This window comes from Bos grunniens, chromosome 2 (genome assembly GCF_055505025.1).
Source record: "Bos grunniens cultivar Pamir isolate PY7600 chromosome 2, Bosgru_T2T1.0, whole genome shotgun sequence".
In the NCBI taxonomy this organism is placed as follows: Eukaryota; Metazoa; Chordata; class Mammalia; order Artiodactyla; family Bovidae; genus Bos; species Bos grunniens.
In genome coordinates this window covers 132,354,835-132,425,831 of record NC_141166.1, presented here as the reverse complement: position 1 = coordinate 132,425,831, position 70,997 = coordinate 132,354,835, and the positions used below count along the sequence as shown (strand labels likewise).

Below are 70,997 nucleotides of genomic sequence, written 5' to 3'. Positions count from 1 at the left end.
ATTTTAATGGCTCAGCGATGCAGGTATGCAGAGGTGCCGACTTTCCACACCCAACACTTGTTGTCCTGGGGCTTGGCTTCACACTGTCACCTAGAGACACAGACTAACCGAGGGTCACTGTCCTGTAGCCTCAGCACTGGGGACACCTGACCCTAACTGTCAACACTCCAGGGAGTACGCTGCCAAGTGAGGCTCACACAGGCTCTGAAACTTAATGAAATTCACCAGAAGTGACCCCTATCACTTTGACTCCCAGGAGGGCATAATTTCAGATGTTCCTGGCAGAGAGGGAAGGACTGGATTCAGGCAAGCTCTAGAAGGGTCATCTGCGGCCTTGAAGATATCCCTGAGATGCAAAGAGTCAGGGGTGGCAGAGACTCCTGCATCTCTAGTGTTGTTGTTTTTAATTATGAAAGTAAGATAACACATTTACAGAAGACTTGGAAAATATAGAACAAGGTTACTTATAGTTCCACTGTAAAAGACTTTTAGTTGGCATTTCAATATTAAACCCTCAAAAATTAATAGAATGAATATACAGAGAAGTAGAATATAACAGACCTGAAAAGCACTGTGAACCAATTCAGCATAATTAAGATTTATACAGTTTTTATACAACCGTAGGACACAAATTCCATTCACGTTCCCATAGACTGTAAACTAGGAGACACTAAGGGCTTTCCTGGTGGTTCAGTGGTTATGAATCTGCCTGCCAGTGCAGGGCATGTGGGTTTGATCCCTGGTCTGGGAAAATTCCACACGCCAACAGGGCAACTAAGACCCCCACACTGCAACAACTGAGCCTGTGCTCTGGAGCCTGGGAACCACAAGAAGAAGCTACTGAAGTGAGAAGTCTGAGCACTGAAACTGGAGAGTAGCTCCCACTGGCCACAACTAGAGAAAACCTGCGCAGCAATGAAGACCCAGCATAGCCAAAAATAAATAAATAAATAATTTAAAAAAAAAAACTAGGAGATACTAGAACATATCCAAGGACATTAAACAAGGTGCAAAAATTTCATGGTCTAAAAGTGCTGAAATCACAGAGTCTGTTCTCTTATCATTGTGGAATTATGTTAGAAATCAGTATCAAAAGATATTTGAAAATAACTCACGTATTTTCAAGGGCAGTGAGCCATTTACCAAGAGAGATCTTCAACTTAGTCACCGAAAGCCTTAATAAAGTTAGACTAAAAAAAAAAACACACACACAGAGAGAGATTTCAGAGAAAAAAAGCATTTAAATGAAAAGTTAGTATCAAAATGAGAGATTAACATGAAAAAATACTTTAAACAAAATCCCATGTATTTGGAAATTAAATATCCACTTTTAAATGATTGATGTATCTAACATGACATAACATGGGAAATTAGAAAATATCTGTAATAGAATAAAACTGAAAAGAGAATTTGCCAGAATTGTTGCATGCAGCTAAAGTTGCTCAATGCAATTAACTACAATGTGGAGTCTTGAATAAGGGATGAAAACAAATTAGGGACATTAGCATAAAATTTTGTGAAATTTGAACAAAATCTATATTTTATTAACTACTGTATCACTTGTTAACTTCCTGTTTTTGTTTTTTACAACATTGTATTTCTTTATATTCTCAGAATTGGACTAGAAGTTTCAAGCGCCGTTCAAATTGTCTTGCACCTCTGGTGTTTCTGGAAGTCTTCCCTTTCCTGGGGTGCCAGCTCCTGAAGCCCTGACCCTGGGTGAGCCTTGGGGTCTCGGACCAGTTAGTGGCAGCCTTGCCATCCTCTCAGACCCTGTAAGAAGCTATATGACTGTGGTGTTCCCTGCACAGCCTGGAAACCCAGCTGCTCCTTTCCAAAGAAATCCATGTCTTTCGACAAAATTTTCACTTTCTCAAAGCAGCCCGGGTGGATTTTTGTTGCTTGAAATAGAGAGCACTTATTGACAGGGTACTGTTATGGAGATGGCAGTTAGATGTCTGGGAAAACGGCCCATTCTCATCAACTTGTTCTGTGTCGAATGGGTAAGTCCCATGATAGAAAAGCCTGATTTCTGGGCTGGGCATGAAAGATTTCACCCCCAGCCCCCAAATGGATCCCCTGCCAGAATTACCCCTGATAGTCTGGCTTTTCTGAGACCTCTATTTCCTTTAAAAGAAATAATGCATCCTAAGAGTCGGACACGACTGAGCGACTTCACTTTCACTTTATTGCATTGGAGGAGGAAATGGAAACCCACTCCAGTGTTCTTGCCTGGAGAATCCCAGGGATGGGAGCCTGGTGGGCTGCCGTTTATGGGGTTGCACAGAGTCGGACACGAAAGAAGCGACTTAGCAGCAGCAGCAGCAGCAGCAAATATGTAAGGACACATCCACACAAGCCCCATTTCTTTCTCAAAACTGAGGACTTGGGCTGTTTCTTCTATCCGTAATTGAGCACCACCTGTAGCTCTGCCAGCACTTCAGGCTGAAAGATAGGAATAGCTTCTCGAGTACTAAACTACAGATAACTGCCAAACAATTTTGTGAAAGAAAGTGAGGTGCCAAGCAGTTTCTCGCTATAAAAAGGGTGTCTACAGCCCACAGACTGGGAGAGAATATTTGCAAATCACATATCTGACTTGTATCCAGGGTATATAAAGAATACTTACAACTCACAATAAGAAAGACAACTCAATTAAAATACAGGCAAAAGATCTGTATAGATATTTCTCCGAAAAAGATCTGCAAATCAAAAATATACACATTAAAAATATTACAGGAATGCAAATCAAAACCACAGTAAGATACCACTTCACACCCAAGTAGGATGCCTATCATTTAAAAAGAGAGACAATAACAAGTATCGTTGAGGATGTGGATTAATTGCAGGGCTCATACATTGTTGGCGAGAGTATAAAATGGTGCAGCCATTCTGGAAAACAGTCTGGCAGCTCCTCAAAATGCTAAACCTAAGAGTTACCATATGAAACAGCAATTCCTCTCCAGGTATATAGCCAGGAGAAATGAAAACACATGTCCACAAAAATACTGGCACGCAACTGTTCACAGCATCCTTACTCATAATAGCCAGGAGGGGGAAATTATTCAGATGTCCATCAACTGGTGAGTGGATAAACAGAATGCGGTATATCCATACAATGGATTATTATTCGACTGAAGAAAAGAACAGAGTACTGATACAGGGAGGGACCCTGAGAACATCAGGCAAAGTGAAAGAAGTTGATCACAAAGACTACAGATTGTATAATTCTGTTCATATAAATTGTCCCATCCAGAAGAGGCAACTCTATAGTGACAGAAAGTCGCTCAGTGGTTACCAGGACCTTGGGGTGGGGAGTTTGGGTGGGTGGGGAAAGAATGGGAAGTGGCAGTAAAGGATGTGGAGTTTCCTTGGGTGGTGAAAAGGTCCTAAAGTGAATTTTTATGTGTGTACAATGCTGAATATACTAGTAACCATGAGATTGTACACTGTAAAAAAGTCAGTTTTGTGGCCTATGAATTATATCTCTTTAAAACTGTTATTTTTTTAAAGTACACATAAAACAAACAACTATTTCGCTCAAATTTTTTTAAAGATTTGAACAAGTTTATTAATCTCATTTTCAGTTATTGAAAGTGATTGTGTGGGAAGAAAAGAGATCACCCTCTTGCCAGTAACAGGTAGTTAAGTTTTGCCTTGGGGAATAACAGATTGGAGCCTAAGTGAAAAGTGAAGTCGCTCAGTCGTGTCCGACAGTTGGCGACCCCATGGACTGTAGCCTACCAGGCTCCTCCGCCCATGGGATTTTCCAGGCAAGAGTACTGGAGTGGGGTGCCTTTTCCTTCTCCAGGGGATCTTCCCAACCCAGGGATCGAACCCAGGTCTCCTGCCTTGCAGACAGACATTTTACCATCTGAGCCCCCTGGGAATCCCTATTGGAGCCTAAATCCTATTAAACTGATTCAGTGCTTCACTGCCCTGCCCAGGTCTCTGTCTCTCTCTCGAAGAAGCATTTTCCAAAGACCGAAGTGAGAGCCTAAGCACGCTGACCTACAAATGTGTCCAGGGACCTCAAACCCCCGTGCGACCACTGCCCCCGTGTGACCTGCAGTTTCAGGATGTGATGGGAGGGGCACATGCCCTCAGGGCTCCCTCCTCCCCACCAACTCTGAAGGCTCTGCTGCTGCTGCTAAGTCACTTCAGTCGTGTCCCAACTCTGTGCGACCCCGTAGACGGCAGCCCACTAGGCTCCTCTGTCCCTGGGATTCTCCACTCAAGAACACTAGAGTGGGTTGCCATTTCCTTCTCCAATGCATGAAAGTGAAAAGTGAAAGTGAAGTCGCTCAGTCGTGCCTGACTCTTAGCAACCCCATGGATTGGAGCCTACCAGGCTCCTCCATCCATGGGATTTTCTGAAGGCTCTGCTGAAGGGTCTAATCTCAACTCGCAGCAAGGTCTCTGCAATGTATCATATCACAGCCATTCCACGTGGTTGGGCGGACTGCTTATGGCTAAAAGATGCTGCTTTTTAGCAAAGACAGCTTCTCATACCTTGGAACAGCACTGGCCTGGTGGTGTGGAGATTTTAATGGTACTCCTAATGGGGCTGGCAGCTCTGTTGTGGCAGGACAGGTTGCTCTGCCTTTGGGGCCTCAGCTTCCTTGTCTGTAAAGTGAAATGTTTGGACTGTATAATTTCTAACTCTTGGGTTACATTTCTTTTCTGGAATAGACACCAGTAGCTAATAAGACCAATATTCAAACATTGCATTTCCTTCTCTCCTTTATAAATATTTCTATTTCCTTATTTTAATAAACATTAATATCAATTCCAATTGATATCAATTAACTTACATTAACTTTTTCATATTAACTTATATTAGTAATACTTTTTTTTGGCTATATGATTTGTGGGATCTTAACTCCCCAATGAGAGGTTTAACCTGGGCCCCTGGCAGTAGAAGCACAGAGTCCTAACCACTGGACTGCCTAGGAATTCCCAGGAATTAAGAATAAGTTGGTGCAGAATAATTGCGGTTTCAAACTGTGAATTTTAAATCATTATAACTAGACTTAAACACATCTTAATTAAAATAGGAGCCATTACAATCAACACATTTTTGCCAACGAGAAATAAGTTTGTTTATTCCTGCAGCATAAGAATCTGTGCTTCAGGATTTGACGAACTCTTGGAAAGCATTTTGTGACAAAACATAGTTAGCCAGAGGAAACTGCTAACAGTTGCTATATATCCTTTTAGTCTTTTTTTCCAGACAGTGGCATGCAAATAAACAAGCATACAGAGAAATACATGCATATATAGAAATATATCACAGAGTCTGTATGTTAATGAAAACAGGACTAAGGTTGGATTTTGGTGTGTGCTGCTGAGATAGGAGAGAGACAGATGAACAGCTGCAACCAACCTCCTGTTGACGCTTCAAGATAAGATACTAGCAGGAGCGCTGGGCCCTGAGTGAGCGGAAGATAAAGCGACCACATTTTCCTCATTCTTGCGGTCAAGTGGATTTCCCAGCCTGATGTGTACAGAGATGGTCTTCACTCTAGGGGAGAGAACAAGGAAGACAGGAACCACCAGCCCATAATATGTCCTGCCAACCCCAGAAACTTTCATGCTGGAATCCATCTTGACTGAGAGATGCACATGTACCACCAGGAAGGACACCGACTCAAAGCAAATACGGACACAAGCAGGATGATTGGCCAGAGACCACCCAGAAGACTATCCGTGTATAAGCAGTCTAAGCACCCCTGTTACATACAACTCACCCTGAGCTTGCTGTGTGCTCTTCCACACATACTCAGACTGTAATCTAGTTCATAATCTGTGTCTGCTGAATTCTTTCTTCAAAGAAGACAAGGACCAGGATTTCCCTGGCTGTCCAATGGTTAAGACTTGCTTTCCACTGCAGGGGGTGCAGGTTCGATACCTGGTTGAGCAGCTAAGATCCTATGTGCCTCACAGCCAAAAAACAAAAACCGAAACATAAAACAGAAGCAATACTGTACCAAATTCAATAAAGACTTTTAAAATGATCTACATTTAACAAATATTAAAAAAGAAAGAAGATAAGGACCAAGGTCTTGCTTTCAGCCACATCACCCCCATGCCCCGAGACCACTGCCAAATCACTTTCCCAAAAGGCTACAACACAACTCCCCGCTTATCCACACTCCCCAACACTGACAAGTGGCAATAGTACTATATTGTACCAGTCTATAATCAGTCAGTGAGTTCAGTCAGTTCAGTCGCTCAGTCGTGTCCGAGTTTTTATGACCCCATGAATTGCAGCACGCCAGGCCTCCCTGTCCATCACCAACTCCCGGAGTTCCCTCAGACTCACATCCATTGAGTCGGTTATGCCATCCAGCCATCTCATCCTCTGTTGTCCCCTTCTCCTCCTGCCCCCAATCCCTCCCAGCATCAGTCTTTTCCAATGAGTTAACTCTTCACATGAGGTGGCCAAAGTGCTGGAGTTTCAGCTTTAGCATCATTCCTTCCAAATAACACCCAGGACCGATCTCCTTTATGATGGACTGGTTGGATCTCCTTGCAGTCTAAGAGACTCTCAAGAGTCAGCTCCAACACCACAGTTCAAAAGCATCAATTCTTCGGTGCTCAGCTTTCTTCACAGTCCTACTCTCACATCTGTACATGACCACTGGAGAAAACATAGCCTTGACTAGACGGACCTTTGTTGGCAAAGTAATGTCTCTGCTTTTCAATATGCTATCTAGGTTGGTCATAACTTTCCTTCTAAGGAGTAAGCATCTTTGAATTTCATGGCTACAGTCACCATCTGCAGTGATTTTGGAGCCCCCCAAAATAAAGTCTGACACTGTTTCCCATGAAGTGATGGGACCAGATGCCATGATCTTCATTTTCTGAATGTTGAGCTTTAAGCCAACTTTTTCACTCTCCTCTTTCACCTTCATCAAGAGGCTCTTTAGTTCCTCTCACTTTCTGCCATAAGGGTGGTGTCATCTGCATATCTGAGGTTATTGATATTCCTCCCAGCAATCTTGATTCCAGCTTGTGCTTCTTCCAGCCCAGAGTTTCTCATGATGTACTCTGCATAGAAGTTAAATAAGCAGGGTGACAATATACAGCCTTGACATTCTCCTTTTCCTATTTGGAGCCAGTCTGTTGTTCCATATCCAGTTCTAACTGTTGTTTCCTGACCTGCATATAGGTTTCTCAAGAGGCAGGTCAGGTGTTCTGGTATTCCCATCTCTTTCAGAATTTTCCATAGTTTATTGTGATCCACACAGTCAAAGGCTTTGGCATAGTCAATAAAACAGAAATAGATATTTTTCTGAGACTCTCTTCCTTTTTCTATGATCCAGCAGATGTTGGCAATTTGATCTCTGGTTCCTCTGCCTTTTCTAAAACCAGCTTGAACATCTGGAAGTTCACGGTTCACATATTGCTGCAGCCTGGCTTGGAGAATTTTGAGCATTACTTTACTAGCGTGTGAGATGAGTGCAATTGTGCGGTAGTTTGAGCCTTCTCTGGCATTGCCTTTCTTTGGGATTGGAATGAAAACTGACCTTTTCCAGTCCTGTGGCCACTGCTGACTTTTCCAAATGTGCTGGCATATTGAGTGCAGCACTTTCACAGCATCATCTTTCAGGATTTGAAATAGCTCAACTGGAATTCCATCACCTCCACTAGCTTTGTTCGTAGTGATGCTTTCTAAGGCCCACTTGACTTCACATTCCAGGATGTCTGGCTCTGGGTCAGTGATCACACCATAGTGATTATCTGGGTCATGAAGATCTTTTTTGTACAGTTCTTCTGTGTATTCTTGCCACCTCTTCTTAATATCTTCTGCTTCTGTTAGGTCCATACCATTTCTGTCCTTTATCAAGCCCATCTTTGCATGAAATGTTCCCTTGGTTTCTCTAATTTTCTTGAAGAGATCTCTAGTCTTTCCCATTCTGTTGTTTTCCTCTGTTTCTTTGCATTGATTGCTGAAGAAGGCTTTCTTATCTCTTCTTGCTATTCTTTGGAACTCTGCATTCAGATGCTTATATCTTTCCTTTTCTCCTTTGCTTTTTGCTTCTCTTCTTTTTACAGCTATTTGTAAGGCCTCCCCAGACAGCCATTTTGCTTTTTTGTATTTCTTTTCCATGGGGATGGTCTTGATCCCTGTCTCCTGTACAGTGTCATGAACCTCCTTCCATAGTTCATCAGGCACTCTATCTATCAGATCTAGTCCCTTAAATCTATTTCTCACTTCCACTGTATAATCATAAGGGATTTGATTTAGGTCATACCTGAGTGGTCTAGTGGTTTTCCCTACTTTCTTCAATTTTCCCACCACCTTCCCATCATCCTCCCAGCACCCTCCCATCAGCCTCCCACCACCCTCCCACCCTCTAATCCACCCTCCCATTCATTTTCCCACCCCTGTGGAGGAGGATGGAGTAGGATGAACCTGTTTTCTTATACATAAAATGGGAGGATCTAGCTCATCTGTGGTTTATAAACTTGACCTTTTGGAGCTCTAGGGTATCTAGGATTTATTGGCTTTCTGTGTTGTGATTCTGGGTGAGATTTCATCCAAAGAAAGATAGAGGGACACCATATGGCTTCCCTATCTGCACCCCTCTGGAAAAAGGGTCACTGTGCCGTGTTCATTATTGCATCACCAGGGTCTACTGCATCCCACAGTAGACCCTCAATAAATACTACATGGAAGGAAAGACAAGAAGGGAGGGAAGCAAAGTAGATGAGAGGGATGATGAGAGTGTGGGTGGATAGGAGAGATGGGAGGATGGGTGAGAGGATGGTGGGAGGGTGGATGGGAGGTGGATGGGAGGGTGGATGGGAGGATGGTGGGAGGATGGTGGGATGGTGGTGGAGGATGGTGGGAGGATGGATGGGAAGGTGGTTGGGAGGGTGGTGGGAAGATAAATGGGAGGGTGGTGGGAGGGTGGATTGGAGGACGGTGGGAGGGGTGGTGGTTGCTGCAGGGCTCCTCTTGAGTTGCAACGGGGATCTCAGGGACCGGCTTGTGTAGCCTCAGAGAAGTCAGGTCTCTTTTCGAGTTGTGAGGGGCCCGTCGGGATTCCTCTCAAGTCGCTGCCGACTTAAATTCAATTTAAGTCTGAATTTGGCAATAAGGAGTTCATGATCTGAGCCACAGTCAGCTCCCGGTCTTGTTTTTGCTGACTGTATAGAGCTTTTCCAATTTTGGCTGCAAAGAATATAATCAATCTGATTTCGGTGTTGACCATCTGGTGATGTCCATGTGTAGAGTCTTCTCTTGTGTTGTTGGAAGAGGGTGTTTGCTATGACCAGTGCGTTCTCTTAGCAAAACTCTATTAGCCTTTGCCCTGCTTCATTCTGTATTCCAAGGCCAAATTTGCCTGTTACCCCAGGTATTTCTTGACTTCCTACTTTTGCATTCCAGTCCCCTATAATGAAAAGGACATCTTTTTTGGGTGTTAGTTCTAAAAGGTCTTATAGGTCTTCATAGAACCGTTCAACTTCAGCTTCTTCAGCATTACTGGTTGAGGCATAGACTTGGATTACTGTGATATTGAATGGTTTGCCTTGGAAACAAACAGAGAGCATTCTGTTGTTTTTGAGATTGCATCCAAGTACTGCATTTCAGACTCTTTTGTTGACCATGATGGTTACTCCATTTCTTTGAAGGGATTCTTGCCCACAGTAGTAGATATAATGGTCATCTGAGTTAAATTCACCCATTCCAGTCCATTTTAGTTCGCTGATTCCTAGAATGTCAACGTTCACTCTTGCCATCTTCTGTTTGACCACGTCCAATTTGCCTTGATTCATGGACCTAACATTCCAGGTTCCTATGCAGTATTGCTCTTTACGGCATCAGACCTTGCTTCTATCACCAGTCACATCCACAGCTGGGTGTTGTTTTTGCTTTGGGTCCATCCCTTCATTCTTTCTGGAGTTATTTCTCCACTGATCTCCAGTAGCATATTGGGCACCTACTGACCTGGGGAGTTCCTCTTTCAGTATCATTATCATTTTGCCTTTTCATACCATTCATGGGGTTCTCAAGGCAAGAATACTGAAGTGGTTTGCCATTCCCTTCTCCAGTGGACCACATTCTGTCAGATCTCTCCACCGTGACCCGCCCGTCTTGGGTGGCCCCACATGGCATGGCTTAGTTTCATTGAGTTAGACAAGGCTGTGGTCTGTGTGACTAGATTGACTAGTTTTCTGTGAGTATGGTTTCAGTGTGTCTGCCCTCTGATGCCCTCTTGCAACACCTACTGTCTTACTTGGGTTTCTCTTACCTTGGGCATGGGATATCTCTTCACGGCTGCTCCAGCAAAGTGCAGCCACTGCTCCTTACCTTGGACGAGGGGTATCTCCTCCCTGCCGCCCCTTCTGACCTTGAACGTGGAGTAGCTCCTCTCGGCCCTCCTGAGGTCTCTAAGGCTGTCTTCATTTCTTTTCATTCTTTTCTCTATATTCTATTCTGTGGCAGTGATTTCCACCATTCTGTCCTCCAGGTCATTTATCCTTCCTTCTGCCTCAGTTATTTTGCTATTGATACCTTCTAGTGTACCATCTGTTTGTTTGTTTGTTTTTTAGTTCTTCTAGATCTTTGGTAAACATTTCTTGCATCTTTTCAATCTTTGCCTCCATTCTTTTCCCAAGATCCTGGATCATCTTCACTATCATTATTCTGAATTCTCTTTCTGGAAGGTCACCTGTCTCAACATTATTTAGTTGGTTTTCTGGGATTTTATCTTGTCCCTTCATCTGGGACATAACTTTCTGCTTTTTCATGCTGATTAACTTTCTGTAATATGGTTTTTGTTTTAGCTGCTGTAAGACTTTACTTCTTCTTGCTTCTTGTTTCTGCCTTCTGATGGATGAGGCTAAGAAGCTTGTGTAAGCTTTCTGATGGGAGGGACTGGTAGTGAGAAAAACTGAGTCTTGCTCTGGTAGGCAGGGTCTTGCTCAATAAAGCTTTAATCCAATTATCTGCTATTGGGTAGGGTTGTACTCACTCCCTGGTAGTTTTTCAGCCTGAGGCAAACCAGCCTGCCAGTCTACAGGCTCTATGATAGGGTTAATGGTAACTTCCAAGAGGGTTTACTCCAAGGGGGACCTTCCCAGACTGCTGCTGCCATTGCCCCCATCTCTGGGAAATCCCATGGATAGAGGACAGCAGAGCCTGGTGGATTATAGTCCATGGGGTCGCAAGAGTCGGACATGACTTACTGCTAAGCCACCATAGCCTGCTGACTCACACCTCCACAGGAGGCCCTCCAACACCAGCAGATGGTTTTGGTTCAGTCTCTTGTGAGGTCACTGCTCCTTCCTCTGGGTCTTGGAGTGTGCAAGGTTTTGTTTGTGTCCTCCAAGACTGTTTCTGTTTAGAGTCTCTCTTTCCCCCAGTCCTGTAGAAGTCTTGTAATCAAATCCTACTGGCCTTTGAGATCAGGTTCCCTGGGGATTCCCAGTCCCTTTGTCAGATCCCTAAGCTAGGAAGCCTGAAGTGGGGTTCAGAACCTTCACAATAGTGGGAGAACTTCTTTGGTATTATTGTTTTCCAGTTTGTGGGTCACCCACCCAGTGGGTATTGGATTTGATTCTATCATGATTGTGTCCCTCCTACCACCTCGATTCAGCTTCTTTGTTTTTGAATGTGGGGTATCTTTTTTTGGTAGGTTCCAGCATCCTCCTGTCAACTGTCGTGATTTTGGTGCTCTCACAGGAGAAGATACCATTGCATGTCCTTCTATTCCCAGGTATTAACTTTTTGACATGAAGAATGTTGAAAGTGTGTTTCCTAGTATAAAACTTTCTCTTTAGCTTTATTTTTCTAACAACTTTACTCATTTCCTTTCATTCACCATCGTGTTAGTAAGCATTTACTAATGCCTTGATGTTACCATCTCTGTATAAGATAAAACAAAACAAACAAAAACTAAGCTTCTCATTTGCCCTCTTTTCTACACTAAGTTCTCTTATGCCTGGTTGTGAAACATTCATGCAAGTTAACATTGGCTTGGCTAGGAAGTTAACCAGACAATCTTTTCTCCTTGATCATTCAGGAACATTTATTCTGAACTTCCCAGTCTGCAGATCCTCTACCTTTCAAAGAACAGCTCTGGGGACTTCCCTGGTGGTCCAGTGATTAAGAATCCACCTCCCAGTGCAGAGGATGTGGTTTTGATCCCTTACTTAGGGAACTAAGATCCTACATGCTATGAGGCAACTAAACCTGTGCACCTCAACTAGAGAACCCACATCTGCAACTAGAGAAGCCCTCGCACTGCAACTACTGAGTCCATGTGCCCAAGCACCACAACAAAGACCAGGCACAGCCAAAAAACAAATAAATAAAAAACCAAAGAGCAGGTCTGCAAAGACAGAATGCAGGCATCCATAGGCAGCACTCAGATTGCACTCTCCACAAAGCATTTGTCTAGCTCTTAGCCTTAGACACATCTACTTATTCTTGATATCTTTGATGTATAGATGCTATGAGTGTGCTATGTCAACCTCTTATACCTAGGACACAATGATGTGTGGTATTTTAGTCCTTGCAGGGCCAAAGTGACATGGGAGAGAATTGGGGCTATAGTGGTTTAGTTGCTAAGTTGTGTCCAACTCTTGTGACCCCATGGACTATATAGCCCACCAGGCTCCTCAGTCCACAGGATTTCTCAGGCAGGAATACTGGAGTGGGTTGCCATTTCTTTCTCCAGGGGGATCTTCCCGACCTAGGGATCGAACCTGGGTTTCTTGCATTGCAGGCAGATTCTTTACCAACTGAGCCACCAAGGAAAGCCCCAAGGGGGGCTATAGGAGATGAGATTTCGTCTCACCAGTGTGCTGTGCTGTGTGCTTAGTTGCTCAGTTGTGTCTGACTCTGTGTAACCCCATGGACTGCAGCTCACCAGGCACTTCTATCCTTGGGGATTCTTCAGGCAAGAATGCTGGAGTGGGTTGCCATACCCTCTTCCAGGGGATATTCCCATCCCAGGGATTGAACCCAGGTTTCCCACATTGCAAGCAGATTCTTTACCAGCTGAGCTACCAGGGAAGCCCATTTCACCTTCAGTTCAGTTCAGTTCAGTTGATAGGTCATGTCTGACTCTTTGCGACCCTATGAATCACAGAACGCCAGGCCTCCCTGTCCATCACCAACTCCCGGAGTTCACTCAGACTCACGTCCATCGAGTCAGTGATGCCATCCAGCCATCTCATCCTCTGTCGCCCCCTTTTCCTCCTGCCCCCAATCCCTCCCAGCATCAGAGTCTTTTCCAATGAGTCAATTCTTCACATGAGGTGGCCAAAGTACTGGAGTTTCAGCTTTAGCATCATTCCTTCCAAAGAAATCCCAGGGCTGATCTCCTTCAGAATGGACTGGTTGGATCTCCTCGCAGTCCAAGGGACTCTCAAGAGTCTTCTCCAACACCACAGTTCAAAAGCATCAATTCTTCGGCGCTCAGCTTTCTTCACAGTCCAACTCTCACATCCATACATGACCACTGGAAAAACCATAGCCTTGACTAGACGGACCTTTGTTGGCAAAGTAATGTCTCTGCTTTTCAATATGCTATCTAGGTTGGTCATAACTTTCCTTCCAAGGAGTAAGCGTCTTTTAATTTCATGGCTTGCAGTCACCATCTGCAGTGATTTTGGAGCCCCAAAAATAAAGTCTGACACTGTTTCCACTGTTTCCCCATCTATTTCCCATGAAGTGATGGGACCAGATGCCATGATCTTCGTTTTCTGAATGTTGAGCTTTAAGCGAACTTCTTCACTCTCCTCTTCACTTTCATCAAGAGGCTTTTTAGTTCCTCTTCACTTTCTGCCATAAGGGTGGTGGCATCTGCATATCTGAGGTTATTGATATTTCTCCCAGCAGTGTTAAATAAATCCTGGAAATTGCCGTTATGGGCATAACATGTGGATATGCCTACCATCATGTGTCTTATAGCAGGGCCTGAGCAAGTGGTGGCAATTAATACTGTGCATGTCAGTATACAGTTAACATCATGTTTCCATAGAAACTTAGTTATATGACTTTACCTCCTGAAATTCACAATATAGCCAAGCACAATTTTAATATGCACTGATACAATTTCTTACCGAGTTTCCTAAGATGTCCAGGCTGAGATGTAGGAAAGGCCAGGGTTGTCTCTTGTTGGCAATGAATAGACAGAAAGAGCTTCCGTAAAACAATAAATTGCCATTAGCTTAATTTTTTAAGGACACTCAGGAAGACTGTATTTGGCACAACAGTCTTGGCACAGTTATTGTCAGCAAGAAGCTTAATGTGAGGACATGGCAACTGGACCTGCAAATGATTTCCTTGAAGGTAGATTGTGAACAGCTTTTCTTGGAAAGCTTCACTTTCCAGAGCAAAGTTGAAAGCTTCAGCTAATAAAAGCTTAGGATGGGGACTTCCCTGGTGGTCCAGTGGTTAAGAATCCGGCTTGCTCTGCAGGGGACATGGGTTTGATCCCTGGTTGAGGAACTAAGATCCCACATGCTGTGGAGCCATTAAATTAAGCCCACAGGCCACAACTAAGACCTGATGCAGCCAAATAAACAAATAAAATATTTTTAAAAATAGAAAAGCTTAGGGGTTCATGGCCACTGGAGAATCTGTATCTCAAGCTGCCTGTACATTCATTTTGTAGACTGCAGTAGTGTGAGGGCTTGGCTGGGCAAGGTTTCCTATTCATCATGTAATAGGGAGGAACCTTTTATCCCTATGACAAATTAATCACTAAAGAAATGTTTCCATAAGCTTAAATTGTACATAATGGCCCATCTTTGAGAACACTACCTCCCAGGTAATTAGCTAAAATATCTTTGTTTTGCTCACAGGATCAGGCCCACTCCTGTGACATGATGACTGGAGAGAGGAAGCAATTAACACATCCCCTCCAGAGGCTGATGGGAACCAGGAAGTGTCTGACTTTAATTTCTCCCCTTTTAGTATAAAAGGAGTCTGAATTCTAACCCAGGAAAGATGATTCTCTGGGACATGAGTCTATCATCTTCTCTGTCTCCTGGCTTGCAAAGTCTCCACTCCTGGCCCCAACAACCTGAATCTCAATTTTTTGGCCTGTTGTGCAGGCAGCAGTATGCGCTTGGAGTTGGTAGCAATCACCATCATGCTTACCGCTTACTGAGTGTGACTATGTGTGCACAGGTCAAGCTCTAGGACAAGGCCTTTATGTATGTCATTTAACCTGGTCACTGTTGGACAGTTACTAATCAGATGAAAAGCTAAGGCTCAGAGAGGTAAAGTGACCTGCCTGGTAGGTGGAGGAGCTGAATTCAAACCACAAATCTGTGCAGTTTGCTCCGTGCAGCATCCTACTCTTAGTCATGGACTGGCGATCCTTTCCTCACCCACTCAGTTCATCTGCATACTTACCTGGCCTTTCATCTGATGAGCTGAGTTGGCTCATAAATCTGACAAGTGTGTCCTGTATGCTAGAAATTGTCAGGTGCCCTACACATATGATCGCTTAAACTTCACAGTTCTAAGAAGTAATTACCTTTGAACTTTTTGTTTGAATATTATCATTTATTTTTTAAGTAGCAAGTCAATATAGAAAAGTGCACACATCTGAAGTACACAGCCCAGTGATTTTCACAAAATGAACACACTTGTGTAATCATGGCTGATCAAGAATCAGAACAATATGTCTTTCCTCCCTTCCTCCCTCCTGCCAGTCCACTCTCTTTCTGGCTAACACATGCATCTCCGTGCAGCTCAAATGAGGATTTTGGGGTCTGATTCATAGAGGGTTGCAAATAATTAAGGAAATGGCACTAAAAAAAAAAAGGACAGGTTTTGTATCTTATAAACTCAGAATGAAATCGGCAAGTTAGGCCTCTCCTGTCACATAGGACTAACTTCAAAGTGAAAGGCACAGATCATAATTTCAAATGAGACTCTTTGGTAAACGTCCTACTACTTTTACTAAAATGCCTTGAGTGTCCCATATTGCAAGGCATTTCAGCAGTACTTATTTTATTTACTTTAGTATTTTATTTATTGATTTGGCTGCACCAGGTCCTAGTTGCGACACGCAGGATCTTCTAGTTGCAGCACAGTCTTGGGATCTAGTCCCTCCCCCAGGGATAGAACCCAGGCCCCCTGTACTGGGAATGCAAAGTCTTAGCCACGGGACCACCAGGGAAGACCCACCAATACTTATTTTAAATCCACATTTCTTTTACAGGTATTGAGCATCTGATATGTACCAGATACACAATCAGGCCTGTCCACACTGGCTCCATTCCCATGGATGGTTCCTTTTGGAGCCAGAGGAAAGGCCACCTATAATTGTGGTTCTTTTTTAAATTATTATTTATTTACTTTATTTCTGGTTGTGCTGGGTCTTCATTGTGGTGCACAGGATTCTCATTTTAGTGACTTCTCTTGTTGCAGAGCACAGGCTGTCCATGCGTGGTCTTCAGTAGTTGGAGCACTTGGGCTCAGTAGCTGTGGACCACTGACTTAGTTGCTCTGCATTATGTGAAATCTTCCCAGACCGGGGATCAAACCCATGTCACCTGCATTGGCAGGCAGATTCTTACCCACTGTACCACCAGGGAAGTCCTGTAATGGTGGTTCTGACACCAACTAGATGTCCAAAAATTCAATTCAATCCAGTTTGGACACTACCTACTCATGGTTAGGGGCAGACCCCACAGGTTTATGAAGTCATTTCCACAAGACAACCCCAACTTCAGATATAAATTGCAAGTCCTGGGGGGTCCACCCCTAATTCTGACAGATCAGCTACAGATTAAGGGTTCCCCCACCTCCTCCTCAGTTTTAGTAATTCACTAGAACTGCAAGGAGATCCAACCAGTCCATCTTAAAGGAAATCAGTCCTGAATATTCATTGGAAGGACTGACGCTGAAGCTGAAGCTCTAATACTTTGGCCATCTGATGCGAAGAACTGACTCACTGGAAAAGACCCTGATGCTGGAAAAAACCAAAGGCAGGAGGAGAAGGGGATGACAGAGGATGAGGTGGTTGGATGGCATCACTGACTCAATGGACATGAGTTTGAGCAAGTTCCGGGAGTTGGTAATGGACAGGGAAGCCTGGCGTGCTGCAGTCCATGGGGTTGCAAAGAGTCAGGCACAACTGAGCAACTGAACTGAGCTGAACTGAGAATGACTTACAGAACTCAGGAAAACACTTTACTCACATTTACTGGTTTATTAAAAAGGATACATCTAAGGGACAGCCAGATGGAAAGTGCAAAGGGCAATGCATGAGGGAATGCATGAGCAGAGCTTCCATGAATGGATTTTGGAGAGACACAGTCACTCTACCACACCTCTTCTATGGTAATTTATTTTTAAACATCACTGCCTTCACAATTATTTGAAAAGGTGTTTAGTTTGGATATCTTGAGGCAGTCCTTGCTTCCTGCCAAGATTCTTGAAATATCTCACAAAAAGTGTCACTTTGTGATGAGAATTTGGGAGTAATTTTCCATCAAAATAGTTGAAGTCTCTGGGCCTTAATGATAAAATTGGCTAATACAGCTAGTTATAATACCTTGGGGTTTCCCAGGTGGCGCTAGTGGTAAAGAACTTGCTTGCCAATGCAATAGACTTAAGAGACGCAGCTTGGATCCCTGGGGTGGGAAGATTCCCAGGAGGAGGGCATGGCAACCCATTCCAGTATTCTTGCCTGGAGAATCCCATGGACCCGAGAGCCTGGCAGACTATGGTGCGTAGGGTCACAAAGAGTCGGACAGACTGAAGCAACTTAGCACGCACTCACATAATATACCATGATGTGAAATTCAGAGCCAGTACTAAGTTTCCCATGGGTGAGGTGACTGACTTTGAGCTTGGATGATTGATGGGTTACTTATACCTTAACCTGGCCCCACCTCCTCAATGTCTCATTCTTCTTGCTAAAAATCAGGATCAGATCAGGGACCTGTCCCAGGGAAGACACAATCGCTCACCCTTCAGAGAAACAGGAACAATAACCAGGCCCCTGAAACCTGCTGCCTCCTTTGCACCTGCCAAGAGAAATGAAGGCTAACAAAGAAGGACCAGTTTCCTTGAAGCTGCTAAAACTGCATTCATGTCCCTTCTCCACAAAGTCTGGGATGTGGGAAACTGACACCCACCCCGCCATGCCCCAGTCCTGGCTCTCAGGAACAAAGAAAACATTACACCTTGCTTGTGGGTCACCTGTATTTTGAGTCTTTCTCTTTAGAGTCAAGGGGTTTCCCAGGTGGTGCTAGTGGTAAAGAACCTGACTGCCAAAGCAGGAGACATAAGAGATGCGGGTTGGATCCCTGGGTCGGGAAGATGCCCTGGAGGAGGGCAGGACAACCCACTCCAGTACTCTTGCCTGGAGAATCCCCATTGACAGAGGAGCCTGATGGGCTACAGTCCACGGGGCCACACAGAGTTGTACAGGACTGAAGTGACTTAGCAGCAGCAGCTTTAGAATCAAAAGAATCTGATTCTGGCTCCATAGATGGAACTGGAAAGTTATTCCTTAATGAGATTGATACAAAACAGGATCAGAAAACTGGGTGACTGCTCCTGCAGAAATCTGATTTTTTTAGGATCTTCTGTTTTTGTGAGGATGGAAGATGGGGCTCAGGGAAGACAGAATAATTCTTCCCTAGCACACTCCCTCTTTCTGTAGACTTTAGGGTTTCAGCAACTCTCTCAGAGGCATTTTTGTTGCCTGCTGTCATTTGAACTGTTCCAAGGACACTTTATAGTGTCCTTTTAAAAAATAATAATAATTTTATTTATTTATTTTTGGCTTTTTAGTTGCTGTGCAGGCTTTTCTTTAGTTTCAGAGTTGGGGGGGGGGCTACCCATTGTTGCAGTTTGTGGTCTTTTCATTGCAGTGGCTTCTCTTGTTGCAAAACACAGGTTCTAGGGTGGGTGGGCTTCAGTAGCTGCAGCATGTGGGCTCAATAGTTGCAGTTCTTGGGCTTTAGAGGACAGGTTCAATAGCTGTAATGGATGGGCTTAGTTGCTCTGCTGTATGTGAAATCTTTCCAGACCAGGGATCTAATGAACCTGTGTCTCCTGCACTGGAAGGTGGATTCTACCACTGAGCCACCAGGGAAGCCCCTTGTTATTTCTTTTAATAGAAGACATCATCTATTGGCACACATAAATGATGAGTCTGGAGGTAGCTCCTACCTCCAGGCATGAACTGTTTCAAACAATACAGTCAACATGGTTTCTCTCCAGCTCCTCCAAGGTCATGAGCTACAAGGTGCCATGACCCCAGTCAGCAGTGCCAAGAGAAAGGTAAGCTGCCACTCTTGCTTAGCAACTGTCTTTGGCCTGAAATAGGTCATGGAGTCAGGCCTGACCACTCACTAGGATGAGAAGGATGAGGTGTCAGACCTTGTCCCAGCCTGTCCTTACAGTGAAGAACAAAGCTGAGCCAACCTGAGGGCTGGGCAAAAGTGTGGTAAAGGTACGTTCCTGGGGATCTCACAATACACTACCCTAGGTCTTCACCCTTGAGCTCCCTCTGGCCAGGTCAGCAAGAGTTGGTTCATTTTTATGACTGAGCAGTATTCTACTTTTAGACTAGTACAAATGAAGCTGCTGTGACAGTTATATAAAGGTTTTTGTGAAGACATAACTTTTCATTTCTCTACAATAAATATCCGCTGGTGCAATTGTTGGGTCCTATTGGGCTTCCAGGTGGCTCAGTGATGATCTGCCTGCCAATGCAGGAGACACAGGTTTGATCCGTGGGTTGGGAAGATCCCCTGGAGAAGGAAATGACTACCCACTCCAATATTCTCACCTGGGAAATCCCACGGACTGAGGAGCCTGATGTGCTACAGTCCATGGGGTTGCAAAGAGTTGGACATGACTTAGCAACTAAACCACCACCACTATGGAAAGTATACGTTTAGTTTTTAAGAAACTGTTGAACAATTTTCAAAATGATTGTACCATTTTACATTCACATCAACACTGTATGAGGGACCCACTGTCTCTGGATCTTTACCAGTATTTTGTATAACTACTACTTTTTACTTCAGCTCTTCTGACAGTTATGTAAGAACATTCCAGTACGGTCTTAATTTGCCCAGTGATACTGAATGTCTTTTCATGTGCTTATTTTCCTTCCATATATCATCTTCAATGAAATGTTTATTAATTTCATTTTGACCATTTCCTAATTGGATAGTATGTTCTTTACCGTGCAGTTGTGAGAGTTCTTTCTGTATTCTAGATATGAGTCCTTCATTGAATATGTAACCTGCGAAATTTTTCTTCCTTTCTGTAGTTTGTCTTTTTACCCTTTTTGAGAAGGTCTTTCACAGAGAGAAAAAAATTTTGTGAAATCTATCACTTTTATTCTCTTATGGATGGTATTTTTGTCATGTCTGAGAACTGTTCGCCAAGCCTTAGATTCTGAAGATTTTCTGCTGTTTTTTTTCTTCTAAAAGTTTTATAGTTCTACATTGTAAAGTCTATGATTCATCTTGAGTAAACATCAAGTGAAAAAGCCTTCAGGTCAGGTAAAAGTTGCGAGCTTATGCCAAGATTTGTTTTTCTTTTTCTTTTCTTGTTTTCGTTTTGTTTGCCTAAGGATGTCTAATTACTCTAGCGCCATTTGTTAAAAAGACTCTCTTTTCTTCCACTGAACTGCTTTCTCATCTTTTTGAAAGAAAACAGTTGGCTGTACTTCTGCAGGCCATCTCTGCTTTCTCTATTCTGTAATCTATTTGTTTGTCTCTTAGCCAATACCACGGTCTCTTTTCTCCCAGTTTCACTGAGAAATAACTGACATACATCATTGTATAAGTTTAAGGTACAGAGCAGATGGTTTGATTTGCATGTATTGTGAAATGACCACCACAATAGGTTCAGCTAACACTCATCATCTCATATAGATACAATAAAAAGAGGGGTAAAAAGGGAAAAGAGGTTCTCTTTGAGATGAGCGCTCTTAGGACTTACTTTTAACATTGTTCCTTTATGTCAACCATGTATAAAGTGTTAACTATAGTCACCACACTGTGCATAATATCTCTAGTACTTATTTGTCGTATAGCTGGAGGTTTATACTTTTTGACCACCTTCCTCCAATTCCCCCTTCTCACACCCTTTGCCTCTGGTAACCACAAGTCTGGTCTATTTTTCTATGAGTTCTTTTGTTTGCTTATTTTTAACTTCCACGTATCAGTGAGATTATACAGGGTTTGTCTTTCTCTGTCTGACTTGCTTTACTTAGCATAATGCTCTCAAGGTTCACTGGTGTTGTCCCAAGTGGTAGGATTTCTTCATATTTTATGACTGAATAATATTCCGTTGTCTACATACAACAGAACTGCTTTATTCAATTATCCATCTATGGATACTTAGATTGTTTTCATGTCTTGGCTACTATATATAACACTGCTATAAACATGGGGGTACAGACATATTTTCAAGTTAGTGTTTTTGGTTCCTTTAGATACAGTCTCATGAATGGAATTGCTGGATCATATGGTAATTCTGGGCTTCTATGGTAGCTCTGGGAAAGAATCTGCCTGCCAATGCAGGAGACATGGGTTTGATCCCTGGGTCAGGAAGACTACCTGGAGAAGAAAATGGTAACCCATTCCAGCATTCTAGCTTGGGAAATCCCATGGACAGAGGAGCCTGGCAGGCTACAGTCAATGGGATCGAAAAGAGTTGGACACAATTTAGTGACTAAACAATGGTAATTCTATTTTTAATTTTTTTGAGGACCTTCCATATTGTTTTCCATAGCAGCTAAGGACCCATTTATAATCCAATCCTTAGTTCACAAAGGTTCTCTTCTCCATCCTCCTTAGCAATTGTTTTCTCTTTTTTTTTTTTTTTTTTTAGGGTTGTTATGATGGCCATTCTAACAGGTATGTTAACTCATTGTGGAGTTTATTTTTTTTTAGCTATTATGGTTTTTAAATTTACCTATTTATTTGTTGGCTGCACACGGGCTTTCTCCAGCTGCACTGAGCAGGGTAGTTTTCAGTGGTGCATGATTGTGGTGCGTTGGGTTCGTTGCTCCAAGGCATGTGGGATCTTTGCATCAGACCACTGCAGCAGGGAAGTCATCACTGTGATTTTAATTTGCATTTCCCTAACAACTAGTGATGCTGAGTATCTTTTCAATAACTGTTGGCCTTCCATATATTTTCTTTGGAAAAATGTCTATTCAATACCACAGCCCTTGATTACTGTAGCTATATAAGGAAGGCTTAGTATCAGGTAGACTGAGTCATCCCATTTTACTTTTCTTTTTCAAAATTGCTATAGATATTCTAGTTCCTATTCCTTTCCATATAAATTTTAAATTAAGATTTTCTATATCTACAAAAACCCTTGGTAGAATTTTTAAAGGAATTGCATTTAATCTTTATTTATATAGATTAACTTGGGGAGAATCAATATCTTTATTATATTGATTCTTCCAATCCATGAACACACTATGTCTTTTTGTTTTTTTAGATTTTTTTTTTACTTCTTTCATAAGCATTTTATAGTTTTCATTATATTGATACAAGCCTTTACATATTTTATTAGATTTATACCTAAGTGTTTGATTTTGGGGGGGGAATTGTAACCGATATATACATATACAAAATATATATATGTTTTTACAACATATAATTTTTATATATATTTTATTAATATTTGGCTGTGTCGAGTCAGTTACTAGATGCAGGCTCTTCCTTGCAGCATACAGGCGCTTAGTCATGGCATATGGGACCTAGATCCCTGACGAGAGGTCAAACCCAGGCCCCCTGAAGTGAGAGCATGCAGTCTTAACCACTGACCACCATGGAAATCCCTAACTGGTATATATTTTTAATTTTAGCTTTTATTGCTCGGATATGGAAGTATGATTGATTTTTGTGTATTGATTTCTTTTATCCTGTGGCCTTGCTTAACTCATTTATTAGTTCTAGTAGTTTTTCGTCGTCCCCTAGGGATGTTCTACATAGACAATCATGTCATCTACAAATGGAGGCAGTTTTCTTTATTGCCTTCCAACCTGTATCCTTTTATTTCCCTTTCTTGCTATATTGTGCTGCTTAAAATTTCCAGCACTGTGTTAAATATATACTTCACTTTTTAAAACCTTGTTTTTGGCTAACAATAGTTTTTCTTCTCCTAAGCCATCTTCAGCGTGTTTATTTTTAATCCACCTGTTGAATATTTATTGTGCACACGCTATGTGCCCACCTGTATGCTGCGAGCTAAGGAGATAGAAGTGAAAAGTAGCCAGTTCTGTTTTGGAAAAGCTCTCATTCCAGAGAGAGAAAAAGACAAGGAGATACCCAGTAAACCTCCTGGGAGGGACCGGCATCCGAGAGGGTGAGTAAAGCTACAGGTACAGGCACAGCGGTTGTTCAAAGGAGCCTGTGTCTCCTCCACCTCCGCCCCCCTGCTAGTCTGGGCAAGGGGAACTGGGGGGCATGGAAACCTGGGGAGAGGCCCCAGTCATTCCCAGCACCCAGCTTGGGAGCAGCTCTTCCTCCCAGCACAGTGGATAATGCAATCCAGAAGATCCAAAACCTCACTTCTTTAAGGTTCCAGCTGTATAAAGAAAATGAAAAGGAGAAAATTCAGTTCTCAAGGGGGATTTTTAAGTCCTCTCTGAGTAGGCAAGAGATAGAACTATATAGCGGAGGTCTTGTGTCTAAACTGGGCTGCTGGCAGAAGTGGAGCTGTTGTCGTCCTGTCAAGGTACAGCGTCAAAAATACCCAGATTCACTCTCCAGTCGACACAGGGAGCAGAGGCCTAGCGGCATGTCCACCTGTTCACAGGTCTGTCCTCTTCTGCCTCCCTGAGCAGAGACGTGCTTCCCCTCCCCATCCTGGGCCCTTTCTGCTTGTTCTCCTCGCATCCTCCTTCCTACAGCTTTGTGGTTGGAAGAAAAATAATCATGAGATTGAGATGTCTGGGCTCTCTGCTTCTCTGGAGAAATGTGTGTCATGGTTCTAAGGCTCTAAAGCTTAGAGCTTTTCCATCAGTTAAGATCCTTGCCCTGAGAAGTAAGAAAATACTCCTAGCCTTTGAAATTCACTCACATATTCCCTCTTTTGGACGGACATGTTTGTGTGCCCAGTGCTGTAGTTATGTGGTATTTCATGCTTTGACGTATTCAACATACGAATTGCGTGGCTTCAACTGGAAAGCCTTCATGAATTCAACTGGAAAGCCTTCATGACAGAGGTCAGTGAGCAAAGACGTTTTCAGGCATATTGAGCTGCTTTTACTCTGCCTTTGTGTGTACTCTCAGTGATTCAATGTTTTCTGTTGTTCTCTGTCTGTTCAGTGATTTCTGTTCAACATGGTTACTTCTGTTTTCCTGAGCAATCCCCAAGCTAATTGTAATCCTCCTGAACATGAATAAATCTCTGGGTTTGTGGCTTCTCACTAGCTCCTTCCTTCTGGGGCCCTGTCTCCTGCCCTTCCTTCTGTATTGGTTAGACATTAGCTGCTTATTCAGTCTTATTTCCCCCCATCATGTCTGCACATAAAGATCTCAAAACAGAACAGTGAAGGAAAAATAGATGTCTTCAATTACTCTTTTTGGTTTCCACCTCTGAGAAACACAAAGTAATTATATTAAAAGACTCCTTCTTATATTTGTAAGGCATTTACTTTTTAAAATTAATTTCTGTGGCTGTGCTGGATCTTAGTTATGGCATGCAGGATTTAGTTCCCTGATCAGGGATCGAACCCAGGCCCCCTGCATTGGGAGTGCAGAGTCTTAGCCACTGGACTACCTAGGAAGTTCCATGTAAGGCTGGATTTTTGTAATGTGCCCACTGACCTCAGAGAGGGCAAAGAAAGGAAAGTGTGTCTGACCTCTGGGCCTTTCCTTCCCCTCATGTGTATCTGACCAATGCAGCTTTAGGAGCTAGAAGTTCAGGAAGTCAGCAAGCCTTAAGGTGCTAGACAGTTCAGGGATGGTGCCAGCTTTCAACATTATTGGAATAAGGCCTCAAACTTCAAAGATTTCAACCCAAACCTGAAGGATATGCTACTGGCATATTCCTATTAACACAGAGGGCAATCTTACTTTGGAGGAACCTTGAGCTGATGGCTGTACCATTATTTACCTTTTACTGCTCAGGCCAAGCCTACCTTTCTCTATTCTGCTCTTTGATGCTAGGACTGGAATCTGTAGACTATATTTCCTAGAAGCCCTTGCCATCTAATTTCTTTTCAGGTTCTGCCAATGAGAAGTGCTGGTGGGAGACTGGAAGATGGTAAAGAAGGCAGCCCCTCTCATCTTCGGCTCCTGTGGCTCTCCTCAAGGGCTCCCTACAGACTCTCTTAGAGATCTCAGCACCAGACATGCAAGTCTCTCAATCCAGCACCAGCCTGTGGTGGCCCATCCATTTCGTCTGAAACACCTCCTGCATTTCAAACAAAAGTTTCTATTTCCTAGATCTTAGCTGATAGGATACGTGCTACCAAGATCAGGAGTTATTTTTGACCTCCTGGAACATATTCAACTTTCTAATGCATCTGAGGTACCTGCCCTTTCTGTTCCTCGGTCTATGCAGGAAGATGTCATGAATGTAATGATCAGGGTGATGTTCTGGGGAACGTCAGGAAGATTCAGCTCTCTGCTGGCACAGTGACGGCAGTGGGAAGGAGAGGTGACATAAGCCTGAGGCTAGACAACTGAAGATCTATTGCTGCCACACCTCCTTCCTGCCTGGGTCCTGATGATACAGCAGCCCTTTTTAGGATATGCATTTGAGGATGAACTATGCTGAGGCTGCCAAAAAAACAGGATATTTTGGGGAAAAATCTTAAAATCGCTAGATTCAGAGAAAGGAATGATTTTTCTTTTTTCCTATTTTTTTGGTAGCACCACGTGACAGAAAATTGTTTTAAAATAAACCTGGATAGACAAACTGTGGCATATTCATCCAATATGTATTGAATGACATCGTAGTTTATGAAGCAAAGAAAAATAGTGAACTCTAGCTGCAGAGAACCAGAGATGAACTCCTAGGACATAACACTGAGCAAAAGAAACCAGACACAAAAGAATTCACTGTATGAAGCAATTTCTACAACATTCAAGAACAAGGAAAACTATTCCAAGGTGATAGCAGTCAGAATAATGGTTAGCTTTTGAAGAGAGATTAATACGGGTGGAGACACATAGAAGCGTTCTGGGCTGCTGGAAATTTCTACGTCTTAATTTGGATGGTTGTTACATGGATGTGTACTGAGAATTTACATCCAGTAAGAATTTGCTGAGCTGTACACTTATGAGTTGCACATTCTACATGTGTATCTCTCAATAAAAAAGCAATACAAAACTCTCAGTACAGATAAGACATTAAAAGTATTTATAAAATAAACAGATGTGTAACTTGAGCTACTGCATGGTAAACAGAAGGGGAAAAGGTGAAAGTAGTGACAGATTTCCTCTTCTTGGGCTCCAAAATCACAGCTGACAGTGACTGCAGCTATGAAACCAGAAGACGATTGCTTCTTGGCAGGAAAGCAATGACAAACCTAGACAGTGTGTTGAAAAGCAGAGATATTACTCTGCCAACAAAGGTCTGTATAGTCAAGGCTATGGTCTTCCCAGTGGTCACATACAGTTGTGAGAGCTGGACCATAAAAAAGGCAGAGTGCCGAAGAATGGATGCCTTTGAACTGTGGTGCTGAAGACTTCTGAAAATCCCTCGGATGGCAAGGAGATCAAACCAGTCGATCTTAAGGGAGATCAACCCTGAATACTCACTGGAAGGACTGATGCTGAAGCTCCAGTATTTTGGTCATCTGATGTGAACAGATGACTCATTGGAAAAGTCCCTAATGCTGGGAAAGATTGAGGGCAGGAAGAAAAGAGGGCGTCAGAGGAGGGATGGCTCCACCACATCACCAATGCAATGAACGTGAACTTGGGCAAACTCTGGGAGATGGTGAGGGACAGGGAGGCCTGGCATGCTGCAGTCCAACGGGTCACAGGGGACTGAACAACAAGAACAACTTGAGTTTTCCAACCTGGTTTCATTTATTTCATCAATAATATTAGTAGAAGTTTAGGAAGTCTTTGATGAACTGTATCAAAGTGAAAGTGAAAGAAAGTGAAGTCGCTCAGTCATGTCCAACTCTTTCAGACTCCATGGACTGTAGCCTACCAGGCTCCTCTCTCCATGGGATTCTTCAGGCAGGAACACTGGAGTGGGTTGCCATTTCCTTCTCCAGGGTATCTTCCCAACCCAGGGATCGAACCCAGGTCTCCTGCATTGCAGGCAGATGCTTTAACCTCTGAGCCACCAGGGAAGCCCTGTACCAAAGTGACACATTAAAGTTTAAAAGCTTATCTTCTCAAGAGTAATGTGATTTAATTCTAACACAAAGAAAACACTGTGGGACTTAGTTTATTTACACTACTTCATATATCTGAAAATATTCAACTCACATACACACTTGTATATATAAAGATTTATTTGAATCATGTAAGTATTCATCTTTTTAAAAAAGTAGTTAATTTTTACCTTTGGTTGTGCTGGATCTCCATTGCTGTGCATGGGCTTTCTCTGGTTGCAGCAAGCAGGGGATACCCTCCAGTTGTGGTGTGCAGACTTCTCACTGTGGGGGCTTCTCTTGCTGTGGGGCTCTTTTTTTTTTTTTTTTAAACTTTTTTCCTGCTCCAGGATTCAGTCTAGGATCAGGTTATATTTAGTGGTCACATCTCTCAAGTTTTCTTATTTAGTAAAAATTAAAAAAAATTTTTTTGCCAAGCTGTAGCATGCAGGATTCCAGTTACTCAACCAGGGATGGAACTCATACCCCCTGCAATGAAAGCACAGAGTCCTAACCACTGGACCACCAGGAAAGTCCCCTCAACATTGCTCTTAAGTACCCAAAATAACTCACCCTTCGAAGGATACACAAGAGTATACAAAAGATACACAGACACGTTTGTGGAGGCCAGAGCACAGATGCAGATTCTGTATCTACTACCAAGACCAGTCTCATGTCAGTCTGGAAAGTGGGACAAATGAAATCTATAACTGTTGTTCAGTCGCTGAGTCGTTTCCAACTCTTTGGGACCCCATGAACATAAGCACGTCAGGCTTCCCCGTCCTTCTCTATCTCCCAGAGTTTGCTCAAATTCATGTCCAGTGAGTCAGTGATGCTATCTAACTAACCATCTCATCTTCTGCTGCCCTCTTCTCTTTTTGTGTTCAATCTTTCCCAGAATCAGAGTCTTTTCCAATGAATTGGCTCTTCATATCAGTTGGCCAAAGTACGGGAGCTTCATCTGCAGCAGCAATCCTTCCAATGAATATTCAGGATTGATTTCCTTTAGGATTGACTGGTTTGATCTCCTTGCATTCTAAGGGACTCTCAAGAGTTTTCTCCAGCACCACAATTCAGAAGCGTCAAGTCTTCAGCACTCAGCCTTCTTTATGGTCCAATTCTCATACTGTACATGACTACTGGAAAACCGTAGCTTTGACTATATGGATCTTTGTTGCCAAAGTGAGGTCTCTGCTTTTTAATATGCTGTCTAGGTTTGTTGTAGCTTTCCTTTCAAGGAGCAAGCATCTTTTAATTTCATGCCTGCAGTCACTGTCCACAGTGATTCTGGAGTCCAAGAAGATAAAATCTGTCACTGCTTCCACTTTTTCCCCTTCTATTTGCCATGAAGTGATGGGACCAGATGCCATGATCTCAGCTTTTGTTTTGTTTTTTGTTTTTTTATTACTTTCTTTTTTTTAATTTTGTTTTTATTATTATTATTTTTTTTATCTTAGTTTTTTGAATGTCGAGTTTTAAGCCAGCTTTTTTACTCTCCTATTTGACTCCCATCAAGAGGCTCTTTAGTTCCTTTTCACTTTCTGGCATTAGAGTGGTATCATCTGCATATCTGATGCTGTTGATATTTCTCCTAGCAATCTTGATGCCAGCTTGTGATTCATCTAGTCTGGCATTTTCCATGATGTGCTCTGCAGAAGTTAAATAAACAGGGTGACAATATATAGCCCTGTGGTACTCCTTTCCCAATTTTGAACAAGTCAGTTGTTCCATATAAGGTTCTAATGGTTGCTTCTTGACCTGCATAAAGGTTTCTCAAGAGACAGCTAAGATGGTCCGGTATTCCCATCTCTTAAAATTTTTTTCAGTTTTTTGTGATCCACACAAAGGCTTTAATGTAGTCAATGAAGCAAAGGTAGATGTTTTTCTGGAATTCCCTTGCTTTCTCTATGATCCAATGAATGTTGGCAATTTCATCTTTGGTTCATGGATCACAGCCGTGTCATGGAAAATGGGCTACATAACTCAATGAAGCTATGAGCCATGACATGCAGGGCCACTCAAGACAGACAGGTTATAGTGAAGAGTTCTGACAAAATGTGGTCCACTGAAGAAGGGAATGGCAAACCATTCCAGTCTTCTTGCTGAGAGAACCCTATGAACAATATGAACAGTTCAGTTCAGTTCAGTTGCTCAGTCATGTCTGACCCTTTTCGACCGCATGAAATGCAGCACACCAGGCCTCCCTGTCCATCACCAACTCCCGGAGTTCACCCAAACCCATGTCCATCAAGTCAGTGATGCCATCCAGCCATCTCATCCTCTGTCGTCCCCTTCTCCTCCTGCCCCCAATCCCTCCCAGCATCAGGGTCTTTTGCAATGAGTCAACTCTTCACATGAAGTGGCCAAAGTATTGGAGTTTCAGCTTTAGCATCAGTCCTTCCAATGAACACCCCGGGCTGATCTCCTTTAGAATGGACTGGTTAGATCTTCTTCAAGTCCAAGGACTCTCAAGAGTCTTCTCCAACACCACAGTTGAAAAGCATCAATTCTTTGGCACTCAGCTTTCTTCACAGTCCATCTCACATCCATACATGACCACTGGAAAAACCACAGCCTTGACTAGACGGACCTATGAAATCTATAATTCCCATTAATATATCCTGTGAAAACTTATTTCATGGTCACAGGTTGGTAAATGTCTTTGGTGCATCAGTGCATTTCCCATTGAAGCTGTACATCCAAAAGAATGCATGTGTTTGCTTTGCAAACTAATTTCATGCTTATTCAACACCCTAATACTAATGAGGCTCACAGTGACAGAGCAATTTTTGACATGTTAACCCTATCATAGCTTTATAAGTATGGTGTTATGGTGTTTTAGTCACTAAGGTGTGTCTGACTCTTGTGACTCCATGGACTGTAGCCTTACAGGCTTCTCTGTCCATGGGATTTTCCAGGCAAGAATACTGGAGTGGGTTGCCATTTCCTTCTCCAGGGGATCTTCCCAACCCAGGGATCGAACCCAGGTCTCCTGCATTGCAGGCAGATTCTTTACCAACAGCTACAAGGGAAGCTAAAGGGTGTGCTGCCTCCCCATCAGGGAATTGAACCCTGGTCTCCTGTGTGACAGGCGGGGATACTCAGCACTATACTAACGAGGACAGCGGCTTTTATAAGTATAAACATTTAAATTCATAGGGACTGCTACAATCCCCATTTTACAGATGATAAAATGAAATCACTAACATACTAACTTGCCCTAGGTCACAGGTGTTCATAGCAGGACTAGAATTTGAAATCATGAAGTCTGATTCCATTCTCTCTTTTTCAAATTATTTTTTAAAAAATTATTTAGTTTTTAAAAGTGCTGCACTCAATATGCCAGCAAATTTGGAAAAGTCAGCAGTGGCCACAGGACTGGAAAAGGTCAGTTTTCATTCCAATCCCAAAGAAAGGCAATGCCAAAGAATGCTCAAACTACTGCACAATTGCACTCATCTCACGTTAGTAAAGTAATGCTCGAAATTCTCCAAGCCAGGCTTCAGCAATACGTGAACCGTGAACTTCCAGATGTTCAAGCTGGTTTTAGAAAAGGCAGAGAAACCAGAGACCAAATTGTCAACATCTGCTGGATCATCGAAAAAGCAAGAGAGGTCCAGAAAAACATCTATTTTTGCTTTATTGACTATGCCAAAGCCTTTGACTGTGTGGATCACAATAAACTGTGGAAAATTCTTCAAGAGATGGGAATACCATACCACCTGACCTGCCTCTTGAGAAACCTATATGCAGGTTGGGAAGCAACAGTTAGAACTGGATATGGAACAACAGACTGGCTCCAAATAGGAAAAGGAGTACATCAAGGCTGCATATTGTCACCTGCTTATTTAACTTCTATGCAGAGTACATCATGAGAAACGCTGGACTGGAAGAAGCACAAGCTGGAATCAAGCTTGCTGAGAGAAATATCAGTAACCTCAGATATGCAGATGACACCACCCTTATGGCAGAAAGTGAAGAGGAACTAAGAGCCTCTTGATGAATGTGAAAGAGAGTGAAAAAGTTGGCTTAAAGCTCAACATTCAGAAAACGAAGATCATGGCATCTGGTCCCATCACTTCATGGGAAATAGATGGGGAAACAGTGTCAGACTTTATTTTTTTGGGCTCCAAAATCACTGCAGATGGTGATTGCAGCCATGAAATTAAAAGATGCTTACTCCTTGGAAGGAAAGTTATGACCAAACTAGATAGCATATTCAAAAGCAGAGACATTACTTTGCCAACAAAGGTCCATCTAGTCAAGGCTATGGTTTTTCCAGTAGTCATGTATGGATGTGAGAGTTGGACTGTGAAGAAGGCTGAGCACTGAAGAATTGATGCTTTTGAACTGTGGTGCTGGAGAACTCTTGAGAGTCCCTTGGACTGCAAGGAGATCCAACCAGTCCATTCTAAAGGAATCAGTCCTGGGATTTCTTTGGAAGGAATGATGCTAAAGCTGAAACTCCAGTACTTTGGCCAGCTCATGCGAAGAGTTGACTCATTGGAAAAGACTCTGATGCTGGGAGGGATTGGGGGCAGGAGGAGAAGGGGACGACAGAGGATGAGATGGCTGGATGGAATCACCGACTCGATGGACACTGAGTTTGGGTGAACTCCTGGAGTTGGTGATGGACGGGGAGGTCTGGTGTGCTGCGATTCATGGGGTCGCAAAGTGTCAGACAGGACTGAGAGACTGAACCGAACTGAACTGAAATTTTTTGGTTGTACATGTCTTCGTTGCTATGTAAAGGCTTTCTCTACTTGCACCGCTACTCTTTGTTGTCGCGGTGCATAGGCTTCTCATTGCAGTGGCTTCTCTTGTTGCAGAGCACAGACTCTAGGACATGTGGGCTTCAGTAGTTGCGGCTCCTGGGCTCTAGAGTTGCTGTGCATGGGCTTTAGTTGCTCCGGGGCACATGAGATCCTCCGCACCAGGGATAAAACCCGTGTCCCCTGCATTGGTAGGCGGACTCTTATCCACTGTATTACCAGGGAAGCCCCTCCATTCTCTCGTAATCATTTCAAAAATTGAGATATAATTGACCTATAACATACTTTTTAAAATATTGAGATATAATTGCCATATAACATTGTATTAATATAAGTTTAAGGTATACAACGTGTTGATTTGACACATTTATATACTGTACTATGATTACCACTAGGAGAGTTAGCTAATGTCTCTATCATGTGACCTAATGATCATTTCTTTTTGTGGTGGAAACAATTAAGATCTCATCTCTTACATTACCATATATTCTTAACCATTCAAGGTCAGAATCATGGAAAGATAGGGAGAGCGACAATTTGATCTGATATTTTGATAGAGGGTATTTTAATAGAGTGGTACAGCAGATTAGGGTGACATTTCAGGACCATGCATAGCACTTGAGCCACTTAGCTCTTTTGTAGTTCCCCTTTCCCAGCTACTAATATATTACCTTCCCACTGCTTTCTGGCTTTCTTCTTCACTTAATCATTCAGGCTACAAATTATTGTATGCCTACTGTGTACCAGGTTTCTGAATTATGTGCGAGAGATGAGACAATAAGACACAGGCCCTTCCACATTTACGGCATAAATTGCTCTCATTTCTTCCTTGTTCCTAATCCTAATTTCACTGTTTATTTTTTGCACCAGTTCAGACTGTTGATTGCTGATGTGAGGTGACCCCAAAGTGACCTTTTAAAAAGTCCTAACCCTTTGCCTTTTGGGCTCAGTAAACAACAGAAATAGTATATGGGTCCTACTTCTCAGTAAAAAGCCTTTTCACAGCTCAAGGCGAGGTTTTTGTTTTTGTTTTTTTTAATTTGAGAGTGTTTCAGACCCAACCTGATTCCATCATTTACCTCCTGGCAGCTTGATAACCAGGGCGCAATAACTTCCTTATCTGTGGATTACTCAGTGACAATATAGTACCACCCCGGGAGCAACAGACTGAGGCCCTTTTCCAGATGCCTTGTTTTAAAACTTTCAGTTGGAAAGACCTTCACTATGTGAAACTTATTGCGATTATTTAAAGTCAATATCTGGTCTTCTTCAGAAACCAACAAACAAATGACCTCTGGCTTGCTGCCTCCTGATTTTGGCTCTAGACCATGGGATTATTTAATTTGGAGTTTTTCAGTCTGACAAGTGGTTAGAAACTGGCCAACGTGGGCCTCAACGACAGATAAGTGCGTCAAAACTGACAGGAATTATGAAGACTGCTATAGATGGCTTAAAAAAAAAAATCGACCTCCTGTTCTGCAAGGCATCATCGTCTCTTCTTCCCACTGCTGCGCTTTGCCAGGTTTTCTGAGAGTGCCAGGTCTGAGAGGCACCAATAACTCTGTTTCCTCGGTTTTTGCTGCGTACAGGTAATTAAGCTAAAAGTCTGTAGTAGTAGATCTTATTATGCTTTAGTACATTATGCATTCCAGAGCAGAAGGCTTTTGCTGGAAAGCTTCACTGTTAAGATATGATTTGCATTTTTTACTAGATACTTGTCTTTGCTCCTTGAGGACAAACACGTTAGGATTCCTTTGTGCATAAACAAAACTGTGGGCTTGACTGTGTGTTTTTAGCAAGACTGGAAATGCTTTAAAACAGAGCATGCTTTTGCTGCAGAGCCTAAACTATTTGGTTAAGGTGAGGGAGCAAGGCAGAAATAAGACTTTTTGTGCAACTCCATCTGTAATTAAAATGAGTGCTAAGTCATCATATGAAATAGCAAATATTTGCAATTACAACTATTTACTCCTAATTTTTAAAAACTGGTTTTTGTAGTGCTCTTTTTGAGGCCCCTGCCCTGCCAGTACTGAGGAATGTTCTTAGTCGACCTACTGAATTAAGCCTGTACTGTGGGCAATTCTACCTGCGTGGTCTCCAGACTGGGACGCAGCGGGTCAAGACAGAGATGGGCTGTTGGCCCATATGGTTTGCTCTTTTTCATCCATGAGGAGACTGGCCCAGAGCCTGGAACATCTATCCCGTGGATCTGGCCAGAGCCAGGGGGTCGCCTTTATTTAAAGCTGGTCTCAGCAGCCCCTTCCTGGCTGCTTTCTAAGGCTGCGGCTCGGTCGGGGGAAGCGACGCGCGCCAGGACGCTTGGGTTCTAACGCGAGAGAGAGCGGAGCTGCGAGGCCGCAGCACCCGGGCACCCGGGCACCCGGCTGGCATACCCAGCTGGCACTTAGGCCTTGTCCCGGCGGACAATGCCGCCCAGCCGGCCGCACTACAACTCCCGGCGCGCTCCGAACTCGCTCGCAGAAGCCAAGGGGACCCGGCGTGCTCTGCGCCGGCCAGCCTGACAGCCCAGCGCACCCCTCGGCCCGCTCAACGACCTGAGGGGAACCAGCGTGCAAACCTCCTCTCGCGCCTTACTGTCCTCCCCTCTTTATTCCAACTGCCTGAGATTCGGCCACAAGAATAGGAAGCAGTCTCCTAAATTCAACCCCGTAGAGTCGGAGCCAGCCAATAAAGTACGCAGAGTCAGGCCACGTGACAGTAGCGGGGCGGTGCTCCGGCGGCCCCTTAATCTCTATGGTTTTGGCGCCTCGCTAGAGGGCGTGTGGTCCACTGGAGGACTCCCTACATTCTTCCTCCATTACCTCACTGCCTCCGGTGGCTGCTGGGATACCGGAAGACTCGGGTCCCGACTCGGCTCAGTCCTCCAGCTGCCCGGGGAATACCTCTAGCAGTTCTTCCCCGCCGCCACCGCCGCCCCGCAGCTTCCTCCTCCGCCCGCCCCCTGCCGGCCTTCTTGGCCCCGCCCCGTCCGCGCCGCGCGTCCGGCCCGCCCGCGGCCCGCTTCTCTCGGGAGCCCCCACCCAGGCGCATGGCTCCATGAAGCAGGAGGAGGAGGCAGAGCGCGAGAGGTCCCGTCTGCCCCGGCTACGTCTGGGCCAGGAGAAAAGGTGGGAAACTCGGTCCGCGCCGCGCCCTCTTCCCCCGCCCCGCCGGGCCGCCCTCTCTCGCTCTGCCACCGTGCCCTCCGGGCCTCCTCACTCCGCGGCGACTGGAGGGGCCGGGGAGCGGGCCCCCCGGGTTCGGGGCGAGGGTCCCGGGGCAGCGTGGGGAGGGGGCTCCCGAGCGGCCGGGGAGGGAGGCGGCAGGCTGGGCCTGCGGGCCGCGTGTGCCCACCGGGGGGCGGGCGGGTCGGGAGACGCGCTGGGGAGGGGGTGGGCTGACGCCCCTGCCCCGGGCCGCGAGGAGAGGCCGGGCGAGGCCAGGCGAGGCTCCCACTCTTTTCTCCACTCCCTCCTGGAAACAGTCTCGGGTCGTGTAAAGTTTGGTGGTCTCCGGCGCCGCCTGGCGGCCCTTGCCCCCCGTCCCGGCGCCCCCTCCCCCGCTTGGCGTCTGGATTCCACCCCCGCGGCTCGGCCTCAGCTGCCCTACCCGTCGCTGGGTCGTCTCCCGACTCCTCCTAGCGCCCCGCGCTTTCCTTCCATCACCTTTTTCTTACCTTTTACCTTTCTCTCTGCCCGCTTGGCCCCTCCCCGCTCTGGTCTCTCCTCTCCCCTCTGTATCTCGCCCTTTCTTTGGTAAACTCTTTAACACGCACGCTCTCGCCTTTCATTAATCTTTTTTTTTTTTTAAACCCCACTTTCATTCTGTCCTTCCTTATCCACCCAAAGCCCCTATTTCCACCTGATATTCTGTGGGTTTTATTCCTCCCTCCTTCCCAGGCTGTGGATTTTGCCCTTCATTACTTGCCCTCCTCCGTTCCCTGTCCTGATCTGAACTCCTCACTTTGCCACACTCTCTCACCCTTATCCCTCTGGGCCTATCCTCTTTCACTGCCCTCTCCTTGGATAGAGTGGGTGGGGCCTGGAGTCTCCTGTTTACATCTTTGGGAATAACTCATATCTACTACTGGGGGGTGGGGAGAGTTGGTGAGATTATGAAAAAATTTATGCCAGCCTAAGAGTAATGATGACTGACTGTTACCAACAGTTATCATCTCCTTCTGGGATAACAAGATGGCCTGTCCTCAGGACCCTGACATGCTGTCCAGTAATCCTTCAGCGCCATGTTTGCAGAGAATTTGGGAGTCTTGTTTGTAGTCTGAAACCAGTAGAAAACTTTGAGATGGTGTATCTTGGCCTGAGAGCAACTTCTGATCTAAATTAGTGGTGGAGGAAGTTTTAATGTGTGTTTCATGTTCAGGTTCAATAAAACCTTTAATCTTCCTTGTCCTCCCTTCTTGGTGTTGACCTCAGGAACGAGGTGGTTTACTGCAGGGGGCTGCCCTTGCCACCTTATATTTAGATTTTGAAATGTTTTGACTTAAGGAAAACCTGTTCCTTAGCTTTTTTTTTTTCCTTCCTAGAAATTACTCTGTTGTAGTCCTTTCAAAAACCATCTCTTACCTCCTCACTGCCTTGGTTTTGTTCACTCACTGCACCTGCATTTCCATCTTAGGTACAGGAAGAAGGAATGGAATCAGAAGGAAGAAAATTCATTTCAGAGACAAAATAGCTCCCCTCCTCTGTTATAGCTGTTCCCCTGACAATACAAACTTTCTGCTTTCAGTGAGTATTACCTTGGACATACTTAGAATGGAATTGTGTTGCTTTTATTTTTTTGTCTTCTCTTGGTTTTAGGCCTGTGCTTGGACTACAATATATGTTTACTTTGTTCATTTCTGTTTTTCTACTTACATGAGTGTCCTAAACTTCATGAATCCTTCCACTTCCGCTTGCTCGCTTTTAAAATAATTTTAATTGGTAAAAAACAAGTTTATTTTCCATAACCCTATTAGAGTAACTTAGATGGTTTTGTAGCATTACACTTACCCTTGGGTTGCATAAAGGTTCGCCTCCCGCCCCTTCCCAAACTACTATTTAAAGACAAAGATCTTAACTCAGAGGTTAATACAGTTTCTATCAAGGTCAATGATCAGATGTCTTCCATATGGTTATAATTTTCAGAGAATTTTGGAACATTTTGCCCTAAATCTGCTAGGGTGATACTGTTTTCTTAAAAATAACTAAAATTTTACATGTAAACAGAGTTCTGGGAAATTTTTTATTACTGCTGGGTCTCTTCTGATGGTATGCAAACACTTGTAAAAAAGTTTTTCAGAATGCTTCATATCTTATTGGAGCCTCACAGTCTATCTGTGAGCAAGGCTGGGGACAAATATTTTCATTTTACAAATGAAAGAACTGAGGCCCAGAAAGATCTGGCATCCTGCCATAGCTCACATAGTTAAGGGAGGGGATCTAAAAAGAAAACAAAACATTTGATTTCTTATATTCATGTTTTTCCTTAAGCTAAGTTCATACGAAGGTGTATAGTATTGTGTGTTTTTCTAAATCTGTAAGTTTAAAAAGCAGTTGTATAGGCAGATCTGTTTTTCTCAGGGAAAATTTTTACACAGCAAATGTTTCAGATATGTATGTGTGTATGATTGGCTTTCAGAAATACAGAGATGATTATTTGGAATAATGTCCAGAATGTTTTGTGGGTCTTTCATCTGACTATTTCTTGGAATAGTTCCTTAAGTAGGCCAGAATATAGCTTACGTGCCATTTCATACTCAAATAATTATTAAATTGAATTTCAGTTCACTTCTGTGTCACAAAGGAAACAGCAGTCTGTTCCCCTCTGTGTAAATTTGGTTTGAATAGACATCTGGACACTAGTAATAACAGAAGAAAATGCAGAGAACCTCTCCCCCCTTTTTTTGCCTTTTTCCTGCTTCCCAAGTCTGTTTTGTTGTTGTTGTTGTTGTTAAAAGGTCATGCCCCTGAATAGCTATTTTGAAATTTGTCATCCAAAGGTGAACCTATTTTTTTTTCCTACCTCCTAGCCTTTCTAGATATTTTTATCTAGAAAATTATTATTGGTTATTGGAAATCTAACTATTTTGACTCGGTAGTTCTGTTAGTACTCAATATATATCAAGATTTTTGTAATAGTAGTGTATTTAGTAAATTTAGTTTCTTTTTGTTATATGGCTTCAAACTTAAAAGAGGATGTTTGTAGAATAGAACTGCACAGCTGTAAGCCCAATATTCCTTATACTTCCTGGCATCTCACAATGAAAAGATCAATGGATGACTTATTAGAAGTATGGGTCCCCAAAGAGGAAAAGCATCAAGGTCATTAGAATAATAACCCCATATTAATAGTAATAGTAGACGCTTTAATAAATAGTAGTTCTGTGCCAAAGATCAGCTAGATGTTTTTCACGTCTTACTCAGTGAATGCTCACAGAGAAACCCTCTGTGGTAGCAGGAGCCTACATCCAGAGACGGACAGCCTGCCTGAGTCTGCACAGCCTGTACCTGCTAAATCAGATTTGGGATTTGAGCCTAGATGGTGACCCCGAAGCCTGGACTCTGTCCTCTGAGGGTGGGAGCTGCTCTGGGAAGGCATCAGCTTGTTGTTTTCAGTGGACTTTGGAGCCTTGGAAGGGACCCCCAGTGAGGGAAGAAGGCCCTCCTGCCCAGCCAGCCGTGTCTGTCAGGATGCCCTCGCACCCTCCCCTCAGCACTGGTCTCCACATCTTGTTTATAAATATCAGCAATTTATGACACATCATTTCCATTAACTTCTGAAATTGTAAATTGCCCTCCTGACAAATAATGCTTTTAAAGTGCTCCATCATTTTAAAAAAGTAGGAAAGTTCTTGTCACATGCAGTTTAGAAACTAGACACGGCGTTTGAAAGGAAAGCCTTGAGCAACCTACAGGTAAGTAGCCCCTGAGGCCAAGCCTAGGACTGACCAACTGCTGTGATTTGGCAGAGAACAGCTACCAGTATAAACCAAACCACAAAGTTAGTGTAGGGGGTGTTTGACCTGATTTTTAGCATGAAGTTAGTGTAGGGGATATTTGACCTGATTTTTAGAATGAATGGTCCACATTAGCTATCCGTTTTGCTTGAATTAAACCACGCCTTGGTTTGGGCTGAGTAGAATTGACGTTGTTGATAAGAATAGATACTTGTATTTCAGTCACCTTCGGCTTCTGACACACTCAACAGTCAGCCCCTCGCAGTGGAACAGAGTAAAGATCAGGCTGTTCCATAAATACTCGTTTTATTAGAAAGGCTAACTTAAATGAAGTTGCTGGGAGATCTGTAAATAAGATTGTTGATGTGTGTACCATATGCAGGACGCTGGGTTAAGTGTTGTGGGGGAAAAAAACGGAAATGCAGCCCAGCTTCTGCGACTGAAGGTACTGGTGAGTTCAGCCCCGGCTGGAATTCAGGCGGCTTTGTACCCACTCACCTTCCCCTCAGGCCGCAAAGGTGCCTTTGTTGTGGACCCTCATGAGGGTCAGGATCCCTTGAGCACTGTGTGTCAGATAAAGGGCATGGTGACTTTCAACACTGAGAACAACTTCACTGGACACTTGCTAGGTTAGGAGGCCTTAAGAGGTGAAACAGTGACTCCTGTTATTTCCTCCAGCTCTTTGTGGAAGTATGGGTATTGTCTCCATCTGGTAGAAATCCAGTTTTAACTAGCTTGTTCTCATTGTTTGTTCTAAAGTAGACGGAGTGTAGGAAAATGACATCACTATTATAGGCCCTTAAAATGGCCCTGAGGTTAGCTTGAGGTTAGCCAGCTGAAGGCTCCAGAAGGGTCTCTGTGGTATATGTGTTTATAAAGCAAGGATTTTTACCTGATTCCAGTTACTTCAGATGAACCAACTTGACAGTAGCCATTCGGTTACTCCCATGACCGTTGCTGGTAGTTTTTATGACGTTTTGGGGAAGCGTGAGAACAAAGGCATAGTTTTCTAAGAGAGGTAGAATATGTATGTCCTTAGGGGTATTTTTAGTCGGTCACAGCAGGTTAGTCTATTGCATTGAAAGTATTCTGAGGGATCTTACACTGTGCCCTCAGAAACAGAGCTGTTGGAGAATCAATGTCTTTTGTCACTGTGGGACGGTCCTGGGAGCCAGGTCTGGGACACTTAGTTGTGGTGAGGAAGGCACTGGCACCCCACTCCAGTACTCTTGCCTGGAACATCCCATGGACGGAGGAGCCTGGAAGGCTGCAGTCCATGGGGTCGCTGAGGGTCGGACACGACTGAGCGACTTCACTTTCGCTTTTCACTTTCACACATTGGAGAAGGCAATGGCAGCCCACTCCAGTGTTCTTGCCTGGAGAATCCCAGGGACGGGGGAGCCTGGTGGGCTGCCGTCTTTGGGGTCGTGCAGGGTCGGACACGACTGAAGCGGCTTAGCAGTAGCAGCAGCCCACTTTGTTGGAGTTGGGTTAGGAGAGTCTCACTGAGAGGGAAACCTGATGGAGTGGATAGGCAGTGGTTGCTATGTAAATAAAAGTACTCACTACCAGCACCTTCACGGTCTGTACTGTTTAGTTAATATTTGCTTTACGCTGACATACACGTAAAATTTTGGCCCATTTAAAAAACAAACCTTAAATAATTCAGTAGGGTGAGGGAGATGGAGTAAGTAGGCTGTGGATGAAATAAGTTTGGCCCTTTGTTGAAAATTATTAAAGCTGAGTATTGGGTTCATTATACTCTTTTACTTTATGTTTGAAGTTTTCTAAAGATTTAAGTTTTATGGAATAAATTTTAAAAAATGCCTTCTAATATAGTTTTGATGCAGAAAGTCTCTAACTCTGCCTTTAGTCACTAATTGAGAATATTGATTGAATTGTTTGTTTAGTGGCCTCCAGAGAAAACTTGGTCCTGAGGATCCACAAGGTTTGGGTTGGCTCTGTTGATTACAAATCACAGTTGGGGATGGTGTGGGTGAATTGCTAAATGTAATCTCTTGGTATGCCCCCCTACAGAGCAGTGGTTGTGCATTATGGGTAGGCCAGGGGTCACCAGCTACAGGCCTCGGACCAGTACCTCCTGTCAGATCAGCGGTGGCATTGGATTAAAAATAAAGTGCACGATAAATGTGTTTGAATTGTCCTGAAACCAGTCCTGGGCCAGAAAGATTGGGGACCACTGGTGTAGGCAGAATCTTCCTGAGCTTGACCTCACCTGCCTTGGCGTGGTTTGAAAACCTACTGCTCTGTTACGGGGTGTTTCACCCATCAGAGAGCTGATGGCACCTTGGGAGGAACACCTGAGTTACCACTATCTCATGACATTTCTCTCTTCCTTCAAGCGGCCTGTGGTATAAGGAGAATGAGGAAGGATTTCTTTTTTTAACTTACTGTTATTTCATCCCTTCTCTTTGCTTCTTTGAACGTTGGGACTCTAGAGGCAGAGCCTCAGGGCCCTATTGGTGCTGCTAAAGCTCTAGCTCTCGAGACAAGGTCCCTCTGCTTCGTTGAACACATGCCCTAAAGCCTCTGCCCACAGTTAGGCCAAGGAGGACAGTCAAGTGAGGGCTCGGAGGCCAGTGTCACTCGTTGTGGACGCAAGTGACTACGGCAGGGGCACTGGTCGTTGTCAGGGTGATGGCAGAGCTTTGGGCTTAGGTTTTGGTTTTTTCCCCCTGCTCCTCCTTTTTTTTAAAATTATGTTGGCTGCACTGTCTTTGTTGCGTCTTGAGGGGATTCTCTGGTTGTGGTGTGGGAGGCCTTCTCTCGTTGTAGAGCACGGGCTCTAGAGCCTGCAGGCTCACTAGTGCAGTGCACAAGCTTAGTTGCTCTGAGGCATGTGGGAATCTTAGTTCCCCGACTGTGGGTCAAACCCATATCCCCTGAATTGGAAGGTGGATTCTTAACCACTGGTCCACCAGGGAAGTCAGCTTCCCTCGGCTCCATTTTTATGGGCAAAATTTTGCAAGCTATTCTTTTAGTTTTCAGTATACCCTTGATTTTTTTTTTTTTTTTAATCACGCCCTTAGCAAAGGGACTGAATCCAGTGAATATTATTGGCAGGCTTCGTTCTTGTTTGTGGCATGGTGGGAAGACCCAAGCCTTGTAGTCTGACAGGTAGATTGTGGTCCAAATACTGACTCTGCCACTCAGTGGCAGTTAACGGCACCTAGTGCCACTCAGTGGCAGAGTGTCTTTCCTATTAAACCTAAGTTTCCTCCTTTGTAAAATGATTGTAATATCCTTGCTGGGTGGTTCTGAGGATTAAGTGAAATCCTATTTAAAGAGCATCTGTTCGGTGCTCTAAGCCTTGAGTGTGCAGCAAAGTCCTAGCCTTCCTGGAGTCTCCCCCTCTGGGGGGAGCAGTCAGATGAGAGCCCAGATGATAAGAGCAGCTAACTTTATGCCAGAAACTGTATGGAAGCACTTCACATAGAATAAACTCAATTCTCCTAACAGCCCCATGAAGCAATTCCCAGTTTGCTGAAACTGAGGCATAGAGAGGTTAATCCTGGAGGAATCACATGTGAACCCAGGCCATTTGAGTCTGGAGGCAGCATTTTTAACCAGGACCTCCTGCTCCCTCTCTTAACAGTCTGAACAAGACAGTGATATCCACACTTAGAATCATTGGAGGTTTTAGTGTATCACATGCATGAGGCTTTCTCAAAAAGAAGCCTGTTGCAAGCTAGACATCGAAATGTGCAAACCGTTACTCCTCTGCTAGAGACAACTTTCTTCCGAAGAATTGTCCTAATACAAAAATATGTATTTTGTTAGGGATCAGGATATATCAGAAACAAATGCACTATTTGTGAAATTTTTGTATCTCATTCAATCTAAAGTGACAAGTTGTGTCTGTAGAAATAACGGCATTGGAAACGAGTATGCACTTACCTAATTTTATTTAAAAGATTGTACACATTACAACCAAAATACTATACAATACAGTAGAGTAGTGCCTAAAAAGGCAATTATGTACTGCGTGTTCAAATTACAGAGAAAATTTTAGATGAAAATTACATATTTTGAGTAGGAGGCTAAAACTAAGTGAAAAGTGAAAGTGAAGTCACTCAGTCGTGTCCGACTCTTTGTGACCCCATGGACTGCAGCCTACCAGGCTCCTCCGTCCATGGGATTTTGGACCCCATGGAGTGGGTTGCCATTTCCTTCTCTAGGGGATCTTCCCAACCCAGGGATCAAACCTGGGTCTCCCGCACTACAGGCAGATGCTTTACCGTCTGAGCCACCAGGGAAGCCCTTAAAAAAAACCAACATGTAGTGATTTGTGAAAAAACAAAGTACATTTTTCTCAAGTTAGCAGGATTTTAACTTTGGTATTATCAACATTGAAATAACTAGGATCTATTTTCATGAGTCTCAATTATTGAGATAGATAACAGAAAGAATCTTGGTCATGTTACAGCTACATATCTTTACCTTGGGCTTCTTAAGAAAAAGAATTTAATGGAAAAAGATTCCTTCCTTCCCTTTATCAGCTGGAACTCTGGTTTGCTGGCCCATCTAATGCCACATTTTGTCAGACTGATGGCTTTGCATCTCTGCCTTGCTGTGACAGGGCAGAAATGGCTACCTCACAAAAGGATTGAAGCTTGGGTCATTTGTGTGAATAAAGGTTTCTGCTTGGTTGTAGCTTTTTTTGAATGGGGTCTTGAAAGTATAGAAGTGTAGAAATTGGAGTACGTTCAGAGGCGAACCAAAGAAAATAGGACCGCAGGATTGCTGTGAGGACGGAAGGCGGGCGGTCGCCTTGTGTTAGCGCACTCTTGCCAGAGCAGCGGCTGCTCTCCATCCTCACAGAGGTCTGGAGCTAAAGTCACACAGCTAAGTTGAGGTTAGTGATGGGGAAAATGCGGAAAGGATGTGGTTAACAAGGAAAAACATGAAAGTTCCTCTGGGGTTCTTTAGAAACAGAGTGGTTCAATTTGGAGCCTGTAGAAATGTAGAGAAAGCGTCCTGATGAAGAGCCTGCCAAGTCAGGTGCAGTCTTTCAGTCAGTCTCCAAGTGTCCCCATTCGCCTGCACACCGGCTGCCACTCTACCCTTCTTTCTGCCTGAGGAGACCTGGGCAAGAGGGAGCTGTCTTTGGCCTGCCTCCATCCATGATGGTCATAACCTTTATGGAAAGTGAAAAATAGCTTCCCCTCAGGTAACAGTTGGGCGTCCCTGGTCTGGAATGCAGGCTCTTCCAGCCCACTGGTCTGACACCCTTTGTGAGCAGTGTGACCTGTGTGAGAAAGAACTCGATGACTCCTACCCCTTCCATGTAGACCCTTTCTCTGATTTTTGTGTTCTTCTAACTAACATTTGAATTAATGCTTGGGTGTTCTCTTTTGGATTAGGGTTCTGCAGCATTCCAGACCTCAAGCACTGAATCAGGATGGGAAAAAGACGTTGTGTTCCTCCACTTGAGCCCAAGCTGGCAGCAGGTTGTTGTGGGGTCAAGAAGCCTAAGTTATCTGGAAGTGGAACGCACAGTCACGGGAACCAGTCCACAACTGTCCCCGGCTCTAGTTCAGGACCTCTTCAAAACCACCAGCATGTGGATGGCAGCAGTGGTCGGGAGAATGTGTCGGACTTAACTCTGGGACCTGGAAACTCTCCCATCACACGAATGAATCCCGCATCGGGAGCGCTGAGCCCTCTCCCCCGGCCCAATGGAACTGCCAACACCACCAAGAACCTGGTGGTGACCGCAGAGATGTGCTGCTACTGCTTTGATGTCCTCTACTGTCACCTCTATGGCTTCCCGCAGCCACGACTTCCTAGGTTCACCAATGACCCCTAGTGAGTAAAGCAGTCACGCGCTGGGGACGGTGACAAAGGCGTGGCACCCTCTTTCCAGGGTTATTTTCTTGCAACGGTCTTCTACTTATAAAAAGCTTTAACATGGTTTGGGCAAAGGTTAATGGGAAAAGAATGATGAAAAATATCCAGACAATATCCAGAATATCAAAAGTGGATACTAGGCTACGTTTGAAGGAGTTATTGGCTTATTGTTAAAGTTACATTCTGGGAATCAAGAGAGTTTTGATTTTGCTTGTCTTTTGGTTTCATATGGCAGTGGGTAGCTCATTCAGACCCTCATGTGGAGAAGTCACACCACCACACCATTGCACACCCAGGCATTGCTGAAATCCGAGTGAACTACCAGTGTCTGAGGGCCAGGCTGGAGACGAGGAACTCATTCAAGAGTCTCATAACTTACTGTCAGTCCCATGGGGCTGCCAGCACCCCACCAAGAATGTCAGAATTTGTTTTGATGTTTTTAGTTCAAGACTGTCCCAAGTTCCCGTGAGGTGTTAGTGACTTAAATAAGGAATATGTGTATGTAAAGGGTGAAGTCAAGTGAAGAAAGGCATGCTAAGGCTTGCTTTCTCAGAACTGGAGGCAGCTTTGAGGTGCATTTAAAGAGCAGTGCTGCTTTTTAATTTTTTAGGAGGTGCTTTTAGAGGACTCACTAAGAACTGTTCGTGCCATACTGAGGGCTGCGTGGGGAATAGACAGGCATGAAGAAACAGTCCTTGCTCTCAGGAGACTTGAATAGACAGATCACACACAACAGCTAAACCGGGTGTGCCTCACAGTGTCTGGGCAGAAGTAGAGGGGAAGTTAGTCTGTGATTGTGTCAGAGGAAAGGAATGAGAAAATGTGCTCGCTTTTTAGGGAAGTATTCCCATGTGACATCTGTGGACAGAAAAGTCCTAACTAAGTAGATGGAGAGTCTGAGCCTTGACCTGAGTGGGATTAGGTGCGTCCCTTGCAGGAGAGGGACACAGACTTTGAAGAGTAGGTGGTGACCACAGCTTTGTAGGCTGTGGGGACAGTGGAATTGGAAGGGTTTTTGAGTAGGTTTTGAAACATTAACTTTGGCTGGTGCTGTTCAGGTGTTTTACTGAAAGGAAAAGATGGGTAGGTGGGAGATCTTGCCTTGTAATAATGATCAAAGGTAACTTTAAAGATGTAAGTTGCTTTTTAGCAGTGTTAACTCAAGAATCTTAAGACGTAAAGGCATAGGAACATGGAAGAATTTTCAGAAGAGGAGGCAGCCCCGTAACATGTGTCTAAATATCTATTACTGTCTATTTGATGTAGCCTAATGGAACATGACTTTGGCCTAGAAAGTGGTAACTTCTGCTGAAAATAAGCTTTAAAAAAAAAAAAAGAATTATTTATTTTTGACTGCATTGGATCTTAGTTGCGGCCTGTGGGGTTCTCTCTCGTTGTGACACTCAAGGTTTAATTGTCCCTCAGCACGTGGGATCTTAGTTCCCCAACTAGGGATCAAACTCATGTTTACTGCATGGGAACGCAGATTCTGCATGGGAACGCAGATTCTTAGCCGCTGGAACACTAGGAAAATCCCAGAATAAGCCTTTTTTAAAAAATTCATTTATTCGGCTGCGTTGGGTCTTAGTTGAGGCACATGGGATCTTCATTGCATCATCCAGGATATTTTGTGCGGTGAACAGACTCTAGTTGTGCTGCTCTGGCGCAGTAGTTGTGACAGGCAGGCTTGTTGCATGTGGGATTGAACCCATAACCCCTGCGTTGCCTGGCGTATTCTTAACCATCAGGGAAGTCCACAGAATAAACTTTCTCGGAGACTTTTTTTTTTCTGGAATTTATAAACAGAAGAGACAGAAATAATGATGGGTGCAGTATGGGGTTGAGGGGAGAAGGTGTGCAGGCTATGTCTTCAGGAAGGGTGGAACTGGGAGACAGAGACACAGAGAAAGAGGGTAAACAGGAGGAGGAAGATGTGGAGAACTAGCAGAGAGAGTCCTGAGCAGAGGAGGAAGGAAACAGTGTGTCCATGCGGAGTGGAGCGGAGCTGAGAGCAGGGGCTGCAGGAGCCTCTCCCTGAGCCTCGTGGCCACTTCCTCTCCATCTCCACCTTGGGGCCGCACGGCGCCCGGAGGCCGCAGCCTTCCAGACAGCCCACATCAGAGAACAGTCGTGTTGGGGAAGAACAGGCGGACAGGGATAAAGCCAAGGTTTTCTTCTCTGATTGCTGCGTGCTTGCTCTTTCAGTCCACTCTTTGTGACATGGAAGACAGGGCGGGACAAGCGGCTTCGTGGCTGCATTGGGACCTTCTCAGCCATGAATCTTCATTCAGGACTCAGGGAATACACGCTAACCAGGTAATGACACCACACGTGAGATGGGTAGATTATTTGCAAAATTTGAAAATAACTGCCTGTTTCTTCTGAGTGGTGAAGCTTGAGTGTTTCTTTTTGATAGTCAGGAGCTGTGGGGGCTTTAATCTGGTGAGTCACTTAGCAGTTCAAGTGTAGACAGTAGCATCATGTTGTATTTAGCATGTTCGTGCTGATGGGTATTGAATGTTTTCTGCAGAGCTCAAGAGCCGTAAACTTTCAGGCTTATGATATTGGCTCCCAATTCCGGAGCAGCCTCACTCATGTTTTCTGTCCCCTCCAGTGCACTTAAGGACAGCCGATTTCCCCCCCTGACCCGAGAGGAGCTGCCTAAACTTTTCTGCTCTGTCTCCCTCCTTACTAACTTTGAGGATGCCAGTGATTACCTGGACTGGGAGGTGAGAACAGCCGCATTTGGAACTCTGCATCTCTCGTTGCATTTGGGTTCGGGTTAGTACATGGTAATGTATCTCCTTCATTGAGCAAGGGTATAAGCATGTGAGAGCTGAGGTCAGAGGCAGTTGTAGGCAACCTGGGTGACAGAAAAGATACTTCGATATTAGAAGCAGAAAGAAATCCCTTTCTTACCAGTCTGCTCTCTCCCACGTCCTTTTCCCACGTCTAATAAATAATGGGATAAAGGAGAACATTCCTGATTCTTCTTGGTAAGCCCTTGAATAAATGTTGTTATTACGAGCCACATGTGAAAAGTCAGGAACCCTGATCAAATCCTGTAGCCTGTTCTTGAATATTAAAGGTGGAATATTCATGATTATTGGATGCGTTATTGAGAGAATTGATATATGTAGCCTCCATAGTCTCAGCGAGGTGGCTCCACATAGAGTCTCCCTTTCCCTGAAGCAGCAGTTTCTTCAGCTTCTATGCCTGAGAGAGTCAGTCGTGAAAAGTATGAGGCTCCCCTTTTCTCAGCCCTGGGTCAAGCTGGTCAGGGGACAGTGTCAATTTACGTGAGGATAATTGAAGTTCCATTAGAGTAAGTAAACGGCATTTATTGGTTGTGTGTTTTTGTAGGTTGGGGTCCATGGGATTCGAATTGAATTCATCAATGAAAAAGGCGTCAAACGTACAGCCACTTACTTACCTGAGGTTGCGAAGGAACAAGGTGAGTTCGACAAATGGAGTGATACCCTCCACAGTGTTGTCAGGCAGAGGGCAGGGGAGTGGGCTGTGCTGCCTTTCAGTGCAGCATGACTGCGTATGAGTGGCGGGCTTTCTTTCCATATCTATCAAATTCTTACAGAATAAGAAACTCCCCAAAAGAGCTGGGAGGGAAAAGGGGTAAATACTTGTCAGGTAATCTGTTTCACTTACTTTCAATGAGTAGTAGTATTTCTTGGCCCCAAAACTGCAGTGGTAATTGTAGAAAAAAAGAACTCAGTAGTTCCTACAGTGGGACACTAAAGGTAGGAAGTGGGCTGGGCAGGTTTTCTCTTTAAGAATATTTAGAAGAATACCTTAAAATGGTGTTTATGCATTCTGCAGTGTACAACCCAATTTTCTTTCTTTTTTGGAACTAGTCTTTTTTTAAAAAATAATATCTAGTAGTTAGGTATGAAACTGAAATAGAGGAAAATACTGAGTTCAGTATATCAATGAACTGATTATGTGGAGAGGGATTGCCTTGTTGGTTCCTGTCATGGAAAGCAGTGGGGATATGGCTTAAAAAAGAGGAAGCCTTTTAGCCACCTCTTTGAGGTCATAAATCTGGCATTTCTGTCCAAGGAGATGGACCAGGAACATTTCCTAATAGTGAGATGTGATGATGATTTAGGTAAATAATTAAACACTTTTTCTATTTGGAAACTGATTGGGAAAATTAAAATCAAGGCACCTACTGAAGTGATTTATGGAGTTCTGTTTGGTTTTCAATTTGATATATTTGGTTGTATCTGGTGAAAATATTTCTAGAACAACACAGCAGTAGATGTGCAACAACTTTCCCATCCTTCCCAAGGGAATAGCTTCTGTCCTGCTGTCGAGCCTCTAGTAGAAAACGACTCCTAGAAATCATCAAGATGCACGTGAAGGAATGCAGGCTGCAGAATATGAATTCTCCTTTCTCCCAGAGCAGCCCTGGTTACAGCACTAGGCCAACTAAGTTGGGACCATATTTGCTTCTAGATAGTTGTCCTGGGATCATACCTGACAGGAAAGACTCAGAAGAAGGGGAAGGCCACTGACAGTGTGTGCTGGGCATCCTCGCACGTCTCTGGCTCTCCTTGGACTGCCAGTGAGGCAGACAGGACTCCGGGATGTGGGGGCCACGCCCAGCCTGCCCTGCCCCCAGCGGGTCCGGCTGCTGCCCTCCTGTCACTGTGTTAGGGCACTGCCTGCCTGGTTTGGTGTCAGTGCGCACTGACCTCTGTGTGCCCGTCTTCTCCTCAGACTGGGATCAGATCCAGACGATAGATTCCTTGCTCAGGAAAGGTGGCTTTAAGGCTCCAATTACCAGTGAATTCAGAAAAACCATCAAACTCACCAGGTAAGCCACTGTCTCATTTTCCTTGTCATTTTAACTTAGTTGGGGTTGGATGGAAGATACTTTTGATAGACAGGGGAAGAGAAAAATGTTCCCTGCTAATGTCTCCAAACCAAAGAAGTATATGTGAGGTTGAAGCTCTGAGGAAGCAGTGGCAGAGAAGGCAGAGACTCCCCAGCATCCTGGGCGTCTCCACAGCTCAGCTGATGGCATAGTGGGGGCAGAGTAGCTGCTGAACAATCGTGGGTGTCTTTGCCAGACCCACTTGTTGGGAGGCTGAGTGGGAAAGCTGAAAACAGGGGAAAAGGCTCTTAATAACAGAAGTCCTGGATCAGTCGAAGTCACCACATGCAGTCAGGTGGCGTGTTGATGGACTAGTAACAAGGAAACGCCTCTGCCTCTTAGGAGCAAATACGTCTATGGGGGGGGTCTATAGTAAAATCTGTATGAACTGGACCCTAAATCCCAGCTCCACCACTTCCAGCTGTGTGACTTGGGCCTCTCTGAGCAGAAAAAAAAAGCCTGCCTTGGGGTTGTTCTAGAGTGTGGTAAGGTAATGTGTGCAGAAATTCTAGTCTGGGGCCAGGCAGTATTGTAGGTGGTCAGTAGGTGTCAGTTCTCTTCCCATCCCTATTGAAATTGGAAATCCTGAGAGGTGTAGCTTCTGTGGGTTTGTGTGGGCCTCTGTTGGCCTCTTCATCTGTAAAATGCTGAATAATCATGTAGTAACCTCACAGGTCTATTTGGAAGATAACCCCATGTTTTTGAAATGCTTTGGATTCCAAAAAAGAAAAATCTTCAAATACAAAGCATTATTATTATCATTATTATTATAATTTATTTGAACAGCCATTTCCCTGTCAAAATTCAGGAATAATCACCTTGCAGTGGAGGAGTGATTACAGAGGGAAAGAGATGGCTCTGGGTAAGGATTGTCACACCCAGCTCCTGTGGTCTGTAGTAGGCTCCATAGGTTTGTAACACCCCATGCTTCGCATCCTGACTCATGGCTCTTTTTAGAGCAAGGCCAAAGTGCTATGAATTCTGTTCTGATGACCCTGTGATATATGATATGGCACATTCATCTGGGAAGTGAGACCCAGGATCTTTTAACCTGCTTCATCAGAATTTGACCCAGAATTAGGTATCTGTGCCCCTTTTAGTTATAAATAACTTGTTTGTTGCTTTTCTGCAAGTTGAAGTTGCATTTCTGTCAAATTTATCACATTTTAACCTGAAATAGATAATGCATTTTACACTGGGCATTGGTGCAGCCATCTTCCCGTCTGCCACCCATATAATTTGACCTTGAAATTCTTCATCCAGACCCTAGTAGCAGATTGCTTAAGAGCAGCCTAATGATAAGCATATGAAGTGTTTAAAGGTGGGATGTGCAGAAAACATTCTCAGGGGTGGACTGTGACTGTGCTTTTTCATCTTGTTCATTTGTAATAACAACACTGTTTTCTTGTGCTGTCTTTCATTTTCTGTAAGTAAGATTGCTCTTGGTCTTCCATTTTATTCTTTGAAAATGTGGAATAAGCTTTTGGTTTACTCTGCTGCGTGATTTTAAAATGAAGTATTGGGGGTTCCTAACACCCTTTCCTGTTTCCTTACACAGGTACCGAAGTGAGAAGGTGACAATCAGTTATGCAGAGTATATAGCTTCTCGACAGCATTGTTTCCAGAATGGCACTCTTCATGCCCCGCCCCTCTACAATCATTACTCCTGACACACGGCTGCATGACCAGTCACACCCCCCCGTGGCCACCAATGGCTATGACATCATTGGAGCAGATGCCTCCTCTTCCTGGTCCAGTTACTTCTATTACTGCACCATTTTATGATGCTAGCTTCCGTTGCCAAGTCTGCCTCCAGCTGACTGAGGTGGGAGGGGGGGCTTATACTGAATGAAACAGAACTTGAGGGCCCAAGCCTTATCTCAGCCTTTCCTCAATACGGGGTTCCGTTGGACTGGGGCTCCTCCATGCCTAGTGAGAATTCCGTGTGGGCTCAGAAGACTTGGGCATGCAGGTGCCGCTGCTGATGTGCTGCCTGTGTGTCGGACACACAGTGGAAGCTGGAATTGATGGTCCATGAAGGCTTACCCCACACACACCTGCAGCCTCCCCAGATCAAGTAGGTGTATTCCCCTGGCAGTCTGGGCAACGGAGACCAACAAGAAACATTTTTAGGTTGTTTTAAATTCCTTTTTTTAAACTTGCAGTTTATTGCGTACCGAGAGTTGATCACAACCTCCATGCTTCATAAGCGGACGCCATGTTAGGGTCAAACGTGGGCACCATGAGTCCTCCGTGGCTCCTGGACAGAGACCCACCTCAAGATCAGAAGCCCTTTGGATGGCGTTGCAGATCTCATTGCTCAATTAGCCTCGAAGGTTCTAATTCTCATCCCACTCTCAGTTGGATTTTCTGGCACTCTTCCTGCATCAAGTCTTCTGGGACTGAACCAAGCTCTGTGGTTTGGCCTGCTGAGGATGGACTGGGATGCCTGCGGGAGGTCCTGATGGCATCACTGCACGCAGTGTCAAGGGAGAGACCTCTTCCTTACCACCTGGCTACCTCACTCCTCTACTGGTAGCAGTGCCTATAGCTGGATCTAGGTTCTCAGAGACGTTCCAACAAGCACTTGGGTTGGGTTTTAGAAGGATACGTCGTCATAGGAGAGAATCCAGGGTCTCCAAGCTGTTTTTCTTTTCAGGCAAACATCCTGAGAGACCTTTAAGCAGAGGAGTTCCTTTTTCTAGTTTGCCTGTAGAAGTGGGAAAACTGTTAATGTTTCAGTCCTTTATGGGGACTTTAGACAAAGCTGTGTAATTAAACAAGGTGAATCTTTATCTTGCCTAACACGCTGGGAAAACATCACCCCACTGTGGCAGAGTTCCAAATAGCTTATTTTGTTTTAGGTCATTCATACTTTCATGTGGCATATTTCCCTTTCCCATTTTTGCTGATTCCAAATAGCTGTCAGCAGGTTTCTCCTTCCTCTTGCCTATTCTTCACTCATATGGTGGCAAAGTTCATAGAAGTTGGGAATTTGGAAGATGCTTTGACAACGTTGTCACAGAGGCACTGCTGAAGTGATTCACAGGGAGAGGTGGCCAGTTGGAAGAAAAGACCCTCCAGGTGATACACTGGTTTCCAACAATATGCTTAGAGAACTCTAAAGTGGATTGGGTGTCAACCCAGTGAACACAATGTTTTGATTTAATTTATTTTTAATGTTTATGTGGTAGTGGTGTGGCTTTCTGAAATGGGCAAATATTCAAGCAAAAGATCTTTTGAGTTTTCTTCTGCCAGGAGCGGGGGGCGGGGGGAGCAGGGACAGTCTGAGGAATGACACATGCTTTTCTAGGCATAGCAGTCCTGTTTCTTGAAGAGAGGGGTTAGGGAGAGCAGTGTGCTTGGCACCATCCTCTGCTGCTGTTAAGGATGTGGAATGTGCAAGGGAAGCGTGGGCTGATGTCCAGGTGTGTGGGCCAGGCTCCAGCACCAGCTCGCTGCTGGGCACACTCCCACATCCTGCCACCTTTCCCTCGCAGTGTTAATGAAAACAGGCTTCTGAAGATGAAGGAGTTGTTTCATGATTTCCTGCTGCTGAGAATAAATGTCTTGTTACAAACAAATGTGACGACAGTTACTTATAGGTGCCATGGATTGATGTCAGGGTGGTCAGCTCTGGACTAAACCACCCACCTCCAATTTGTACAACAGTATTGATACATAGGGCTACACTCATTACTGTTCAAGTCTTCTATGTTAAAAGTTGTGTTTAATTTCTAAAGTTTAAAAAAAGCAAAAAAAATGGTGCTAAACTTTCACCCCTGAGCACGCTCAGTGAGACTGGTCATGCAAGCATTTACAGTGCCATGCTCTTTCAAGCCTATTTTTTCTTGTAGAAATGTTGCCCTATTTGTCTTTCCCAGTGTATAGTATTTTTTTTTTTTTAATTTTATTGAGGGTGGGGTAGGAAACCTGCCATTTAAGAAAAAAACAGAAAATTTAAAACCCCAGGAAATGGGGGGAAAAATCAGTGCACAAGAATCGGGCTTAAGCCCAGAACCACACTGAAGTGGGCTCAGTGGTTTTTGGAGTGAAGAAGCCTTACTCCCCGCACATTCCCTTATGCTCCCATCCGAGTCCAGCCATGGAGATGCTCGGGTTCCTCTGACTTTAGTAAGAGGACTCAGGAGTCGACCAAGGAAAACTGTTTGGCCCTGTGAGGAATGGCACTCAGTGTCTGTCCTGAATGGAGCCTAGTCAGGAAGTGGTCTGGAAATAAATGGTCATGGTCACCTTATGAAGATGTGTGGCAGGTGGCTCTCAGGAAAAATACTAAGTCTGGATCATCCATATGGCAGCTTTGCGTAGGGAAATGACAACTCCGAACTGGAACTGACCTGCCTTCCATGTTGCTTGACCAAAGCAGTGATGAGGGTGGCCAGTATATGTAGTGTGAGTGGTAGGTTTAAAGAGAAGGGAATGTTTTCTGCTCAGTGTTTCCTTTGTCCTTGGACTGCTCAAGCTGAACAGTAACCACTGTTTTTAAGGGACCAGCCCACTGTGGCTGGTTTGGTTCGGAGTTCGTTTCATCCCTAGCTGTGAGTGCCTTTCGGTCTGGAAAGTTGGCTTGTCTCATAATACCCACAGCTAGGACATTCTGTAATTGCGAATTGTCCTTGTTCTTCATTAAAAGAGAATGTCTTTGATCACTAGAGTTTATCAGTGTTGGATTGTTTCCACTGTGAGATTCTTAAACTTTTTCGCTTCATAATATTAAAGCAACTCATGTTAGAGACCATTTCAACACGAAAGGTTTGTAGTTCAGACATTACATATATTTTATTGTTTATAATAAAAATCATCTATACAGAAGTCCTGGGTGTTAATATTTGCACAAGATCTGTTTTCCATGGTATGTTAACACCTACAATTTCACTAACTGTTGATGTTATTTTCTATTGAGATCCTGGAACCTAGGGAGCTATTTGTTCTTTTTGTTTATTTTCATTCTTATTTCCCTGAAGCAAGAGACTTTGTATGGCCTTCAGTGCAAAGACTTTAGACCAATTCTTTGTATTACACTTGGTTGCCTCTTGGCTATATAACTTCTGAGTGCAAATCATTGAACTCTTTAACAAAGTATTGTAGAGAATAAATCATAATGGGTAAAAATTGTTCTTTGTCTTGTCTTTTTTTTTTTTTGAATAGTAGATAGTAATTTTTGAATAGTCATTATTTAGAGATAGCCAACCTGATCATATTTATTCAACCTGCATATTTTTGTATGGTGTTGAACCTCAATTACCTTTCATTTTTATATTTTTTTTGTGGTTGCTAGCAGTACCACTGGTTTTTTAAGAGCCAAATTTTCTGAACTAAGATTCATAGTTCTTAGATTTTCCAGTGAAGCTGACCTTGCCCAGAAAGCTACAACCTGAAAGGGGGTCGTGGGGAAATGCTCAAATTTAAGATAATTCATGAGGTTAACTAACCCAACAGTGACCCTGGGACATTGTGTGGTCTGACCTAAAGGAAAATATTTCTTAGTTTTGGATGGCCCAGAAAGGATAAGGTGTGTTTGGCGAAAATAGCAAGGAATAACTTCACACTTTACATTCATATACTGATATTGTTAGTCTTCGGCTGAAATTATTTGCATGGATGTAATTTTTTTTAAGATACCCAGATCCTCATCCCTGATTCTTGGCCACAGGTGTACATTATCAGGGTTAGATGATTTTGGAAATAGATTACAACTGATCTAAACCGACTGGGGTGATAACTCCGGAGTGTGTGAGAGGGATTTTGTTCCTGCAAGAGAAATTATGGTTCTAGAGTAGTATTTCATGTTTGTAATACCACCTGTAGTTAAACGGCATGGAAATCCATGTCTTTGTTGTTGTTTTTTTTGTGGTAGTAATATAGAAGTGTTAGTTACATCTGACTCTCTGACCCCATGGACTCACATATAACATAAAATTTGCCATTTTAACCATTCTGTTGTTTGAGAAATGTTAACTAAGCCATGTGGTCAGAAATCAGAGTTCTTATCAGGATGGAGGAGGTGCTCCAAGTCTGCTCTAAATCTGCTTCCAGATAAATCTAGGGTCTGTGACCTTGGCTTGAATATCTGCCTTTGAAAGGCACTCACTGGGCTGGTTGAAGAACTTGACTCTGAGCCAATACAGTACAAAGAACCATAGTAGCTCTTGAGGAACTTAATGATCTCTTTCTCTGTATCTTCTGTCACTCTCTTTTATGATGGAAACTAAGTCTAGATCTTGCATGAGCTACTCTTACGTGAGCTCTTCTTTGGTACGGCTGTAGGACTGATTCATCTTTTTAAATTCATTGCCTTGCACTTACGTGTTTATAATGGTTTCCTGAATGAAAATGTGGACAGAACAGCCTGTGAAACATCAGTGTGGATTATTTGTTGTTCTCCTTTCTTCTCTCTTCTGTTGACTTCCTGCTGTGTGTTAGGTTATCTGGCTAGTACTGGGGCCAGCAAATGTTAAGGTCCAGTTAAGTAGTAGGTAGGTGCTCTGCAAAAGCCTGTTGGATGGATAGATGGGAGAACGGGGCCTACACTGAGCTCAAGACTGTATCCCATACCCAGCTGGGGCATGTTCCCAGACTTCTCTGGGCATTGGTCTGCAGCTCTAATGAACTGTGTAGGAAAGCACTTTGAAGCAGTAATAAGCCCTGTCAGCACTATATAACCTACCACTAATTCACCTGATACATTTCTTTTGGAAACACATATACAAGGCAAATTAACTTTTATAAGTTATAATTTAAAGGAATTATAAATCAAAGGAATACAGATGCATACCCTTGTCTGGTAATATCTTCATTTTTTGTGAACAGTTTATATACTTATAGATGGTTCATTTCTGAGCCAAGCAGTGCACTATGGTTATTTCCTTCATTGTACAACCATCTGTTTTCTCTCAAGTTGGAAACAAAATCATTTTTCATTTGCTTACTTACTCTATCATCCAAATGTTCCAACAGGCTTCTCAATTTCACTATCCACATGTTCAGAAGTATTGGAAAAAATCCACTACAAATCAAATATTTTAAACGCTTTGAGGCACTGGAGGAATTACACTGAATGTTTTCAGAGTCACCTACCCAGCTTCCCATCAACCAGAGATCCTTGGGTCGGTCAGCGCGTTCCTGCATCCCATCTAATCCTTCCCCTGCGCCCTGGAGGGGATGAGGATGGTATCCTCATCCACACTTCACAGGTAAGATAGCTGAAGCTCAGAAATGCCGAGTGAGCAGTCCCCACGACTCGCGGCGAAGGACCTACTGTTGAAGAAAGTGACGGTTTTCTCCTGCCGCGGCCGCAGGATACGCCACCCTGCCACGGCACTTCCAGAGACCTGCAAGACCCCACCGCTCTGGCCCCTCTCCGCACGCGCCCGAGGCTGCTAGGTCCCTTGGCCCCGCCCACCTCGCGGTTGTCTCGCCTACCCATCGCGGCCCGCCCATCTCCACTGGGGCCCCGCCCCGTCTCCAAGAACACGCCCCTTCCGTGGCGGCGGCCGGAAAGAGCTTCCGTTTCCGACAGCGTGAGTACTGGTTCTCGGCGAGAGGATGGCGGCGGGCGGTAGCGATCCGCGCTCTGGAGATGTAGAGGAGGACGCGTCACAACTCATCTTTCCCAAAGGTGCGGCCTGGGCAGGCGTGGCGAAGGGCGCGGAGGCGGAGGGTGCGGGTCGTCTGGGCACGGTACCGCGGGAACTGGCCGGCTGGAGGCCACACCGGCAGCCCTGGAGCCGTCGGCGCCCAACTCCACATCGCCCCGGGTGGCCTCTTGTTCGTGTTTAAGTTGTTTTAAGTGCTAGACGGTTGTGTCAAAAATAAAGCCAACATGAAAGGGGTAATGGCAGGTTTTAATCATTAATATACTATCGCAGTAGGGAAAAGCGTGAAGCGTGGAATCATCTAGACTTGGATTTGTACAAAGGTGACTGGGCATTTTAAAGGGAGAATGAGGGAATAGGGAGAGGGGTGAGCAGGGGCTCATAGGGAAATGAAAAATTACGAGAAGCGGGGGTTGGTCCGTTTGAAGCTCTTTTGGATTTGTTAACTGATAAGTTATGGGATTAGGCTCCTTCCCTCCCACACCCTTCGCTCTGGGCTGTGCGACAAGGGCCATATCTTCAGATGTTGTCGGGAACAAACGAATTATTTTGACAGCCTTCAGTTTTCATAAGCAGCCATTGTCAAGGAGCAAGAGTCATCCCAGGGATGCAGCCTTGAGCTGTTAGAAATCGTGTTAGTGTTTTCTTCAAGTCTTTGTGGAACAACCTTGAGTCCTAGTCGAGAAAGGGGCGCGCAGGAGCCTGGCCAGAGTTTAGTAAAGAGAGAAGAGAATCTTTGTCAGATGGCAGGGAGTACAGCACGGTTTGCTATCAGGGAACTTCTGTGCTGTGTGATGGACTTAATGTGTAATTTAAAAACCCAAAATAAGTAGCTTAAGACTTCAAAATATATCTTACAGGTACTGAAAAACACGAAGTTAGTGAACAGTAACAACAAAGTGGGGGATACTTTAACAGTACCCTCCTTTTTAAAAAAATTGCCATAATATATGCAGAGTAAAACATTAAAGTTCGCACCTTTTCACCCAAACAACTATAAATAGTTTAGTGTTTATCCTTCCAAACCACTCTTATTTATAAATATATACTTATACATATACCCTTTATTCTTTGCAAAAATAGGATTATGCTATAGAAATCATAAATTGTGTAGAACTGTTCTATTCTTTTAAAGGACTAGATAGTACTTGATGGGTGGTGATGGTGTTCAGTCGCAGAGTTGTTGTGTCAATTCTTTTGCGACCCTTGGACTGTAGCCCACCAGGCTCCTCTGTCCATGGAATTTCCCAGGCAAGAATACAGGAGTGGGTTGCCATTTCCTTCTCCAGGGCATCTTCCCCACCAAGGGATCAGGCCCAGTTCTCCTGCATTGGCAGGTGGATTCCTTACCACTAAGCCACCAGGGAAGCCCACTTAATGGTTGTACCATAATTCTATTTATTAATGTATATAGAGATTGCTTTCAGTATTGTATTTCACAGACTCAGGGTGAAATATTTCTGAGGACAGCGTCACGGACGTTGTAGGCATAATGGACACATATGTTTGTTTTTTTTTTTTAAGGTGTGATAACTGAGAGGTAGGTGGTTTTCTGAATTTCATGATAAACCAGTTTTTGGTACCTGGGTTTTGTCTCGGTTCTTTTTATTTAAGGTGTTTTGTTTGTTTGAACACTGTGCAGTTGTAGGATGTGAAGCCTCTGGATTTCTGCAGGGTCAGAAATTTGCTGATAGTCACTAAGGCAAATGAACATTTAGAAGCTGACTTGGGGAGAAATATTTTCAGTTGACATTTATGCTTCTCGCAAATAGAGTTTGAAACAGCTGAGACGCTTCTGAATTCCGAAGTTCATATGCTTCTTGAGCATCGAAAGCAGCAGAATGAGAGCGCAGAGGATGAGCAGGAACTTTCCGAGGTCTTCATGAAAACTTTAAATTACACTGCCCGTTTCAGTCGTTTCAAAAACAGAGAGACTATTGCCAGTGTCCGTAGGTGAGTGGAAAGAAAGTTCTTACTAACCCAGACTATTGGATACCTGCATGCAGAATACTGTCACCACCACCATGCTCACTCACCCACCCCACCCCCCACTACCTCATGGCATCATCCGTATGATTCATGCAAGTAAAATTATGTCTTTGACAAAATTTAAAGTAGCTTGTTAGGCCAAAATCCTCCTTGCCTACTTCTTTTGTACCCCAAATCCCACTTACCTCCCTGCAGAGTGACTACTGTCAAAAGTTTGTTGCTAGCCCTCCAGAGCTTGTTCCATGAATTCATATACATACACGTCACAAGCACACAGCCCTGTTATGTTTTAAATAGAGTGAACTTATTTATCATTCACCTGATAGGTCCTAGAGATATTGCTGTGTTTTTTTGGAATACCTATCTATTTACTTATTTGTCTGTGTCAGGTCTTTGGGTCTGCACATCAGCTCTTCACTGCAGTGTGCAGGCTTCTCTCTCATTGTGACTTGCAGGCCCCAGAGTATAGGGCTCAGTAGTTGTGGCAGATCTCTTTAGTTGCCCTTTTGCGTGTGAAATCTAGTTCCCCAAGCTGGGATCGAACCCACGCTCCCTACAGTGGAAGTATAAAGTGTGGAGTATTAACCACTGAACCACCAGGGAATTATCCTGGTGGAATATATTATTATATAATTATATATAATGTTATATAATATATAATTTTATATATTATGTATAATTTATTATTATATATTATTAATATATCTGTATATGATACACAATAAATATATTAATTGTATAATTAATATATAATTATATTCATTAATGTAGCAAGAGGGACTACCCTGGAGGTCCAATGGTTAAGAATTTGCCTTTTGGATCATGTTGATATATGGCAAAACCAATACAATATTGTAAAGTTAAAAAATAAAAAAAAATAAATGAAAAGAAAAAAAAAAGAAAAGAAAAGAATTCGCCTTTTGATGCAGGGGACCCAGGTTCCATCCCTGGTCAGGGAACCAAGATCCCACATGCTTAATGGCATGGCCAATAAATAAACAAACAAGCATAAACTTGGATTATTCTTTTGGATCTTTGCCATTCAAACGGTGACTGATTTTTAGCCTTTATTCTCCCTAAGGCATTACTTCTCAAATTAAGTTGGATATGCTCTGGGAACAGTGAGGTGCCAGAGCATACAGGAGGCCCCAGAGAAAACAAGAGCTATTTTAACGTTTCTTTGATTTCCTTGGGGATGACCTTTATTTGTATGAATTAGATAGTCACTTGAAGTTTGATACAAATCAAGCTACTGGATAAGTCCATTTTTATAAACTGGGTAGCATCTTTTTCTTGAAGTATCAGTTTTATTTGATAGTACATGATTTAATACATTTCTACATTAAAGCAAGCAGATACCAGTATACTGTGAAATAAAACAAAAAATGTCTATGAGTTCTTGAATTAAATCATGAGACTTCAATCCTTGGCAGTTGCAGAAAGTCGTGCCTCCAGGCTGCCTCGGGGTGCTTGTTTGCTCCACTCCTGTGAAAATGTTTGAGAAGTAACTGTCCTAAGGAAAAGCAGATGAACAAAAAGATGTATATATGCAGACTCTTCAGAGAATTATAGTAGTCAAAGGTGAAAAACAACCTAAATGTTCAGTAGTAATTAAATAAGTTGTGGTAAATCCATTTGATCGACTCCTGTATTGTCATTAAAAATTATGATAGAAAATGAAATTGAAGAATGGTCACATAAGTTAAATGTGCAGAGGGAGTTCCCTGGTGATCCATTGGTTAGGACTCAGTCCTTCCACTGCAGCAGCTCAGTTCAGTCTTGGTTGGGGAACTAAGATCCCATAAGCTGCTCAATGCAGCCAAAAAAAAAAAAATAGTTAAATGCACAGAAGATGAAGTGATAAAACTATGTGAAGTATAGACTGTTGTGAAAAGTGTGAGTGTATTCATGGGGAAAATGTTCCATACAAAACTGCTAATTGTTTGACCCAAAAAATGAGTAAATGAAGATGGACTTAAACATTCACAAATAAAAGGTCTTAATACTAAAAAGATGTCATTTATCTTCAAATTAATGTATACATTTAGTGCCATTCTAAATCCTCAAGGGAATTGATGTATATTTGCCCTTGAGGCTCCTCTATCCCTAGAATTTTCCAGGTGAGAATACTGGAGTGGGTTGCCATTTCCTACTTCAGAGAATCTTCCCAACATTGGCAGTCGAAGATTCTTTAATCACCTGAGAAGCTTACACACAGACACACAAACACACATACACACACTCTCTCTCTCTGTCAAATATGCTCATGATAAAGCTTAATTTACCATATAATTCAACTAAGATGAGATGGTAATAGATCATAGTGGCTGAGGCAAGACACTGATGATTTGAATCCTACCAGTGAGTAGCACAGTCTATCTAAAATGGTGCCGAGAAAAATACATCCTCAGCAGTGAAAAATAATAATAAATAAATACCCCCCAAAAGATCTTAAATTTGTAAGAATTGTCAGGAAAAAATTTAAAAAAAAAAAAAAAAAGGGAATTTGCCCTATAGGACGTTAAAATACATTAAAAAATGACAGTAATTAAAATAGTGACACTTTGGTGTGAGGATAGGTCATTGGGACAGAATAGGAAATTAAGGAACAGATTCAAATCCAAATTTATTATAGTTTATATGATTCCAGTATATGACAAAGGTGGCATGCTGAGTTAGTGGGGAAATATTTTAAAACAGAGTTTTAACTCTGTATACCTTATTCCAAACTAGTTTCTTTAGAAATTAAGAACGTAAATGTAAACTATGATGCATAAAAGTACTATGTGATAACATGAGTGAATGTACAATTTTGGCTGTGGTTAGTAGGACTTTATATGTGGGGAAGGTTGATAAACTCTAGTTGGCTGTAAGCTTTGCAAGAGCAAGGACTTGATCGTATTCATCACTGTCAATTTCATTAAAGGCACTAACTAGTTTTTAGTTGAATAAGTAAATGAATTTGCAATAAATATCTTTAAACTTCCTTATATCAATAAACTGCCATACTTAAAATGTAAGTATGAGTAAACTGGGAAAGGATTGATAATCCTTAATGTTAAGAGCTCTAAAAAGTAAGAGATGACACCCAGTTTATAAAAATGAACTTAGTCTTTAATGACTAGATTTATATCACAACTTCAAAAGACTGTCTAGTTCATATGAAGTAATGCTCATCTTCAAGGAAGTCAAAGAAATTCTAAAATGGCTAAGCAGATTTTAAAAGAATGGGAAACCATCCACGTCTCCTGCACTGGCAGGCAGATAGATTCTTTACCGCTTGAGCCACCTGGGAAGCCCTCTTCATTCTTTACCCATTCCTCAATAGGCCTGGCTCTTTGACTAATGTTTTTGAAGCCTCCCCAGTGACTATTTCTTTTGGAACCATCTGAGACCAAACCTCTCCCCTTTGGACCATGTTATAGGTTGAAATGTGTCCCCTCAAAAGATGCTGAAGCACTAAATCCCCAGTACCTGTGAATGTGTCTTTTTATGGAGATAGAATCTTTGCAGAAAGTCAAGATGAGATCATACTCAGTTAAAGTGGATTCTAATTCAGTATGACTGTTACCCTTATAAGAAGAGTATGACAGGGAAAATACCGTATGACAATGCAAGCCGAGAATGGTTGTCATGTTACAAGCCAAGGAGCACCAAGGATTGTCAGTGGCACCGGAAGCTAAGAAACTGCAGGAAACAGCTTCTCTCCTAGAGGCTTCAGGAAGAGCACGACCCTGACAACATCTTAATTTCAGACTTCTGGCCTCCTGAATTGAAGTAATAAGTTGTTTTAAGCCAAACAAACAAACAAAGAATAGGAAACCTAGTGTAAGAAGTAAGAGAAACAGGCGCCATCTTTTACTGCTGGTGGGAGTGTATAATGGTAAAGCTCTTTTAGGGCACTGTCTCTCAGAAGCCTTCCGGACAGTCATATTTTTGACTGAGTAATTCTGCTTCCAGAAATTTATCTTTAAAACACACAGTAATCAGATACATAAAGAAGTATGCATTTACAGTGATGTTCAGAATGCATTATTCAAAATGATGAATAATTGGAAGCAATGGAAGTGTTCAAGAGCAGGACGTTTGCTATATAATTTAAGACACAACCTGTTGAATGCCAAGTCGAAGGAAAAGGTACGTGTGTAAAATGTGGAAAACAGTGACTGTATTGTTGAGTGAAAAAAGGCCGGTTACAGAATAACATTTGTTATGATTTCTTTTTTTTTTTTTTTAATTATGTAGAGAAGGGGAAGAGGATCTCCATGAATATGTTAGCACTAGTTATTTCTGGGTAGGATTTCAGGTCATTTTCCCATATTGGGTGGGTTTTTTTGAGGGGGTGTTTGTTATAAATGAGCATGTGTTCATTTTACAAACAAACTCCTTCATATACATATATTTACTACATTATGAACCTGTGTAAGTTTTTCTTTACAAAATGAAAATAGCTTTATTAGGTGACCAAAAGTTACACAATAGAATGAGTAAGTTTATTTCTAAAACATAGAAAGATGTTTGGAATGGTTTACTAAGATGGTAATGTTGGTTTTGTTTAGGTAGTAATATGGGTGACATTTTTCTGTCTTTATGTTCTCAGTTTTGTATAATAACTAGTAGACTTGTAATCAAGTGATAAGGACAGTAAATATTTTTGTCTGATGAGATAATCAAGGGTTTCACAGTCAGTCCAGTGGTTAAAACTCTGTTTTTTCACTGCTGAGGATGCAGGTTAGATTCCTCGTCAGGGAACTAAGAAGCTGCATGCTGCACAGCACAGCCAAAAATAAGATTTTTTAAAACAGGTCCTTTCTGAAACCTAATTTACCATGGACAACCTCTGTTTTAAGCAGTTTGATCTCCCTGGTGGTCCAGTGATTAAGAATCTGCCTGTCAGTGCAGGGGACACTGGTTTGACCCCTGGTTGGGGAGGAGTCCACATGCCCGAGGGGCAGCTGATTGCAAGCGGCACAGCTACTGAGTGCGCTCTGCAGCCCATGCTCCACCGAGAAGAGCCGACGCAGTGAGAAGCCGGGCACACAAGCAGAGAGCAGCCCTCACTCACTCCAACTAGAGAAAGCACGCGTGCAGCAACGAACACACAGTGCAGGAAAAATAAATAGATAAGATAAATATTTTTTAACGTTTAGAAAATTTAATGTATAGTTGATGTCTTGATAAAATATTCTACTAAAATGATATTATCTTTTTAAAAATATAGTAGATGTATGAGAATCCAGGATATGATTTGTATTAATTATGTGCTTTTTTACAGTTTGAACTAGAAGTACGTTTAAAATAAGATGCAGCTTATACACAGATTTATACAAAGTAAGATATGCCTGTATTCATTTCTTAGATACATGTAAAAGAGAATTTGAGGCATTCCCTGGTGGCCCAGTGGTTAGGACTCTGCACTTTCACTGCAAAGGGCCTGGGTTTGATCCCTGGTCAAGGAACTAAGATTCTGCAATCCATTCAGCGTGGCCAAAAATAAAGAAAAACTTTTTTTAAAAAAGAATTTCCTCCAAGTCAAAATGCCTAATAGATCAGGGAACTCTAACGTCATGTGTTAAGACATAAAATTAATAACAAAGGAAGCAAAGAACAGTGGTAGGAAGAGCGGAAAGCAACAAAATAAATTCTTGGGGGAAAGATGGTATGCTTCTCCAGGTAGAGAGCATTTTTTTCGTAAGTTTTTATCACAAGAATCCTCTGCTTAGGTGTGCTCAGGTTACTTTTATTGTCTTTGCCTGATTCATAGCTTCCTGCTCTCCAGGAAGAGAAACAGGAACATGATTTGAAAGTGGGATTTTGCAGCAAACCTAATCTTAATGGAAAGATTGCAGATGCTTTACATTCTTCTCTTCCTTGCTAGCTACATTTCATCCGCTTTTTCTTATTCATCATTTGGCTTGTTTTGATATTTCTCCCCTATGATCAGCTTGCTGCTCCAGAAGAAGCTTCATAAGTTTGAGTTGGCCTGTTTAGCCAACCTTTGTCCAGAGACTGCTGAGGAGTCCAAGGCTCTGATCCCAAGGTTAGTACTGGTGGTGAAAAGTTCTGTGTATGTTGAATAAATTCCTACAAGTAGAATTACTGTGTTTAAAAGCTGTGTGATATCGTTGGCCAAAAAATTCCTTTGGTTTTAAAAGTAAAAATAAAACACATTTTTCATTTTCATCAAGAACTTTATTGAAAAACGTATTCACCATTTTGTTCCACTACCTTCTGCCATTTTTCAAGCAACTTCATAATTCCATCTTCCCAAACTTTTTATCTTTTTGATCAAAGAACTGTTCAGGTTCCTTTTACCTTCTTCTATTGAAGAGGAACAAATTGAAATTTTTTCCATTAATAGAATTTTGTACAGACCGAAATAAATGGAAATCTGAAAGTTCAGTGTCTGGTGAATTTGTTTTCAGTCGCTTACTCGTGTTGGACTTTTTGCAACCCCATGGAAGGACGCAGCAAGCCAGGCTTCCTTGTCCTTCACCATCTCCTGGAGCTTGTTTAACTCATGTCCGTTAAGTCGGTGATACCATCCAACCACATCTCATCTTCTGTTGTCCCTTTCTCCTCCTATCTTCAATCTTTCCCAGCATCAGGGTCTCTTCTAATGAGTCAGCTGTTCGCATCAGGTGGCCAAAGTATTGGAACTTCAGCATCAGTCCTTCCAATGATTATTCAGGATTGATTTTCTTTAGGATTGACTGGTTTGATCTCCTTGCAGTCCAAGGAACTCTCAAGAGTCTTCTCCAACACCACAGTTCAAAAGCATCAGTTCTTCGGCGCTCAGTCTTCCTTACGGTCGAACTCTCACATTCATACATGACTACTGGAAAAAACATAGCTTTGACTGTGTGGACCTTTGTCAACAAAATAATGTCTCTGCTTTTTAATACTCTCTAGTTGGTTATGGGTTTTCTTCCAAGGAGCAAGTGTCTTTTAATTTCATGGCTGCAGTCACCATCTGCAGTAATATTGAAGCCCAAGAAAATAAAGTCTCTCACTGTTTCCATTGTTTCCCCATCTATTTGCCATGAAGTAATGGGACCAGATGCCATGATCTTTGGTTTTTTGAATGTTGAGTTTTAAGCCAGCTTTTTCACTCTTCTCTTTCACCTTCATCAAGAGGCTCCCATGAATATGGTGGATGAATCAAAACTTCCCAGCCAAGCTATAACAGTTTTTTCCTGGTTGTCAAAGAAACATTTGGTCTTGCGGTATCCTGATAGAATATTATACATTTTCTGTGGACTAATTCCTGACACTTTTTGTCAAGTGCTGCTTTCGGTTGATCTAATTGGGATCTTTTCCAGAAAGAGCTCATAATAGAGGACTCCCTTCCGATGCCACCATGTACACATCACCACCTTCTTTGGATGAAGATTGGCCTTTGGCATGTTGGTGGTGATTCATTTTGCTTGCCCCAGGATCTCTTCCGTTCTGCATTATTGTACAGTATTCACTTTCATCACCTTTCAAACTTTGTTTTTAAAACGAAATGTTTTTGTTATATTCATGTATAGAATTGCACAGGAAATACGGTGAAGAAGGGTTTGGTTTGTTTTTTTTTTGCATAACTTAGGTAGAACCCAGACATCAAAACAATCAACATAACCAGGCTGGTGCAAATGATTTTCAGTGCTTGATTCAGATATTTTGAGTGTGTTGGCTACCTATCTCCTGCGTAGTATAGCATTGATTGTTTTCTCAGTTATTGTGTTGATTTCATTGCTATCAACTTCAGCTGTTCTGTCTGACTGTGGGATATTGTCCAGCAAGAAATCTCCAGTGCAAAAGTTCACAAACCACTTTTGACATATTCAGTCAGTCACAGCACCTTCTCCATACACTGCACAAATCTTTTTTTGCACTTCAGGTGTGTTTTTACCTTTCTTGAAATAAAGCATAATAGGCCAAAAGTGTTGCTTTTTTTCTTCTGTCTTCCGTATTGAAATGGCTACACAAAAATTGACCAATTCTGATAAGTTTTTTTTTAATGCATGGTGATATGACAGCTGTCACAATGTAGTCTAACAAAATTGTTTTGAATGAAATTAAAGACAAGTAAGCGCTAATAGAGCCATCTTAAGGAAAAAAACAAACTTTGTGGCCAGCCCAGGAGAATGAGTGCTTTTGTAGTAAGACCAATGTTTTTACAGTGTACCAGTTGTGGGCAGAAATGTGAAACAGCTGAAACTCTGGTCTACTGATGATAGGAGTACAGATTTATACAGTCAATTTGGAGAATAATTTGGCTACATCTAGTAAAGTTAAATACACCCCATGACCCCAAAATTCATTCCTGGGTATGTGTCCTAAAAGCAGGTCAAACATAGTTTAAAAGGAGACATGTATTCCAGTGTATATTGCTGCATTATTAGTGATAGTGGAAACTTGCCAACAGTCTTCAGTCTGCAAGACTGGATAAATCTGTGCAGTCGTGCAATGTTTATTATACAGCAGTGAAAAAAATAAGTGAACTAGAACAATGTGAGATAATGTCACTATATGCCAGAATGAACGTTGAGTGAAAAAATTGCAGAAGGATACATAACTGCTGTTTCTTATAGTTTAAAAACAGTGCTATGTATTGCTTATAGGTACATTCATGTATACAGTAGTAAGTATAAAAATATATGTAGGGGTAATGAATGCCAAATTTAGGATGATTGTTACTCCTAGGGAAGGAAGAGAAGGTTTTGGAGTAGGGGAGCCCACAGAGAACCATTGATTTGTGTCTGTCAATATTTATTACTGAGTCAGCTAGGGATAATTCTTCTATACCTTTTATGTATTTGAAATACTTGATAATGTTTCAAAGGAAAGGAAGGAAATTGAGTTGAAACGTAAAGGTGTCAGTGTTCAGCGGTGAGTGGAGAGGTGAGCCAGCAGTGCTCCAAGATCTGCACCTACGAGAGAAGAGGGTGGGAGCACTGCCAGCTGCTGTTACACTCACTCTTGGTTTTGTTCTTGTAGCCTGGAGGGGCGGTTTGAAGATGAGGAGCTACAGCAGATTCTTGATGACATCCAGACCAAGCGTAGCTTTCAGTATTAATCTCCAGATATCACTGCTGCTGGGGACCCACGTCACATCCCCAGCACAGCACCGCTGGCTCAGTCTAGGGCTGACTCACACAGAAATTCTGCTGCAGAAGACACTTGGCCTTCCTTTGGATAGAACAACCCAGTGCTTCGTCTTGGTTTAGGTTGCTATTTCAAGCTTGACTGTTGGCCAATGATGACCTGAACAACCCTGGAGAGGTCTTGCAGTAGCTGCTCATGGCTGCCTGAGCTTGCCTCTGGGAAGGACGAGGTGGGGTGATGTGCATACAAGCCGCACTACCGACTGCCTCATATCATGGTCTTTGGCCCTTGTGTCATTTTGATTCCTAACACTTCATGTTTTAATATCAATGTGTTTGTAGTTTTTTAAGCTCTTCTAGAACATGTAAAACTAGTATGGGAAACAGTCTTACCTAAATGCAAAAGGAAGAATTAAAGCAGACCTATATCACTGTTTGAAATTCTTAAAGAGAAGATGTAGAGCCTTGGCATCATTGTGCTTAGCCCAGGAGACAGGAAAGGGGTTTCTGAGAAAAGCAGCTCCTCTGTCATCCTGAGGGTAACCACTGGGTGTTGTGGAGCACACAGCCTTGTGATGGACAAGCACCATACCTTTTTCTTGGATTCTTGTGGAACGTATATGTGGAGTATGTGTTCTTAAAGCGCTTACTTCGTCACTCCCAAATTCAGACTTTTCCCTACCAGGCCGGATGTGAAGCAGGGAGCATTTTGCAGTCTCCTCACGTGGGGCGTCAGGTCCAGATGTCTGGCCGCCTGCTCAGCAGCATGCGTTCTGTGGGGATTTGCAAGGAGGGAGCCTGCCACTTGCTGAGCCACTAGAGTGATATCACTCGATCTGAGACTAGTTGCACGGAAAATACTTTAATAGCTAAATATTGTGGCTCTCAATTTTCAGAGGGGAAATACACCTGTTTTCTTCACAGTTCGGGGATTTTTCTTTGAAGTATTTGTTGACGCCACCTGAATTCATGATCCAAAAACAAGGATGGGGAAAGAACAAAGTTGGCTTTAGAAAGTCAAGGCCATTTTATGTCAGCTTCCAAGGCAAAAATCAAATTTTCTTATTTTTATAAATTATTTTCAATTTCTGAAATGACATGGTTTTTAAGTCACCATTATTTGAAGGAAATGTCAGTTATACCTCAATTAAAGGAATATTTGAGGAAGTACTCTTAATCATTGGCAACTTCTTTGAGACTCATCAGCATTCTCAATTGTAAAATGTGGATAATAATAGATACTGAAAGTTGAATGAGAAAATTATTAATAATTTAGAGCCTGTTGGTATCTGACATACACTATACCCCAGTATATGTTAGCTGTCATTAGCTTGCTTCATAGAAGTTGGTGCAAGGATTTGGTAGCCTACCCACTGGCACCGGTATCAGACTGAAGACAACGCAAACTGACTACTTTTTGAAGCCTGTAGACTTGGTTTGTAAAAGAGGCAGTTACATGGTTGGCACCAAGCAATGGAACAGAAAACAGACCAAGATACCAGCTGGAATCCAGGCACGTGCACTGTGGGGCAGGAGCAGGGCCCTGCCACCGTCGCCACGGTGTTCCCACCTAATACTCGGGTGAGCCACCAGAGAATTTTACACTGTGTAAAGCTCCTGGCATATAGTTAGGCACTAATGAATGGCAGGCAGTAAGGCACCTCGAAGCAGATGTAAAAACTAACTCACATTGGGATGATGGGTAAAAGCAGCCTTGTGCTGTGTTACAGATGGACAGGCTGGTCTGTGCCTTCTGCACTGGTTCTCTCCAGTCCTGGACAGCTGCTTGCTGTCCAGTGAGCAGCAAACCTCACAAGCTCTTGGATCATCTGTGAAACATCGTTAGACTTATACTGTTTGCAAAAGCAGAATTCAGACACATTGAAATAAAGATGTCATGTCAAAGCCTCACCTCACCGGAAAGCTAAATGAACCTGAAAAGCTTTTCTGGAAAGTTCTAGTCATTTTGCTTTTATAAAAATTTATTAAACTTGAGTCTTGACAAACAGCATTACTGAGTGAGGCCTAAGCACAAGCTGCATAAAATGACTATTTTATGCTTATAAAATAAAAATGACTATTTTATGCTTATCTCTCAAACCCACACATTGACGCCCACACACAGACTTGTGTATGAATAATTACAGCGTTATTCATAATAGCCCCAAACAGGAAACAGTCTGAATATCCACCAGCAGGTGGGTCAATCAGCAAGATCTGATCTAGCCACGGAGTAGAATACCATTTAGCAATAAAAAGGTGAACTAAAGAAATACCTGGACCATTGAAACACAGGGTATGTCGGTTGTGTGACATTCTTTCAGCTTTTTTTTAACTCTAAGCCCAGAAGAGCTAAAAGGCTAGTGCATTGATCACACCTGTATGTTCATCACCTGCATTTAACACATTTGTCATACTTTATTATATTTTTCCAGGAAGCATTTTAAAGCAACATGAGACTTCATTAAAAATTCAAGCATGCATTTTAAAAACA

At 43.1% G+C, this 70,997-nt stretch overlaps 2 protein-coding genes across 11 annotated transcripts; both read left to right on the top strand.

Annotated features, from left to right (window-relative positions):
* The first annotated feature begins 34,870 nt into the window (after positions 1–34,870).
* Positions 34,871–54,941, top strand: AMMECR1L (AMMECR1 like). Of its 7 annotated transcripts, none has more exons than XR_015149160.1 (9): positions 34,921–35,214; positions 36,722–36,831; positions 44,426–44,870; positions 47,118–47,228; positions 47,527–47,693; positions 48,276–48,366; positions 49,650–49,746; positions 50,615–50,668; positions 51,365–54,941. XR_015149160.1 is itself a non-coding variant. In XM_086362464.1 (9 exons), exons 3-8 carry the CDS (start codon positions 44,464–44,466, stop codon positions 50,640–50,642), a joined length of 849 nt encoding a protein of 282 aa, XP_086218590.1. In that variant the 5' UTR covers positions 34,921–35,214; positions 36,722–36,831; positions 44,426–44,463; the 3' UTR covers positions 50,643–50,668; positions 51,365–54,941. The 7 variants fall into 7 exon arrangements, 4 of the variants coding, with proteins under 4 accessions (XP_086218576.1, XP_086218590.1, XP_086218582.1 ...); XM_086362464.1 differs by having other exon boundaries at positions 47,527–47,641; XM_086362450.1 differs by lacking the exon at positions 50,615–50,668 and having other exon boundaries at positions 34,871–35,214; positions 47,527–47,641.
* A 2,412-nt stretch (positions 54,942–57,353) lies between these two features.
* Positions 57,354–69,680, top strand: POLR2D (RNA polymerase II subunit D). 4 transcript variants are annotated; one of them, XR_015149174.1, is made up of 5 exons: positions 57,354–57,445; positions 59,195–59,375; positions 64,687–64,742; positions 65,356–65,451; positions 68,397–69,680. XR_015149174.1 is itself a non-coding variant. In XM_086362490.1 (4 exons), exons 1-4 carry the CDS (start codon positions 57,373–57,375, stop codon positions 68,473–68,475), a joined length of 429 nt encoding a protein of 142 aa, XP_086218616.1. In that variant the 5' UTR covers positions 57,354–57,372; the 3' UTR covers positions 68,476–68,952. The 4 variants fall into 4 exon arrangements, 2 of the variants coding, with proteins under 2 accessions (XP_086218616.1, XP_086218609.1); XR_015149176.1 differs by lacking the exon at positions 68,397–69,680 and adding an exon at positions 66,014–67,339; XM_086362490.1 differs by lacking the exon at positions 64,687–64,742 and having other exon boundaries at positions 68,397–68,952.
* Positions 69,681–70,997: the final 1,317 nt, after the last annotated feature.

Bases quoted from the DNA above. Each gene is read 5' to 3' on its own strand.
- AMMECR1L (XM_086362450.1), top strand. From the start codon at position 44,464: ATGGGAAAAAGACGTTGTGTTCCTCCACTTGAGCCCAAGCTGGCAGCA. The intron at 47,642-48,275 runs GTGAGAACAGCC...GTGTTTTTGTAG, and splicing joins GTGATTACCTGGACTGGGAG to GTTGGGGTCCATGGGATTCG. The intron at 49,747-51,364 runs GTAAGCCACTGT...TTCCTTACACAG, and splicing joins AAAACCATCAAACTCACCAG to GTACCGAAGTGAGAAGGTGA.
- POLR2D (XM_086362483.1), top strand. From the start codon at position 57,373: ATGGCGGCGGGCGGTAGCGATCCGCGCTCTGGAGATGTAGAGGAGGAC. The intron at 57,446-59,194 runs GTGCGGCCTGGG...TCTCGCAAATAG, and splicing joins ACAACTCATCTTTCCCAAAG to AGTTTGAAACAGCTGAGACG. The intron at 65,452-66,013 runs GTTAGTACTGGT...AATCTTTCCCAG, and splicing joins TCCAAGGCTCTGATCCCAAG to CATCAGGGTCTCTTCTAATG.